Source organism: Lissotriton vulgaris, chromosome 10, assembly GCF_964263255.1.
Source record: "Lissotriton vulgaris chromosome 10, aLisVul1.2, whole genome shotgun sequence".
Taxonomy (NCBI): domain Eukaryota; kingdom Metazoa; phylum Chordata; class Amphibia; order Caudata; family Salamandridae; genus Lissotriton; species Lissotriton vulgaris.
The window spans coordinates 11,327,866-11,398,478 of NC_141698.1; the positions used below are offsets into that span (position 1 = coordinate 11,327,866).

At 48.0% G+C, this 70,613-nt stretch overlaps 1 protein-coding gene across 1 annotated transcript; it reads right to left on the reverse strand.

The window, feature by feature from the left end:
• Window positions 1-14,505: 14,505 nt before the first annotated feature.
• LOC147684315 (three prime repair exonuclease 2-like) lies at window positions 14,506-23,414 on the reverse strand. The gene is made up of 2 exons (XM_086940197.1): window positions 23,397-23,414; window positions 14,506-16,379 (listed from the first exon to the last, which is right to left on the reverse strand). Exon 2 carries the CDS (start codon window positions 16,353-16,355, stop codon window positions 15,666-15,668), a length of 690 nt encoding a protein of 229 aa, XP_086796323.1. The 5' UTR covers window positions 16,356-16,379; window positions 23,397-23,414; the 3' UTR covers window positions 14,506-15,665.
• Window positions 23,415-70,613: the final 47,199 nt, after the last annotated feature.

Consider the following 70,613-nt stretch of genomic DNA (forward strand, 5'->3'; position numbering starts at 1 on the left):
CAAGGTGGTACCCTGCCCCCAAACGGAGGGGTCACCGGCTCTATTCTGAGTCCACGGTCTACCGTGTGTCGGGGGGGAGGGGGGGGGGCCTTGGGCACACACCGTGCCCCCGGCCCCCGAGGACTCCGTGCCTCGAAGCGCCTCGGAACACCCGTCCTCTTCAGGGCGCGCGGGATCCGATCCAGCAAAGCCAGGAAAGTCTAGAGGCCCAAGAGAGCAAAAGAAGTACCACCCGCCCTCAGAGAATACTCACAGGGTCAAACTATATAGATATGAAATATTGTGAGTTTGCTTTTGAAAAACAAAAGAGGCTGCTGAGCGGTCATCAGGACACTCAAGCGCCTTCAGAGGAGTCTCGAGGCGCTGGCTGCTCTTAAGCACGGGGGGGGGGGGGGGGCTCTGAACCAGGGCAGGCTGTGGTGGCAGCTCTTCCTTCCACTGCCCCAGCCGGACGGAGCAGGCCTGCTGTCCCACCGCAGCGCCCCATGTCACCCGCGGGTGTGGTCCGCGCTGCTCACACCTGAGGACAGGTGTGTGTGTGTGTGAGAGAGGAGGATGTGTGTGGATGGAATAACCTCAGATGAAAGACGAATGAGAGAATATTCGTAATGCTCGGTGATTTGCTGCCCTCCAGTGGCCATTCTTGTGCATCGTGGTCAGTGCACTGTTTTCATTTCTACCAAGGGGTGTGATGTCACTGAGAGAACAAGAGCGGTTTATCATCGAAGTGTGAGTGGGAAGTCACAGGAGCGCCCCCTACAGGTGAAGGGAGCTGCATCAAAGCCCACCGCTGCCCCGTGGATGAAGGGGCCCTGCCACTCCAGCCCCACGGACCTAGCAAACTCGGGCTCTAGGACCTGAGTCAGGGGTGACGTAAGACATCCTCAGACCAGGCACCAGGGAGCTGACAGGCACTGCACCTGCAGCCACCAGGGTACTCTCAGCAGGGAGCCAGGGCTATCACCTAACAGGCTCTGCACCTGCAGCCGCCAGGGCACTCTCAGCAAGGAGCCAGGGCTGACACCTGACAGGCACTGCACCTGCAGCCACCAGGGTACTCTCAGCAGGGAGCCAGGGCTGACACCTGACAGGCACTGCACCTGCAGCCACCAGGGTACTCTAAGTAGGGAGCCAGGGCTGACACCTGACATGCACTGCACCTGCAGCCACCAGGGTACTCTCAGCAGGGAGCCAGGGCTGACACCTGACAGGCACTGCACCTGCAGCCACTAGGGTACTCTCAGTAGGGAGCCAGGGCAGACATCTGACAGGCACTGCACCTGCAGCCACCAGGGTACTCTCAGTAGGGAGCCAGGGCAGACATCTGACAGGCACTGCACCTGCAGCCACCAGGGTCCTCTCAGTAGGGAGCCAGTGCTGACACCTGACATGGACTGCACCTGCAGCCACCAGGGTACTCTCAGCAGGGAGCCAGGGCTGACACCTGACAGGCACTGAACCTGCAGCCACCAGGGTACTCTAAGTAGGGAGCCAGGGCTGACACCTGACATGCACTGCACCTGCAGCCACCAGGGTACTCTCAGCAGGGAGCCAGGGCTGACACCTGACAGGCACTGCACCTGCAGCCACCAGGGTACTCTCAGTAGGGAGCCAGGGCAGACATCTGACAGGCACTGCCCCTGCAGCCACCAGGGTACTCTCAGTAGGGAGCCAGGGCAGACATCTGACAGGCACTGCCCCTGCAGCCACCAGGTTACTCTCAGTAGGGAGCCAGGGCCGACACCTGACAGGCACTGCACCTGCAGCCACCAGGGTACTCTCAGTAGGGAGCCAGGGCAGACATCTGACAGGCACTGCACCTGCAGCCACCAGGGCACTCTCAGCAGGGAGCCAGGGCTGACACCTGACAGGCACTGCACCTGCAGCCACCAGGGTACTCTCAGTAGGGAGCCAGGGCAGACATCTGACAGGCACTGCCCCTGCAGCCACCAGGGTACTCTCAGTAGGGAGCCAGGGCAGACATCTGACAGGCACTGCCCCTGCAGCCACCAGGTTACTCTCAGTAGGGAGCCAGGGCAGACATCTGACAGGCACTGCACCTGCAGCCACCAGGGTACTCTCAGTAGGGAGCCAGGGCAGACATCTGACAGGCACTGCACCTGCAGCCACCAGGGCACTCTCAGTAGGGAGCCAGGGCAGACATCTGACAGGCACTGCACCTGCAGCCGCCAGGGTACTCTCAGCAGGGAGCCAGGGCAGACATCTGATAGGCACTGCACCTGCAGCCACCAGGGTACTCTCAGCAGGGAGCCCGGGCAGACATCTGACAGGCACTGCACCTGCAGCCACCAGGGTACTCTCAGTAGGGAGCCCGGGCAGACATCTGACAGGCACTGCACCTGCAGCCGCCAGGGTACTCTCAGCAGGGAGCCAGGGCAGACATCTGACAGGCACTGCACCTGCAGCCACCAGGGTACTCTCAGTAGGGAGCCCGGGCAGACATCTGACAGGCACTGCACCTGCAGCCACCAGGGCACTCTCAGCAGAGAGCCAGGGCAGACATCTGACAGGCACTGCACCTGCAGCCACCAGGGTACTCTCAGTAGGGAGCCCGGGCAGACATCTGACAGGCACTGCACCTGCAGTCACCAGGGTACTCTCAGCAGAGAGCCAGGGCTGACACCTGACAGGCACTGCACCTGCAGCCACCAGGGCACTCTCAGCAGAGAGCCAGGGCTGACACCTGACAGGCACTGCACCTGCAGCCACCAGGGCACTCCCAGCAGGGAGCTATGACTGACACCTGACAGGCACTGCACCTGCAGCCACCAGGGTACTCTCAGTAGGGAGCTAGGACTGACACCTGACAGGCACTGCACCTGTAGCCACCAGGGTCCTCTGAGTAGGGAGCCAGTGCTGACACCTGACATGCACTGCACCTGCAGCCACCAGGGTACTCTCAGCAGGGAGCCAGGGCTGACACCTGACAGGCACTGCACCTGCAGCCACCAGGGTACTCTCAGTAGGGAGCCAGGGCAGACATCTGACAGGCACTGCACCTGCAGCCACCAGGGTACTCTCAGCAGGGAGCCAGGGCTGACACCTGACAGGCACTGCACCTGCAGCCACCAGGGTACTCTCAGTAGGGAGCCCGGGCAGACATCTGACAGGCACTGCACCTGCAGCCGCCAGGGCACTCTCAGCAGGGAGCCAGGGCTGACACCTGACAGGCACTGCACCTGCAGCCACCAGGGCACTCCCGCAGGGAGCCAGGACTGACACCTGACAGGCACTGCACCTGCAGCCACCAGGGTACTCTCAGTAGGGAGCCCGGGCAGACATCTGACAGGCACTGCACCTGCAGCCGCCAGGGCACTCTCAGCAGGGAGCCAGGGCTGACACCTGACAGGCACTGCACCGGCAGCCGCCAGGGTACTCTCAGCAGGGAGCCAGGGCTGACACCTGACAGGCACTGCACCTGCAGCCACCAGGGTACTCTCAGCAGGGAGCCATGGCTGACACCTGACAGGCACTGCACCTGCAGCCGCCAGGGTACTCTCAGCAGGGAGCCAGGGCTGACACCTGACAGGCACTGCACCTGCAGCCACCAGGGCTCTCTCAGCAGGGAGCCAGGGCTGACACCTGACAGGCACTGCACCTGCAGCCACCAGGGTACTCTCAGCAGGGAGCCAGGGCTGACACCTGACAGGCACTGCACCTGCAGCCACCAGGGCTCTCTCAGCAGGGAGCCAGGGCAGCCATCTGACAGGCACTGCACCTGCAGCCGCCAGGGGGCGTCTGTAATGAGACGCAAGGTCAATGCAGTCTCAAGGGCCCCCTCTGTTATGAGCAGCCAGTGGCCCGCTGTCCCCAGAGTTTGAGGAGTCCTGAGAAGAGGAGGATGGAAGTGAGAAGAGAGAATAGACAGAAAGAGGGGCGGGGTCGGAGCCAGAGGGAGGTGGAGAGAAGTAGAGAGCGGGGAAATGGGAGAACACGGAGTGAGGGAGGGACGAAGCAACAGGAGGGAGGGCGAGCTCAGAGGATAACATTTTAAAGATTACTTCAAGATGTGTGTTGCCTCGCCGGGTCTCAATCCCACTGCCCCCTGGTAGAAGCTTAACTCTGCCCCATGAAGATACCGACACCGGGTCCAGTGGGAGCTTCAGGGGCGGCGTGTGGGACCAGGGATGGTCCCCATTCCTCTTGGAGCCAGAAAACCTGAGTTATTCCTCATTTTAACCAAGGTACCTCCTCATGAGATGTGACCTGCATCAAGCAGGTGGACACTCAGATGAAGCCCACCGGTTCCGCATGTTCCATAAGTCCAGGCCCGGGATAGAACCGGTCCAGACTGGCCGCTCTGTCCTATGCCCTGGATCAAACCGGTCCAGACTGGCTGCTCTGCCCTTTGCCCTGGATAGAACCGGTCCAGACTGGCCGCTCTGTCCTATGCCCTGGATAGAACTGGTCCAGACTGGCCGCTCTGTCCTATGCCCTGGATAGAACCGGTCCAGACTGGCCGCTCTGTCCTATGCCCTGGATAGAACCGGTCCTGACTGGCCGTTCTGTCCTATGCCCTGGATCAAACCGGTCCAGACTGGCCGCTCTGTCCTATGCCCTGGATCAAACCGGTCCAGACTGGCTGCTCTGCCCTTTGCCCTGGATAGAACCGGTCCAGACTGGCCGCTCTGTCCTATGCCCTGGATAGAACTGGTCCAGACTGGCCACTCTGTCCTATGCCCTGGATAGAACCGGTCCAGACTGGCCGCTCTGTCCTATGCCCTGGATAGAACCGGTCCTGACTGGCCGTTCTGTCCTATGCCCTGGATCAAACCGGTCCAGACTGGCCGCTCTGTCCTATGCCCTGGATCAAACCGGTCCAGACTGGCTGCTCTGCCCTTTGCCCTGGATAGAACCGGTCCAGACTGGCCGCTCTGTCCTATGCCCTGGATAGAACTGGTCCAGACTGGCCGCTCTGTCCTATGCCCTGGATAGAACCGGTCCAGACTGGCCGCTCTGTCCTATGCCCTGGATAGAACCGGTCCTGACTGGCCGTTCTGTCCTATGCCCTGGATAGAACCGGTCCTGACTGGCCGTTCTGTCCTATGCCCTGGATCAAACCGGTCCAGACTGGCCGCTCTGTCCTATGCCCTGGATCAAACTGGTCCAGACTGGCCGCTCTGTCCTATGCCCTGGATAGAACCAGTCCTGACTGGCCGTTCTGTCCTATACCCTGGATCAAACCGGTCCAGACTGGCCGCTCTGTCCTATGCCCTGGATCAAACTGGTCCAGACTGGCTGCTCTGTCCTGTGCCCTGGATAGAACTGGTCCTGACTGGCCGCTCTGTCCTATGCCCTGGATAGAACTGGTCCAGACTGGCCGCTCTGTCCTATGCCCTGGATAGAACTAGTCCAGACTGGCCGCTCTGTCCTATGCCCTGAATAGAACTGGTCCAGACTGGCCGTTCTGTCCTATGCCCTGGATAGAACTGGTCCAGACTGGCCGTTCTGTCCTATGAACACACAAAGAACCCACGGGTCCGAAGCCTCAGTCGAGGGAGGCTGTGGACCGTAGGAACCATACAATCTAAAGAGATGCGGGGGAGATCCCTTTTAAAGGGCGGTTCCCCTCACGCACCACAGGTGTCATGCTTCATCACAGGGGGGCCTCCTCGCATCAAGACCTTTTCTTGGCGCGGGCCACACCCCCTCTCTACGAGGGGGGAGTTCAGGGATGTTTTCAGTGTTAGCACATGGGTTGTCCTAAAAACCCTACGTGAGCGTGGTGTGTGAAAAAGTAAGGTGCAGTGTGAGTGTGTGAGTGAGTTAAAACTGCCTACAGAGTTAGCAGCAGGCTTTGAGCAGAGGAGCGTCGCGCCACAGGCCAGAGCAGAAAAATAAAATGGTAATAACGTTTATTTATTACCATTACATTTTTCGGTAACCCGTCCGAACTAAGGGCCAGATGTAGATAAGTAACATTTACCGAATCTTAATTACCGAAAATTACCGAATTTTACCGATTCGGTAATTAAGATTCGGTAAATGTGAGGGGTTGGTATGTAGGGAATCCAGATGTTCCCTTTTACCGAATCGGTAAAATTCGGTATTTACCGATTCGGTAAATACCGAATTGGTAAAGCCTATTGATTCCTATGGGCTTCAAAGCACATAGGAATCAATAGGCTTTACCGATTCGGTATTTACCGAATCGGTAAATACCGAATTTCACAAGGGTGCAGGGGGTGTCACTTTGACACCCCCTGGCACCCCCTAAACAGGCGTGGGTGCCATGTGGCAGGCATACATGCCCTAAGGGCAGGTCTGCCTGTCACATGGCATAGGTGTGCATGCACACATGTGCATGCACACCGGAATCGGTATTTTACCATGAGGTTTTATTTCATGGTAAAATACCGATTCTGTAAGGCCTCTGGGACTCAGAAGAGTCCCACCTACATATGTAAAATACCGAATCGGTATGAATACCGATTCGGTATTTTACAGATTCGGTAACTTTACCGATTCGGTAAATATACCGAATCGGTAAACAAGGTCCCCCTACATCTCATTGACCCATTTACCGGTCGGTAACGGCCGAAATCGGCCGTTACCGACCGGTAAAGGCCACCTACATCGGGCCCTAAGTGTCAGGGCAGGGTGGGGCCAGTACTGCTGAGTGGCAGCAGCAGGGATCTGTGCGCTTTAAAATGCACATGTTTCTTTGGCCGGCCATCTTGCGACGGCCAGCCGTACATGCACATTTTAAACTTCTTGGGTTAGAGAAAGCGCAGGGCTCCATTGCTCCTGAGAGCGCTGTAAGAGGCCGCTCCAACTAATCCTGGCGCTCTCAGGCCGGTGAGAACAGATCCAGGATTGGTTAGGGGAGTTGGCTGGGTCCCGCGGAAGAGAGACGCAGTGGAGGAGGGAGTTGCGTCACACCTCAAGGTGAGTGTTTTACTTTTGGCGTCCCTCGTGCCCCGGCTCACCGTCTCTGTACATGGCAGCCGCCACTGGCATTACTTTCTTTTGTAACCGGACGACCATGGCGCATGTTTCTTGCAAGCAGCCGAAGGAGAGAGGCGCGGTGTATTTGCTCGGCTTGGCCCTGCATGTGTGTGATGATGTCGACTCTTGCACCGATGCGGGTATATCACTAACATGCGTTAGATTAACCCGCGATGCGTGGCCCTCAGCATGGCTGTCGTGCTTCTACTGAAAAGACTGTTCGTATCGCACTATCTGGCTGCTAGTAATGCTGACGCTCGAGAAGGGTCAGTTATGGTTTCAAGTTAATATTCATGTCTCCAGGCCTGATCTGTTTATTGTTAAATGTAATAATGAAAGCCGCAGGCCTGACATTGTTAGAGTAAAAAGCGTATGTTAAAGTCAATAGGCATTTAAGCCTTATTATAGATTGTTATTACTCTGTATTAAAGGCTACAGAGGGGCCTTTTATTACACAGAACATCACAGATTACCACGGTAGGCCATCGTTTGGGCGTTGGTTAGCCAGTGACAAACCAGGGACGCAGAAAGAATGCTCTGAGAGAACCTTTGTTTAACCCTGTGAGGATGGATAGTATTTTGCTGACCTGCTGTAATTGTGTATACGTTTCTAATGTCTGCGTTGTGTATCTTATGGGTCCATTGAGGAAAAACGTACGCTCGACCGAGTGTGCCTGAAATAGTTACGGTGACAAGCTGTAGGCCTGATTGGGCCCCTGGAGAACGTTATGTCCGGTGTCTTAGGTCCTAGCGGTGTATTTTGAAAAGTTATGACAAAATGTAGGTAGCCCTTTACCGGTCGGAAACGGCCGAAAATACCGATTTTCGGCCGTTTCCGACCGGTAAAGGGCTATGGAGATGTAGGGTCAAAAAAACGTACATTTTCGGTAACTTTACCGAATCGGTAATTTTACCGAATCGGTAAAATTACAGAATCGGTAAATTTACCGATTCTGTACATTTTACCGATTCAGTAAATTTACCATTCGGTAAAAATACCGAAAATTTATTTTGTGATGTAGGTAGCACTTCTAACAGTGCTACAGGGCCTTTAGAATTCGGTATTTACCATGCAATACAATTGCATGGTAAATTACGAATTCTTGTGTACATGCACATCTGTGCATGTACACCTGTGCCATGTGGCACACAGACATGCCCTAAGGGCATGTATGTGTGCCACATGGCGCAAAAGCCAGTTACAGGGGTGCAACAGGGTGTCAAAGTGACACCCTGTCACCCTTAGCAATTCGGTATTTTTACCGATTCGGTAAATACCGAATCGGTATTTGCTATTGAATCCTATGGGCTTCAAGGCCCATAGGATTCAATAGCAAATACCGATTTGGTATTTACCCAATCGGTAAATACCGAATCTTACCGATTTGGCCAAAAATACCGAATTTTTACCTACATCTCATTTACAGATTCATAAATACCGAATCGGTAAAATTCGGTATTTATGAATCGGTAAATGAGATTTACCTACATCTGGCTTGTGTATCGTGGAAAGCATTTCTGAAAGTCCCCAAGCCTCTGTGGGGACTCCGTGTGTCCACTTGAAAGGGCTTGTATGTTCCTTTTCAAACTGTATTTTTCTATGTATTTGTAATTTTAACACTAAATGCATGATGGTTGCCACTTCATATGCGCTTGAATAGCCCTGCATTGGGTGTGATGTACAGCCAATGGTAAAGGCTATTGACCTTATCCAGCCAATGGTAAAGACTGTTGACCTTATCCAGCCAATGGTAAAGGCTATTGACCTTATCCAGCCAATGGTAAAGACTGTTGACCTTATCCAGCCAATGGCAAAGACTGTTGACCTTATCCAGCCAATGGTAAAGACTATTGACCTTATCCAGCCAATGGTAAAGACTGTTGACCTTATCCAGCCAATGGTAAAGGCTATTGACCTTATCAAGCCAATGGTACAGACTATTGACCTTATCCAGCCAATGGTAAAGACTGTTGACCTTATCCATGAATTGGGAAAGGTCACGCCAGATCCTATAGGTTTATTATACAAAGTCATGAAAATACCAGCAGGTCTGACCTACTTTATTGTGAAAAGCAAGTATTAAAGGCAGGAGGTTCTTAAGGGTGAATTGTTATTATAGTGTGTGAAGGCCTGAGCGCAGGGATTCTGCTTCAGGGCATCTCACAGATCCCATCGTAGGCAGGAGTTTTGGCGTTGATGGCCTACCTGAACCAACCATGGAAATAAAAGATACGCGCCACTAAAATCCTTGGTAAGCTTGCTTGGGAGAGAGAGAATTTTGCTTAGTAACTGTAATTTTGTTTACATTTGTAATTTTTACCACTACGCACCTGGTGGTGGCCTTTTAGGAAAGCGCGTGCTCAGAGCAGTAGGCCTGAGTTGGTTATGATGACACGCAAACGACAACCGTGACAGACCCGATTAAGGTGCAGAGAAAAGTGAGGCAAACGCCGTAGGTGTGGTCTGTTGAAGATGAAAAGCCATGACGACAGCAGTGAGCTTGTGTCTTTTGTGAAAAACATTTGCTAAAGCCAATAGGCTTCTACCAGTGAATTGTTACAATGCTCTGTACAGGCTGCAGGCAGTTATTGACCATAGTGGGTGAGGGTCTTGGCCTCAGACCCCGACAACCCCTGTGAGTAGAAGTTTTTCACGTGATGATTGTTGTTAGTCCTTATTGAAAGGTGTTGCCTATTTTTATGCCAACTTAAACTGTCTTCATACTTGCAATGCTATCACTGTGCACCTGATGGTTGCCTTGTGGGAAAGCGTTTGCTCAGTACAGTAGGCCCGAGTGGCTTCTGGTGACAAGCCAATGGTAACAGCTGCAGGCCTGATGGGTTCACTAGAAAAGATACTTCAAAAGCCACAGGTCTGAGCTCTTTATTATAACTGGCTATGCTAAAGGAGGACACTGGAAATATTTATTGGGAAAAAGAATATGTTCAGTTCTATATGCTTTTAGGGTGGATTACTCGGCATTAATACCTATAAATAGGTCTTTTGTTACATGAAATGTCACACATTACTTTTGTAGGGAAGACTTTTAATGTTGGTTACTGCCTCAGACAAACCGTAGAGGTACAAGATCCCACTGTAATCATTCGAGCTCGAATCTCTTCAGAAGGCCAGACAGGTTTAGCTCTGCTCCAGGATCCTGTAATAAAAAAAAATATATAAAAAAAATCTTTAAATCATCCATACATCCATATATGTAAATCTATCTATCCACGCAGATACATAGAGGGCCTCTGGGTCAGCGCTGTTCCGCCATTGGTCTGTCCGAGTGCCATTTAGACTCTGCTTCCATCGGTGACCGTGCCCTGTATGGGGTAATGGTTCAGTCCACACCAGGACTTGTTTATCTTGACCTTTGAATACGGCGGCGTTTACTGATCAGATGTTCACATCCACCTGGAAACGAGTGCGCTTCCGTGCATGGACTGGTGGGCCACTCCTTTAGTTTTAATTTTTTGTCCTTTTATAGTTCCCCTTTCATTGTTTTGCTTCTCTTCTTTTTTTGTTTTAATTTTTCATAGGAGGATATGACAACTCCCTCCGCGGTGCTAATAGGCTGCTTGTTTGTCACTCATGTCATCCTCAGTGCTCCGCACCCAGTGTGGCCGTTTCCTCTAAACCAGGGAACCCTTATGGAAAGCTTTTGTCCACACTGTATCATTGTTTTACCATTCCAAGATGGCCGACCCATTGGTTCTAAATGTGGCAGCCATGCTGGAACTTTAAAAGAACGACAGTCTACATGCAATATCACTACAAGACATTCAGCATGTGCCGGACCTCTGCCATGGCGCTGCCTATGGTTAGAGACAGTAACTTGGGCCCCTCCCCTCCTGAGCCAGGAGACCCTGTGGATAATTCAATCTGCAGCAAAGAGGTCCTGGCGTCCTCCACCCAGAGTCAGGTTTCCCTCCCTCTGAGCACACTCCTCACCCTCCCCCTTTCCAGGTAGGACCCTGAGGCATGCTGGGAGACAGACCAAGGAGGTTAGGCGGCCCTTCCAAGCGGAGTTTAATGTGTTTACCTCTTGCCCATTGGGTGACAGTCAGCCCCTTGTGAATGCCACCTAGGCTCTTCTGACCCCTCACACTCCTCCAGAGCCACTCCTGGTGACCCCTGAGAGGCAGGACAGGACAGCTGCCTTCGCTCCCATTGGCAACAGAAGTTCTGGAGAGAGACGTTTCGGGATACTTCCCGACCTTTTGTTTCCCTTTACTAAAAACTCAGGAAGAACATTTGCCATCTGGCAATCTTACGAATGCCCGCTCTCTCTACTCCTTGATCTTCTGTGGACCTTCTTTTCATGGCCGAATCATAATAAAAGAGTGGGGTCCTCCAGACGGTGTTCATGCCTTACCTTCGGGACACACCATTCTGACAGGATAGAATGAATCCACGCGGAGGGGGCTGGCAATTAACCATCATGACTCCCTCCAATGCTGGACTTTGATCCAGAGTACCGGAAAGGGCCAGAAGGTTTTGGATTTTGTTTTAAGCTTAGTCCCTCCTTGTCGATTGCAGGAGGGTTTATTTTTTCAGCCCCCGGGTCCAAGAGTTAGTTGTTGTACGTCTTCATGGGAAGCACTAGACCCCCATGTTCTTGGTTATGTGAATTTTACTATCCTAGGAGATTTTAACCTTCATTTGCAATGTAGCAATGATCTAAATGTAGTCAATTTTATGAACACGTTAAGTGCGTTTGGGCTCCATCAGTTGGTAACCGTACCCACGCGCACTCTAGATGGGATTTGTTCTCATTTGTTTTATCTGATAGTTGAACGCCCTTTCTGGCAGACCTGGTCTGATCACATGTTGATCCCTTTTAGCACACACTTGCAGTCATCTAAGCAGCTTCCTGTCCCCGTAGACTCAGCCCCACAAAACGTTTGCAAATGCTTTAACCTGTCGACCCACCCGAAGTTGCCTACCTGTGCATGAGCCTTTATACCCACCTTGTCAGGAAAGGTAACAGAGGATTTTCTAGCTTTCAAGACATGGAAAAATTCAGGTCACCGATAAATTAGCCCCGGAAAGACCAGTAAAGAGAAAACAGACTCCTCAGCCCGCAGCCCCTGGTACACCCAGGCTTTAGCGACCACCAGCTCCGCTGCAAGCAGTTAGAGCGGAAGTGGAGGAGAGCATACGAGGCAGACGACTTAGGCCAGTTGAGACTGGTCTTGAAGACCTATCACGGCCAGATTAAGATAGCAAAAAGGCTGACTTTTTAAAGTAGCTCGAATGGAGCCGAACATGATCACAAATCTATTTTCTCAATTGCTAAATCCATTTTACAACTGAAAGCTATGACTAAAGAGATCCCACCCTCACAAACTCTATATAACCTCATCTCCTCATTGTTTGATGAAGAAATCCGCAACACTCAATGTGAGTTTAGTTCAACTCTGCTTTTACATGTCGATTTAGAAAAAACCCTTTTTCCGGTGGGAGCTTCTCTTCAAGCTTTTCAGAGTTTTAGTTTAGCTCAGTCCCGTCAAGCTTTCTTATTTTTCAAATCTGGATCCCCTTTTGATGCCTGTCCGCCATACATCCTTCCCACAATGGTAGACATTGGGAATCCAGGGATTAATAAGATGGTAAACTCTCCATTGTCCACTACAAAGGTCCCTAAAGATTGGAAATTTGCTGCCATTAAACCCCTTCATAAAAAGAAAGTAGCAGCGCCTTCAACTCTCTCTAACCTTTGACCCATCTCATTACTTCCTGGCCTTAGTAAAATCACAGCAAAATTGGTGGATTGCCAATGAATGTCATTCTTGGAAGCGGCCACCCTCCTCCATCCTGCGCCGTCGGGCTCCGACCCACGCACTCTATGGAGTCTCCTCGGCTCGAGGTTGCAGATACTCTAACGTTAACTTTAGATGCGGAAGAATGCTGCGCTGATCCTATTAGATCTATCAGCTGCACTTCATACCATCTCCCGTGACATATTACCACAGCAGATCAAAAAGTGCGGCATCTCGCATCCGGTCTTAGCTGGTTGGAATCCATTGGATCTGAGATGAATTTTAAACAATGTTTAACGGAGGTTGTTCGGTGGACGCAAACTAACCACCTGAAGTGTAACACCAACAAGACGGAGATTCTGCTTTTAATCAAGGACCTCACTTTTGACCCTACGTTATGGAGGCCTAATTCTGCCCCCCCACCTAATATCGTGAGGTAGTAAAAACCCTGGGCATGAAATGTGATTCCTCCGTATCGTTCCACCCACAAGCTTTGGCAGGAATGTGTTTTAACCTAAAAAATCACTAAAAAAGTCTTTGACCACCTTTCTTTTTCTGCAAGAAAAGCAGTGGCATTCACATTGATGACGTCCAGATTGGGCTATTGCAGTAGTCTATATGCAGGTACCGCTGAACACATTCTTCACAAACTACAGGGAGTATAACACGCTGCTGCTCGGCTGGAGCTAAAACTACCACGTCGGTCATCGGAATCACAACTCCTAAACACTCCATTGGCTGCCAATACACAAGAGGGTTTGGTTTAGAATCCGCCTGCTCACCTTTGGAGCCCGGAGAGCATTAGGACCAAAGTACCTTACTGCCGGATTCACTCATTACGCTACCTCTCGGATTCTGAGGTCATCATCAGCCGACCTTCGTAAACCTCCGACTTTTAGGCTTAAGACTGAAGGAGGCAGATCCTTTGCTTTTTTGGGACCAAGGCCTGGAATTATCTTCCCATTCAGGTGAGACACATTGACTCTGAATCCCTTTTCAGGAAAGTTCTGAAGACCCGGCTCTTCGCAGCCTCTGACTATATGTGTATTCTCTAATTCAGCAACTCCACTGAAGGCATCATCCGGTTGATATGATTTTGGGCTTCTTTGGACTAACTGTTATGACCTCTGAATTTTCTCTACCGCCTAGCACCGGGATTCTACCCTGGGAGTGACAGTTGTGCTGTATAAATGCTGGTTTCATTTATTCATTCATTCAGGCCCAGGAATGCGTGCCACACTGGTCCCCATGCCCCTGGCATTGGGAGGGGGCTGGAAACGAGAGACGTAGGGGGTGTCCTGCAGCGGGAAACAGCCTTTACTACGCAACCATTACAACACATGCTAATACTTGGCCTGCTGTTGTAACAAAAAAGGTGTGCAGCAGTGGGTAGAAGGTGTTGAATTTAACTCCAACCCCTTCCCTACTGTTGCACACACTGGAGTTGGAATAGAAAATTAATCTATTCCAACCTCCAGTGCTCCCCCGACAGAAAATCAGGGTAAAAGGTTGGCGTTGCAACGGCATGTGATGGAATGGTATGCATTGTAACGTCACATATTCCCTGCAGCACCCAGTGTGCTGGCTGTTTCCTGATAGGTTGGTTCATCCACTGGACTTCTCCCAGCTGCCTCAGAGGAGAGCCAGGGGCCCCCTGCCGGTGAGTCCTGGTCCAAAGACACCATTCCTGTCCCACACAGGACTCTTTCACCCACAGGTGACTGTTACAATATATCAGACAACGAGGAAAGCAAGACACATTTCTCACCTGGGAATTGTTTTTTCTTTATTGTCATTATCTTGTAATCACAAACATGCATGATCTGACAGACAAACATTTACACAGGAACTGGATGCAAAACCATCCAATCACAGGCAGATATCCCCAGTTAAAGACAACAGTTCAAAGTGCTAAAAAAAGAACTTTGTGACAAAGTTCTGGTGTAAAAAGAAGGTACCCTAAGAACAGTAGTGGTTTAGCTTGTGGATTTGTGAAGCCGTCAAGAGGAACTCGCCCCAGGAGCGGAGACCAGCAGTTGGCACCCTTGCATTGCACCCTTGGCTGCAGTCTGTGTGCGTGCCCCGGAAGTAGTTGAATGTCTGCTGACTTTTGTAGGGCAGAGTTTGGTTGCGTTGCGTGTGGAGCCAAACCATGTTTCCTTAAGCATCATACTCACTGCCACAGGAATTATGCGAATTTTGCGGCTGCGTTTTCTGCACAGTTATGAATTTAACACATCCATCTTCTGCTGCATAATTCAGATTTCAGCAAATTGTTTCTACTTCAAATGGTTCAAAAGTTAACAAAAACACAGCAACGCATGTTGCAGTTCGGTGGAAGGCCCTTCATGAAGGTTGACTGGACACATTTCTTGTTGCTTATTTCTATAGTTAGGTGTGAAATCTGTACTAATAGGATGAAAGCATGCCCAGAAAATGTTAACATATGTAAACATTCCTAAAAAATAATACCAACATAAAATGGGCGGCAATACACTACATTATTTGCCTTTTCATGCTGCATAATTTAGTCAACTCTGCGGCATAATTTGGTCCTCCCTTGCTGCGTAATTCTAGTGGCCCTAGTCGTACTACAGCACAGCATGTGACCAATGACAAGGAATGAAACAGTTCAGCCCTGCACCCCACCCCCAATGGCTGCAAGCCCCATTGGTGTTGGTCGTCCACGCAGTGCCAAGGTAGATGTAGAGAAGTCAATTTTTAGAGTGTACTGAAGAGTCTTCACTCAAGATATGCGAGAATTAGTGTGAATTACAGGACACATTGATCATCGACACTTCAAACCCACCTTGCGTCCCTGGGATCCTCCCGTTGCTACGCCTGTCGTGCCACCATTTGCCCAAGAGGGTCCATGGGAATGTTTTTGGGTGGATGAAGTAGTCTCCTCCCACGGTGCCCTCAGGTTTCTTGGCTCACCCCTTGATGTTTCTGTACATGGGAGCTATGAGGTCCCACCTGCGGCTGTGTACACGCGACCACTTCAGGAGCTCCTTGGCTTCGTAGAGGAAGACCATGAGCAGGGTGAGCACGTCCCCCTCGGCAGAGTGACTGGCCTTGGGCTCCTGGTGGTAGAAGCGGCGGTAGATGCCCTCCAGCGTGTAGTAGCCCTTGATGACACGTGGCACGGCCCGCCGCCTCTCGTCCAGGCCTTTCACCGCCCTCCACTGGTCCATGCAGTAGATCGAGGTAGTTGGGAGGTCAGCTGCCTGGAACAGCAGCTCGGCCTTCAGCAGCGGGAAGTCATAGCGGTCGCCACCATGGGCCACCAGGCAGATGGGCTGGGCCTGGCGGAGCAGGAAGTTGCGTACAATGGCGGCCGTGGAGGCGTCGAAGGCCCGCTTCTCATTGCTCTGCAGCGTGCGGTTGCTGAGGCCCGTGATCTCTGCAGCATGCGCACCCAGACTCTTGCCGGGGTCCACGCACAGGCACAGCTTGTCCTGGATGCGGGGTGGCAGCAGGACCCCAGCCTGGTCCCGCAGCGGGTTCTCCAGGGCGGAGCGGTGCACGGCCACCAGGCACAGCTCGGTGACCTTGGGCAGGGTGTCCATCAGGCCTGTGCCCTCCAGGTCCATGAAGACGAACGTCTTGAAGGCCGTGGTCATTGTGGCGTCACTGGAGCGCGTGCTCTGAAACAAAACCAAACACTGAATTATACATATGCATTACAGACACTTGTTTTCTGAAAGATTAGTGATCATTTATGTGGCCGAATGAGACACCAAATGTTTCTGAAACGAATCAAATCATCTAAAAATAGAGAAATCTGCAATGAACTAGGGAGGTGTACTACAAGCAGTGATCGAAGTGAGGGGAATCGGAAAGGCACAACGTGCCCATACTTGTTTAACGCCTTAACTGCTGCGGCAATTCCGCCGCGGTGCGGGCGTTCCGTTATGTGGGCGGGGCCGCGTCAGCCAACGACGTGCGCAGCACTACCGAGGTAGTTCTCGTGATGGCCGTTGGCTGATGGGCGCACTTAAAGAGTTAATTTAAGGACAACAGTTCTCCTACTGTCTGTGAAAAACAACTGTCCCGGGACGGTTCATTCCGAGAGCTAAAATGTTTCAGCTGCAGTGTAGGGCAGGGAGTCTTGTGTGCTGTGAAACCGAAGGCTGGCAGACAGCTAAACAAGCCTTCCTGCCAGGGTGCCTGCAGCCTGAAAGAAATGTAAATGTGCACAACGTGTCAATTTGAAAATGTTAAGGGAGCTCCAAAGCCGGTATTGGCTTCGATTAATGGAATCACTTGACCCTTCCTGATGACACGTGTATGTTTTTGAGTGGTGTTTGAAAGGAGTCACCAGCTGAGGGGGAAGTGTGTGCTTTTTAAAGAGGCGTAACACAAGCCCCTGCACCTCAGGGGCTAGGGGCCTGTGTTAGCCCCTACCTATTCTCCACCGCTCCAACCAGGATCAGTTTCATGTCTCTCTGGTTACAGACACAGACCTCTGCCGTGCACAGGCTAATAGAGGTTTCATAAAGTACGATGGTGCATTTCCCACTGATTAACTTAACTTGCATTTATTTTACATTTAAGTTGTGTTATTTTATCTGTGCATCTGAAGATAAGACCAAAAAAGTTACAGAATATTTAGCTTTTTTAGCCACACCTCTGCCCATGCCCGACCTTATTTGCTGCTATTGTGCACAGCATCACCGCTTCCTTACGTTTTTTAATGCCCTTCAAATGCTGACTACAAGTTCCTAGCTTCCATTCTATGCTGACGTCCTTTAAACCCCCACATCAGGTCTCCACAGCTCTCCCTACCATAGTCTCCACTCTGGGAAGGTGAACTCTCTCCCCCGGGGTCACACTTGCCCTGGAGGGTGCAGCTTGTTCACCGAGTCGGGCCTCCTTATCCAAAGAAACACTCACTTTCTTGTCCTCTCGATTCTCAAAGATCTAAATGAAAGTTGTGGAATATAGGAAGCCTGGCGCTGAGGGATGGACCCAACACACATCCGGTGACATCACTGTACAGAGCCTTGAGACCCTCACGGGTGAGTAGTCGCGCTATATAAACCATGATTGATTGATGTTACTGCTCTGCAAATTACATCATAAATGACATCAGTGCTCAGCAGGTCACATCAGATGATAGGTGACATCAGGGCTCAGCCGATGACATCATCAGATGACATCAGTGCTCAGCAGATGACATCATCAGATAATAGCTGACAACAGTGATCACCAAATGACATCATCAGACGACATCAGTGCTCAGCAGATGACATCATCAGACGACATCAGTGCTCAGCAGATGACATCATCAGATGACCCAAGTGCACAGCCGATTACATTATCAGATGATAGGTGACATTAGTGCTCACCAAATGACATCAGTGCTCAGAAGATGACATCATCAGATGACATAAGTGCTCAGCCGATAACATCATCAGATGATAGGTGACATCAGAGCTCAGCCGATGACATCATCAGATGATAGGTGACATCCGGGCTCAGCCAATGACATCATCAGATGATAGGTGACATCAGAGCTCAGCCGATGACATTATCAGATGGTAGATGGTATCAGTGCTCGGCAGATGACATCATCGGATAATAAATGACATCAGCACTCGACACGTGACATTGTCGCGTAATACCCAACCAGTGCTTGACATATAACACAACCCAGCTAATGACATCAGCACCTGGTAAATGCAATCTCTGCTGGACAAACAATATCACTGGATGACAGATGACATCACAGCTGTCCCCGGGCTCTGAACCTTAGTCACTGTTACACCCCACGCCAGTGGCACCATTTTTATTGATTCTGGATAGTTAAAGATTGTCGCCTGATTCAGAGGCCGATCCACCCTGGCCCCTGCCCAACCACTGCATTTATAGGGCGCTGGGCACGTCAGTGGGGCACATGTCTATTGGCCCATCTGGCCACCTGGCTTCCAAGAGTGGTGTCCATTAGAGCCAGTCCTGTAAGCCATCGCAGCCTTGAGTAGGCAGCCGAGAAGAGCGTCTAGAACACGCAACCTCTCTTTTGGGGTGCATATCCAGTAAGGGGGGGCACGCAGGGGCGCGGTCAGGGACAGATAGTGAGTGAGACTGTGTAAGACTAAGGCCCAGATTTAGAATGTTTTAACACAAGGCACCAAAGTCGCTGTTCAGTGCAGCACAGATGCAAAGTTGGAAAAACAAGAAGAAATGTGAACGTTTCTCCTCGGTACGTCCGCCTCGAGGAGGCGTAAGATCTTGGTTCAAATTCCTGTTTATGAATGTTTGTAGATAGGGATTCGCGTCAAAACCCACGGTGGTTGTGTGGAATGCCCATGCACCATCCATGGAATGCCCCCTTGATGCAAAATAATGCAAATCAACACGTAGCGCAACTTTGTGTTACTTTGTGTTAATATCCGACCCAAATCCTCAATTATTGTGATATTAGGGACATGTGACATGCAGGGTCTGGGTTCATATGATATCATTTCCTGTGATGCCATTAAGGTCAACGGGTATGTGATGTCACTTCCGCTACCTCCGGCATTTTGGTGAATCGACACCCGTTCAGAGGAAGCAGAAGAGGGCTGGTCCTGGCATCTATGCTCCAAAAGAGGGGGGTAGAGGGCTTGGCAAGAGGGCCAGTCCAATCAGGTATGCTCTATAAGGGGGTGGGGGGAGAGGGCCAGTCCAATCAGGTATGTCTATAAGGGGGTGGGGGAGAGGGCCAGTCCAATCAGGGATGCTCTATAAGGGGGTAGGGGGGAGAGGGCCGTCCAATCAGGTATGCTCTATAAGGGGGTGGGGGGGGGGAGGGCCAGTCCTGGCAGCTCTGCTTCATATGAGAGCGGTAGAAGGCCTGTCCATGCAACTAGGCAGTGTGATCCCAAAGAGGGGTGCCTGGCCTCCATCCCCAAACCCTTGTGTGTGTTTATCTGGCAGTGGTGGTAAAGGGGTTGTGTGTGGTCTGTGGTGTGGTAATGGATGCCAGGAGTGAGGCCTAGTGATCATAGGCGGTTTTGTTGCGGCCGCTCATCATTCAAACCACTGGTGTATGCACGTCGTGTGTGCGGTCTTGCACCACCCTTCGCACGCTCACTCACTTGAAGGGGGTGTGAATGAGGGTGCAGACGAGTAGTGGGTTATTTTTTCGTTGTGTGACATCAGGCACTATGACGTACGTACATTAGACACATCGTCCCATTCTGTAATGGCGGCGTTTACCTGAGCATTGCGGCAATGCCTGTTGGTTCTGCTCCTTTGGGAGGGCCTGTGTTATGTGTCCCTTGGCACTGAGTGTGTCACAGTGACGTCACGTGTGCGATGAATGTGGCTTACTGCTGGTGAGAGAGCCCCCTGAGGCAGGTAGGAAAGCTCATTCTGCGGGGGGGGCAGTTTTTCCTGGGATCTGCCCCCTACGTTGAATGTTGGATTTATAGAGCGCATGGTTACCCTGGAGCGTCCCAGCGCTGTACCACTGGGGAACCCGTCCTGGCTTTCCCTGTGAGATGGTCCCTTTACTGGGCACCCCCAAGGTGCAGGCAGGCATCCCCGGCGGTGATGGGGCCGTTGTGGAGATTAAGCAAGCTATTGCCCAGAGTTGCAGCGTGGGACCCCATGGTTAGAGTGGCACCGAGGCGAGATTTATCGGGCCCGCTGACATTGGTCCTGCACCCGGCCGCGTCGGGAATTGAACCCTGGTCCCGGGCCGACCTCTGCCTCAGGGTCTGCTGCCTCTAACCGTTGAACCACACTTCTCCACTTGGGCTATGTCTCAGTGCCCCTACGTGGTAACGAGTCGAACACGTCATCTTCCTACATGAACTGCCAGAGCCAGCTGCTAGCATGACCACGACAAAAATACTCTGTACAATTACACAGAGGGATGTAGTGTAGCCCAGATGGGGCACAACTAGACCCGTACTTTGGAGGGGGGGGGGGCGCTAAGACTCCGAGCAGGGTGTAACAGTCTTTTTTGGCACCCCTACCCCATTTCCTTCTTCTCCATAATATCCCTCACTACCAATCACGAACAGTGCACCTCATCTTTCTATACCCCCTTTCTGACAGACATTTCATTTTTTAGGTCGAGCCTGAGCCAGCGCGCATGCGCTGCCTTGGAGATCTGATGTAGCGGAATGGGGAAAAGAAGCCTCCGCCCACTTTCAGGCCATTTTTGCCATTGGCTTGTGTCATTGTCCATCCTAAATCCTGATTCGTAAATAGGCTTGTTAGTCCCTCCTTAGTACCGCCTCCTCTTAATTTGTCACCTCCCATGGCGACTGGCCCCCTTACGACTGGCCCCTTTGCTTCGGTTGTTACACAGTATCGTTCCATGTGGTGCTGGTTAGAGATCCTTCTGCCTGCAAGATCCGTTAAACACCTTGCCTGCGGCGCCTATTCTCCCCAGGTGCTGAACATTCCATTCGCGGGTGTGGTCATGACGGAACGGTTCCGTCATGAGCACAGCGTGACCGATGCTCATGATGGAACCGTTCCGCCATGAGCATCGAAGGGCTTAAGTGATAGGTCTCACGTCGTACGTCGTAACCTGTAGGACCTGTGTAACCGGACTGACAACACTGTCTAAACACGTGAGTGCATGATCTGATACCTAGAGCAGTGACTGTACCGTATTCACAGAGTCAGCGGCATGATCCCGGTAACCTGAGCAACAGTTCTGCTGTCTGAACAACTGAGCCTGTAAGACCTGTGTAATTCAACTATTGCATCAGATCGATCATTCAGGCAACATTGATTTAAAAAAGTCAGGGGAAAACACCAAAAATATACCCCACCATGTATACATCATGCAGCCTCAGTTGTTAAGACAGCAGAGATATCTCACAGGTTAAACCGACCATGTATGCCAGGGAGTAGAGACAGCAAACCTAGCATGCAGGCCTGGCAGGCTTGGTTGTTAAGGCAGTGTCTCAGGTCACAGAGACCACAGAAGCTGTGGAGGCGGTGTGCTCATGTGACTGCAGGGTGAGGTACAGGGTGAACAGCGCAAGAGCAGAGTGAGCGGTGTCTCTTGTGACCACAGGGTAAGTGTGGGGGAACGGTGAGTTCATGGCGAGTGGCTTAAGTGCTGTGTGGTCATTGTGAGTGCTGGGTGATGGCGTGAGTGCATGGAGATCGCTGTGAGAGCAGGGTGAGTTTGAAAGTGAAGGGCGAGAATGAGGAGGGAGTTGTCTGAATGCAGGGTGCACTACCAGACACTTGAAGTAACTCTATTGACGGTGGCGTAGGGTTTCAGATGTAAGTTAGACTATTGCTATTGTGGCATTATTCAGGGACAGGGCTGGACTGTCCGTAGCGGGCACCAGGCGTTTTCTTGGTGGGCCCGAAGGGTGTGGCCGGTTATTCGACTGGTGGGAGCTGTTTTTGGTACAGGGGGTTGGTTTTGTATCAGTGCTGCAATAGCGGCTCCCTGTAGCAAAAGCAGCTACAGTGTTTTCCACGCGTACCCCAACCTCCCCCCTCCCTGCCCCATACCCACCAGCCCCAACCCCCCAAAGCCGGTTTACGTTCCCAGTCGGCCCTGTTCGGGATCGAGGGTGGAGGAAATAAATAATGCGCTGATCCTGCAACAAACTTCCAGTTTTGTGATTAGGGTTACCAGCTCATTATGGTGAGGTCCCAGACATTACAAAAATAAGCAGTCACCTAAAGCCTATTTTCAGCACTTATCTGTGCATACTTCGGATAGCAAATATAAATAGACTCCTTTGCTGAGAAACTGTCGAACGAACATGCTGCCGGTCACCAAGCCGTAATTATGGACACAAGCACTGCGTAAAAATTCATCTGATCCTGGGAACCATGAGATATTATTGAAATTATTGAAACCGTCTTTTCTGCTTGAATGAGCCCTGAAGAAGTCTCAGTGTGAGACGAAACGTGTTGGCTATGATGTTTTGAGATTTTAATGAAAATGTAATAAAGAACGGCCTTTGAACAAAAAAAAAAAAAAAACAATTGGACTTTGGATGTCTCTTCATGTGATCACTGCTTTGAACATTGTTGTGCGATTACATTGTAAAGTGCTGAACCTTAATGATTTAATATAAATAGAAAGCACTTTTAATTGATGCCTGAATGACCCATGACTGATCATTAAAGGGAACAAAGACTGAAAAGTCACATTATAAATGAATATTTAGGATTATATTTAATCCCCGATTTAGTGTCAATACGAGGTCCTTGCGGGCTCTTTAAACAACACACGGCTGGCATTTCTCTGTTTGCAACCCTACTTTATATTCCTTTTCATGAAATGCATTCTCACACTAAGGGCAGTAAAAGTAAAATCCAAATGTAAGGAATAGGCAGAGTGGGGGCCCAGGGGGTGCTGGAACCAGAAGAAAAGACTAAGCCTTGTTTACCATTTTACAAAGGCATGTAAATATGCAAATGGTCTTTAAAGAGCTGTGAAAAACTCGGGCGTTTGGGAGCTAAGACCCCAGACACTGCCCCGCCGAGCCCCCGGCAGCTGGAGCTGCAGCAGCCGGGGCTGGGACACGCGACAGGGGCTGGGCTGAGAGCCCAGACCGCTTCTAGGCGCTGTGGAGATGCCATCGCGGAGGGTGACAACAACCAGGCAGAACCCCCGATGTTCAGAGAGTCCGGGTCCGACTCCTCTACCAGGAATATGAGAGACGGTAAACTTAATAAACACTTACCTGGGGTTGTCGGTGGGTGACCGAGGCCAAGGTCTGGCAGATAAGATCAGGAGCAGTGCCTCAGCACCAGAGCTGTGCCCAAGGTCCAGACGCTGCAGGTGAGGTTAAGAGGCGGAGCAGTGGCCGAGCTCCAGGAGCTGCAGGTGAGGGTAAGAGGCGGAGCTGTGGCCGAGGTCCAGGCGCTGCATGTGAGGTTAAGAGGCAGAGCAGTGGCCGAGCTCCAGGAGCTGCAGGTGAGGTTAAGAGGCAGAGCAGTGGCCGAGCTCCAGGGCCTGCAGGTGAGGGTAAGAGGCGGAGCAGTGGCCGAGCTCCAGGAGCTGCAGGCGAGGTTAAGAGGCGGAGCCGATCTGTCCAGGTGAGGTCAACTGCTATGTCCGAGGCCCAGGCTTTGGAAAGTTGAGATGAGGAGCTGAGGTGAAGCGTCAAGGGACGTGGAGCATAAATAGTCGTGTGGGGGGCCGCCCCTCCCTTGCACACACGCCTCTTGTGACACGTCACTAGTGATAACATGAAAGCGATTCTGAGGCAGGAAGAGGGGGGAACCCCGCACGAGTCACCGTGTGTCACACGGGAGACCCCGTCGTCATGGGGAGGAGGGAAACAATGCCCCCAGCAGCAGACATGGCTGGGGGGCGGCGCCCCACCCCGCCCCTCAACACCCACCCGTCTTCACTTCTTACCACTGCAAAGGGCGACCCTTGGAAGCTGTGAGGGGCCACGGGGGGCTCACTGCGGGGGCTCCCCAGAGCCCCGGGGAGCGGGGGCACGGCGGGGGTCAAGGACAGAGCAGACTCGAGGCGCTACAGGGTCCCCTGCCCCGTGACATGGGCAGAGTCGTGACATGGGAGAGACTTTCGGTTTCCTATTCCCAGGTGACTGGAACTAGTCTTGCGGCATTTGTTCCGTAAACAGCCCCTCCCCAGCTGACAATGAGAAGGCCTGGCACTCCCTGGTGGCAGAGAAAACACTGCGATGTGTGATCTGGCCTCTGCCCCTGACAACAGTCCTTCCTGCCCACTGCCAGGCCAGGGGGGCCGGGGCCACACCGCCCTTCAGACACAGAGGCCAATATTCATGTCTCAGGGGGTCTGAGTGAGTGACTGCGTCTGTGAGGGAGGGTGTGTGTGAGAGACTAGGTTAATGCATGGTGTGAGGGTGTGTCAGTGAGTGAATGTGTGAGTAACTACCTAAATGATTGTGTGTCTGAGCGACTGAGTGCCTAAGTGTGTGAGTGAGGGTGTGTATGAGTGAGTGGCTGAAAGCATGATGTGAGGTTATGTCAGAGAGTATATGTGTGAATAACTCCCTAAGTGATTGTGAATGTCCGAGTGAGTGTCTAAGTGTGTGAGCGAGGGTGTGCATGAGTGAGTTGGTGAATGCGGGGTGTGAGGTATGTCATTGAGTGTATGTGGGAGTACCTTCGTCAGTGATTGAGAGTGAGCGCCAAAGCAAGTTTGTGTCTAAGAGTGTGAGTGAGGGTGTGTACGAGTGAGTGGCTGAAAGCATGATGTGAGGTTATGTCAGAGAGTGTATGTGTGAAAAACTCCCTAAAGTGATTGTGAATGTCCGAGTGAGTGTCTAAGTGTGTGAGCGAGGGTGTGCATGAGTGAGTAGGTGAATGCAGGGTGTGAGGTATGTCAGTGAGTGTATGTGTGAATAACTCCCTAGGTGATTGTGAATGTCCGAGTGAGTGTCTAAGTGTGTGAGCGAGGGTGTGCATGAGTGAGTAGTTAAAGTCATGGTGTGGTGGTATGTCAGTGATCGTAGCTGAGTAATTACCGCAGTGATTGTGAGTGAGCATCTGAGCAAGTGAGTGACTAAGTATGTGAACATTGGTGTGTGTGAGTGAGGAGCTGAATGCAGAGTGAGAGGTTAGGTCATTGAGTGTATGTGTGAGTAACAACCTCAGTGATATTGAGTGAGTGTGTGAGCGAGGGTGTTTATTATGAGTGAGTAGGTGAATGTAGGGTGTGAAGATATGTCAATGAGTGCATGTGAGTAACCACCTTAGTGCTTGTGAGCGTCTGACCTAGTGAGTGCCTAAGTGAGGTTGAGTGTCAGTGTGTGAATGCACGGTCTGAGAGTATATGTGTGAGTAACTACTTCAGTTGGTGAGTGAGCGTCTGAGCGAGTGAGTGTCTAAATGTGTGAGCAAGGGTGTGTATGAGTGAGTGGGTGAATGTAAGGTCTTAGGGTATGTCAATAAGTGTATGTAACTACCGCACAGCGAGTAAGGATCTAGGTGTGTGGAGTGAGCGTGTGTATGAATGAGTGAATGAATAAACAGTGTGACAGTTTGTCAGTGAGTATATGTGTGAATAATTACCTCAATGATTGTGAGTAAGTGTCTGAGCGAGTGAGCACCTAAGTGTGTGAGGGAGGGTGTGTATGAGTGAGTAGGTGAATGTAGGGTCTGAGGGTAAGTCAGTGAGTGTGTGTGTAACTACCTTAGTGATTGTGAGTGTGTGTCTGAGTGCCTAAGTGTGCGAGCAAGGGTGTGTATGAATGAGTGGGTGAATGTATGTTGTGAGGGAATGGCAGTAAGTATATGTGTGAGTAACTACTTCAGTGATTGTGAGTGTGTGAGTGAGTGCCTAAGTGTGTGTACGAGGGTGTGTATGACTGCGTGTGTGAATGCATGGTATGAGGGTATGTCAGTGAGTGTATGTGAGTATCTGTCTCAGTGATGGTGAGTGAGTGTGTGAGTGAGCGCCTAAGTGTGTGTACGAGGGTGTGTATGACTGCGTGTGTGAATGCATGGTATGAGGGTATGTCAGTGAGTGTATGCTAGTATCTATCTCAGTGATGGTGAGTGAGTGTGTGAGTGAGTGCCTAAGTGTGTGTACAAGGGTGTGTATGACTGCGTGTGTGAATGCATGGTATGAGGGTATGTCAGTGAGTGTATGAGAGTATCTATCTCAGTGATGGTGAGTGAGTGTGTGAGTGAGTGCCTAAGTGTGTGTACGAGGCTGTGTATGACTGCGTGTGTGAATGCATGGTATGAGGGTATGTCAGTGAGTGTATGCGAGTATCTATCTCAGTGATGGTGAGTGAGTGTGTGAGTGAGTGCCTAAGTGTGTGTACGAGGGTGTGTATGACTGCGTGTGTGAATGCATGGTATGAGGGTATGTCAGTGAGTGTATGCGAGTATCTATCTCAGTGATGGTGAGTGAGTGTGTGAGTGAGTGCCTAAGTGTGTGTACAAGGGTGTGTATGACTGCGTGTGTGAATGCATGGTATGAGGGTATGTCAGTGAGTGTATGTGAGTATCTATCTCAGTGATGGTGAGTGAGTGTGTGAGTGAGTGCCTAAGTTTGTGTACAAGGGTGTGTATGACTGCCTGTGTGAATGCATGGTATGAGGGTATGTCAGTGAGTGTATGCGAGTATCTATCTCAGTGATGGTGAGTGAGTGTGTGAGTGAGTGCCTAAGTGTGTGTACAAGGGTGTGTATGACTGCGTGTGTGAATGCATGGTATGAGGGTATGTCAGTGAGTGTATGCGAGTATCTATCTCAGTGATGGTGAGTGAGTGTGTGAGTGAGTGCCTAAGTGTGTGTACGAGGGTGTGTATGACTGCGTGTGTGAATGCATGGTATGAGGGTATGTCAGTGAGTGTATGCGAGTATCTATCTCAGTGATGGTGAGTGAGTGTGTGAGTGAGTGCCTAAGTGTGTGTACGAGGGTGTGTATGACTGCGTGTGTGAATGCATGGTATGAGGGTATGTCAGTGAGTGTATGCGAGTATCTATCTCAGTGATGGTGAGTGAGTGTGTGAGTGAGTGCCTAAGTGTGTGTACAAGGGTGTGTATGACTGCGTGTGTGAATGCATGGTATGAGGGTATGTCAGTGAGTGTATGTGAGTATCTATCTCAGTGATGGTGAGTGAGTGTGTGAGTGAGTGCCTAAGTTTGTGTACAAGGGTGTGTATGACTGCCTGTGTGAATGCATGGTATGAGGGTATGTCAGTGAGTGTATGCGAGTATCTATCTCAGTGATGGTGAGTGAGTGTGTGAGTGAGTGCCTAAGTGTGTGTACAAGGGTGTGTATGACTGCGTGTGTGAATGCCTGGTATGAGGGTATGTCAGTGAGTGTATGTGAGTAAGGAGTGTTATGTTTCCTGCCCATAGGTACACACTCTGCAGAAGTTCCACTGTTGATGGTAAGAGGCGTCATCTACCAGTGCTTAATTTGTACCAGTGGTTCCCACAACACTCTCTTTTGGCCCCCTAGACTTATTTTTCCTCAAGAGACTTTGATCCAGGTCAGGACAGAAAAGGAGGAAAAAGGAGAAAGAAGGCACAAGGAAAGAGATAAAAGAAGGGTGAAAATAAATCTGTAACATTGAGATAAAAGGTAACATTTCTGATGTTGTAAAACAGAGAGGTGATTGGAGAAATGTATTAAGAGAAAGAATATAGATGGGGGGCGTGGCTTGGACGCCGATCGGGATGGCGGCGTGAGCTCGCAGCTCCGCGCTGAATCCCGTTAATTCTCCTGTTTTCGGGACCCTAGGCGACCCGAAGACGACGTTCCTGCCCTCTGAAGTGTGAGGGGACAGCTGGGCACAATTGGAGGGTCGCTGGGGGACTGCTGGCCCCGAGAAGATCGAGAGAAGAGGCGGCCGAGGTGTTGCCGAGGGTGCGAAGAAAATGGCGGCGAGGAGGTCGGACGGCCCCGAACTTCAGCCCTGAGCCAAGTTGTTGCCGAGTGGCAAGAGCTCCTGCACTCGGCTGCCCGAGGCACTAGGATCGGCGGTGCTGTGTCCTGAGACCAGGGGACGCTGACCTGATTCGCCCAGGAGCTTGGGGACCTTCGTTGGCCGCCGCCCTAAGACTCATCCTTCCCCCCTCAGGCTTCGGAGGGGGGTGACGGAACGGAGCTCGTCTACCTGGCCATTGCTCCTGAGAAAGTCGGTGGGGACATTGCACTGCCCGGTGCCCGGAGACTGGCACGGAACCACGGGCGTCCACGCAAGACTGGACCTGTGACGCAGCACCTTGGCATGGCGGCGATCGGAGGGCCGATGCCCGGGAGTCGCGAGGGGGACTCGGCGACATCTACTCGGCTGAGCGAGAGTCCCTCCCCGGAGCTTGACCAAGAACAGCGGCTGAACCGGCGTTTGGATGCCATACTTGATGCGATCACCTCCACTAAGGAAGCATTGCACCATGACATTGCCCAAGTGGCCACGGGCCTGGGGCTGCTACGCGCGGATCACGCGAAGCTGGCGGACAGGGTCAAGGACCATGACCAACTGTTGCTGGACCTGAAGCCATCGGTGGTGACCGCGGAGCACAGGATCACGGACATTTTGGCCCGACTGGACTCACTGGAGCGGAGGGCGGAGGATGCCGAAGGCCGCAATAGACGGAACAACGTGCGGGTCGTAGGCCTGCCGGAACGAATTGAGGGGGAGGATGCGGTGGCCTATATGGAGAACTGGTTCCGCACTGTGGTGGCGCCGGAGGGGCTTACTCCTTTTTTCACCCTGGAGCGAGCTCACCGGGTGCCTGCTCGCCCGCCGGGCTTGGCCGCCCCCCCCGACCGATGGTGGTGCGGCTCCTCCACTACAAGGACCGGGATCTCCTCATCCAGCGGGCCAGGATGTTGGGCCCGTATGAGGTGGAGAACAGTAAGGTCACGATCTTCCCGGACTACACTCAAGCGGTCCAGAAGAACAGGGCATCGTTCCTTGCGGTGAAGAAGGAGCTCAGGGAAGAAGGCATCCAGTACTCCTTGCTCTACCCGGCTAAGCTGCGGATCATAATGGATGGCTCTACACACTTTTTTCAGACTCCGGATGAAGTTTGGCAATGGCTGGAGTCATATAGAGCGGGGACGGACAGATCGCATAAAAGTAGGCGAGACCAACCCAAGGAGCCCCGGGTGAGGCAGTCACAACGCATCAGATCCCGCAACAGGCGCCAGCGGGAGAAACGGGAGGCTCAAATGGCGGCGGAGAAGAGGGATGCGCTCGCAGCGACGGCGGCCATTACAGGGTCGCAACAGAACAGTGAACGGGCAGAAACGGACTCGGGACGGGAAGGCAGCAGGACGGGAGAGGAACTTTCAGAGGCGGAAAGCTCGAAGGGGCCGATAGTGACCCCACAGACATCGGATGGTATTTTCTGCGGCTGAGATAGAATTGGGACTAGATCGAGACTTCATGGTAGGGTGGTATCCTGTTGCTGGAGGGCGGGTTGCCGGGAGGGGGAGCTGTGTGCTTCGGAGGGGATGAAGGCGCGGGGCGCGGGCTCCGCTTGCTGGGGTCGGCGGTGACTCACCCCCCTTGGGCCCTTAAGGCCGACTGTGGTGGAGACCACAGGGTAAGAGTGCGAGAAGTTGGTTCAAGGTTTGGATGGGGGCGGCCATTGGGTTCGTGTGCTCTGTCCTGGGGAGTGGGGTTTGGGGAGTTTTTCAGTTTTGGGAATGTTTGGGGGGGGGCAACTGCATTGGGGGGGCTATGAACCTTCGTTATTTGAATCGGACTGTGCGAAGTTGGAATGGGGACATTACCTAATTTGAAGTGCCTGACGTGGAATGTCCGGGGGCTGCGGACTATGGTGAAACGGCACAAAGTACATGCATATCTAGTACGCAGGGGGGTTCAGATTGCTATGCTCCAAGAGACTCATCTCACCAAAAAAGAGTGCGCTGCCTTGCAGAAAAGATGGCGGGGCCAGGTGTTTGGCACCACTTACTCAGCGTATGCCAGGGGGGTGTTGATCTGGGTGAGGGCGGGGATACCCTTTCAAGTGCTGAATCAAGTAGTGGATCCGGATGGCCGGTTTGTGGCGGTGGAGGGGAGGTTATATGGACGGGATGTGGTTTTCTGCTGTGTCTATGCACCGAACACTGACCAAGCTCGATACTTTGATAGCCTCTCGGGGTCCTTGGCCTCTTTCCTGGCGGGTCCGATAGTGTTGGGGGGGGACTTCAACTCGATCACGGATGTAGCTCTGGATAGGTCCCATCCCCCCCTGGTGGACTCCCCAGTGCGCAGGCTGGCCGCGCACAGGAAGGACTGGCAGGAACGATGGGGGTTGCTGGATGTCTGGAGGGAGCGGCACAGGGGAGCCAGGGATTATTCCTTTTATTCTGCTCTCCATGATCTGCATGTCAGGATTGATTCGGTGCTCTGCGGTGGATCCCTAGCCCCATTGATTTCCCATGCGGAGTACCTGGCTAGGACTATCTCCGATCATAACCCCCTATTAGTACACATTCAGTGGCAGAGAGAGCGCTCAGTGATACCAACATGGCGGCTTCGGCCGGAGACGCTTGAGGATTCTGTGTTCAGCGACGCGGTTCGGCAGGGCATTGATAGCTATTTCGGAGCGAATGAGGGCACGGCTACGAGTAGGTCCACTGAATGGGATGCAATGAAAGTGGTGGTGAGAGGGGTGTGCTTGGGTAGGTTCTCGAATGCTCGCACGACTGTATTGAACGACCTAATGAAAGCGGAAGAAACTTTGAGGGACTTGGAGCGCCGCAGGCCGGCTAGACCAGATTTACAGGCCCAGTTATTGGAAGCGAAGGAAGTGGTTGCCACCGAGACGGAACGTTTAAGGTGTTATGACTACAGGCAGTATATCCTCAGGGCACACGCAGAAAGGGACAAGGTGGGTACCCTCTTGGCCAGACTAGCTAACCCGGAACTTAGGGGCTGCCCGATCCTCAGCATTAATAATGCGCAGGGAGAAATGGTGTACTCCCAGGCTGCGGTATTGGAACGTTTTAGGGGGTATTATGAGGAGTTATACCAGAGTCAGCTGAGAGTGGGGGTTCAGGACATCGCGGAATACCTGGGGGAGAGGCAGCTTCCGGTCCTGGACGAGGAGGACGCGAAGGAGCTGGGTAGCCCGATCACGCTCATGGAAATACGGGTGGCCATCAAACATATGGCCCGCAACAAGACGCCCGGGGTGGACGGACTGCCGATTGAATTTTATCAACAGTATGTGGACAGCTTGGCTCCCAGGCTGCTGGTGGTATATACGGAAGCTTTCGAGGCGGGGGCATTGCCTGGGTCCATGCGGGAGGCCTTGATTGTACCGCTCCTAAAGCCTGGCCGGGATGCCGCGGATGTGAGGTCTTATCGCCCGCTATCCATGCTGACGGTAGATTATAAGATCTTGAGCCGAATCCTAGCCACCAGGCTGGCCCCACATATGACGGGCCTGGTACACAAAGACCAGGCCGGGTTTATACCCACGAGGAGCACGGCGCTGAATATCCGCCGCCTGGTGGGAATAATGGACGTCATCTTGGACGGGGAGGGAGCTCCGGCGGTCCTGTCTGTGGACATCGAGAAGGCCTTTGATAGTTTGGAATGGTCTTTCCTGGATGGAGTGTTAGAGAGGTTTGGCATGGGCGAGGGGTTCCGAAGGTGGACGAGGGTCTTATATACCTCGGCAACGGCGAGAGTGCGTTTGGGCGGCCTGGTGTCTGCGGCATACCCGGTGGGCAGGGGCACACGACAGGGATGTTCTCTCTCCCCCCTATTGTTTGCTCTGGCGATGGAACCCTTGGCGGTCCATGCGAGGTCAGGTGACAGGTACGAGGGGATAGTCAGCGGCGGGCAGTGGCATTATATATCGCTATATGCGGATGACTTGCTCCTGTACCTGGCTGACACCTCGGGGGCGTTGGTCGGAGCGATGGATCTGTTGTCTGAGTTTGGCCGGCTGTCGGGCCTTAAGGTCAATTGGGCGAAGACTTGTGTGTTCCCGCTGCGAGCGGGCTCGCCAGTCCCTGGCAGCGATTTGGGGGTGGTATGGGAGCCCTCTTGCATCACCTATTTGGGTGTTCGCATCTACCACGCGACTGCGGACCTATTGGAGGGCAACATTGGTCGCTGTGTCCGGGCACTGCGGGGCAGCTTGTCTTTCTGGTCGACCCTCCCGCTGACGGTTCTGGGTAGGATTGCACTGTTGAAAATGGTGGCGCTCCCCCGCTTCCTCTATTATTTCCGAACGCTGCCTGTCTGGATTCCCCAGGGGGTATTTAGAGACCTGCGGTCAATGATAATTGGCTTCCTATGGGGCCATGGCCGCCGTAGAGTGGCCCTGAGCACGCTACTTCGCCCCAAGCTAGAAGGGGGCATGGCTGTGCCCGACTTCGAGCTGTATTATCTGGCGGCGCAGTTGCAGGTCCTTACACAGAACGTAGCTAGGGTGTTTCGGGGTCCAGAGGAGGACCGGGATCGGGGGATACAACGCCACGTGCTGTCCTACATCATCATGCAACAGAGGCTCGAGTTACGGGCCCTCACCATGGAAGAGCGGACGCTCCGGCTGTGCTGGCAGAGGAGCCTTCGGAGAGCGAGGGCATCGCGGCCTTATGCACCGGAGATTCCGATCGGAATGCTGATGGCTTTGCCGCACGGGGGAGATTGGTCCCCGTTGCTGGATTGGGAAGAGGCGGGACTGCAGGTAGTGGGCGACTTGTACATGGACGGGGCTTTGGCGCCGTTCGAAGTGCTCCGGGACCAGTTCGGGCTGCCTGATGGGGGTTTCCTATTACACGCGGCAGTGGTGGCTGCCATGCAGAAGCACTGGAAAGGGGGGCTCATGGAACCCACAACGACTATGGGGTGTCAATATGTGGTGATGGCGGCTGGTACGTTCAAAGCTGTGACGTGCCTCCATAATAGGATGCTGAATGAGGGACTGGAACCACTCCAAGGGCTCAAGGCTAAATGGGAGGTGAGCGTAGGCCGACCCATACCGGATACGGCGTGGGGCCACATCCTGCGGCGCACGTGGAAGGGCACGAGAAATGCGCGCTTTCAGCAGGTACTTTTCTATGTGCTTCATAGGGCTTACTTAACTCCTGAGAAATTACAGCGGTACTTTCAGGTGCCGGATGCCCGATGCCCACGGTGTTCGTCTCTGGGAGCGGACATGGACCATTTGTTTTGGGGGTGCTCACACCTGGGGACCTATTGGGCGGAGGTAGGGGAACTCCTGAATGAAGTGACTGACAGGGAGGTGGAATTCGATATGGCGGCGCGCCTGCTGCTCTGGTTCCCGCATACTAAACACACCAAGGTGACAAGCAAATTCATAGACCTGGGTCTGATATTGGCGCAGAGGGAAATATCGTGGCATTGGAAGTCCAGGGGGGGACCCTCACTGCGTAGATGGAAGAATGAACTGCTGCGTTGGTCTGACTGCGAGAGTGTGCTCCGGATGAAGCAGGCTGTCAAGATGGGGAATGAGAAGGCATTGGATGCGGCGCGTGCATGGGAGTTAGTGGTACAAGCTTTGCGTGATTCTTTGGTAGAGGATGAGGATGGTGAGAACTAAGCCGATGGACACCGCGGGGCGAACACAGAAGTATTATACCACGCGCTGTAGTGGATCCATCCAATTCGACAGGACGAGGCACACACCTTAGCAGTTGCCAGGGGAGGGGGGGCTTTGGGGGGGCTGGTTAACGGGAGTTTGGGGGGGGCCGGAAGCCATTAGATGGTTGCTCGTTAGGGCACCTTGGATCTACTAGGACGGTGGGTACTGTGTGGAGTGTGGAATGGCTGGGGAGAGCGGCCAGGTGTGACAACCCATAGCACCTAGGGCAGGTCCCGACAAGGGCGGTACCACTGATTATCACTGGGATGGCTGACGGGAGTGTTGTTGTGGGTGGGGGGGTAAAAGCAGATACGCAAAACGATATTTCAACCATGGTCCCTATGGGACGTGCACCGTGATGTTTTCCTATTGAACGAAGTAATATGCCGCCCGGCCTCCGGGATGCGGGCTGAATGGCTGTGTACGACTGGGATTTCTTATTGGACGGGGGGATATCACGAGTGAACTGGCTGATTAATTGTATCCTGTGGTTTATAACTCTGCAATAAAAATATATTAAAAAAAAAAAAAAAAGAGAAAGAATATAGATGTATAGGATAACTCCACAGATTCTTACAGAAGTTAGTCCTTTCCGTCTTTCGAAGGGCAGGGATCCTGCTTCAAATATTTGCCCATGGTGGTTTAACGAATAAATATAAGAATAATATCTGGAATGAGCATAGTCTGCACAATACGTGTGAACGAGTAAAAGAAAAACAAAGTAAGAAGAAAGTGTGGCATGATCAAAAGTGGAATACCAAGGAGCATGACTCCAAAGGAGGAGACTGGGTGAGAATGAAGAAACCCGCTTTTATTGGTAAGTGTGTGAGCAAATTTAGTAAACCCATTAAAATTAGTAGGATTTTTAGAAACAGTGTTATCCCGCAAGAAGGTAAGTTCACCGGAAATACATACATCACATTCTCTCACTGTGCGATCCACCATACGATCCACCCCTGGCCACCAGAAGTAAGATCCTACTAAACGTTTCATAGCAGACATTGCAGGGTGAGAATTAGGAGCTAATTTGAGAATTAAATTACGCACACCAATGGGTGGGACACACTTTCCATTTTTGTACACAATATCTCCTTCTAACTCTTCTGCAACATTAAACATGGGCCTGAGTTCTTCACTCGTATTCTTTTTTGTGGGCCAACCCTCCAAATGTGTCTCTTAACGGCTTGCCAAAATGGACCTTCCTCTTCACTGGACCTCCATTTGTCCTCTGAAATTTCTTCGAAACCTCCTACAACAACATTCTGAATAGTGGTGACAATTTCAGACTCATCTCCCTTTTTAGACAAATGTACATTACATGGATGACGTGACATGAAATCTGCGGTAATTCTTTTTTACCTGGAACATACTCCGTTTTAAAACAGTAATCTTGAGGTTGATCTGGCAATGCGCGCAGTAGAGTTCCATCCACCCCCTTGTGAATGTATATTAACCAATGGTTTGAGATCCATCCTTTAAGTAAATTTACTTCCCCATACATCATTTCTGTAGTGTTCTATTGCCCACACACATGCAAGTAACTCTTTTTCAATGACCGCATACCTTCGCTCTGCTTCATTCAAGGTCTCGAGGCATTCTTCATTTCAACATTTCTGTGACAAAACACCCCCTATGCCATGCAAACTGGCATCCACAGTTATACCACCGTGTTTGTTCATACAGAACGGTCTCAATGTGGGGGCATTCACAATGTCTTCTCTGATGGTGATAAATGCTTCTTGCTGCTCTTTCCCGCTCAAATATAGGCTTATGCCTTAAGAGTCTCCTTAAGGGTTCCATCTTAGTGGCAACGTCAGTTACAAAGTTGCTGTAATATTCACACATGCCTGCAAAAGACAACAAATGCTCCTTGTTAATTGGAGCCGGAGCATTTATGATGCCATCTACATTAGATGTTTTGGGTACTAATCCATCACCTGTAAGAGTGTGACCTAAATATTCAACACTTTTAAAAAACATTTTGCATTTATGCGCTTTAAGGGTCAGGCTATTTTTGTTAACCTAACACAAACCTCTGACAAATGTTTCAGATGTTCCGCCTCTTTTCCTGAAAATGTTAATATATTGTCTTGAAAACACTTGACAAAATTGTCTACATCCCTAAAAATGTTGAACATGACTCTGTAACACTGAGGCCGCCGAGGCTAGCCGAAAGGCATTCTCGTATACTGGTATAAACCCTGTGGAGTGATACAAGCTGTTAACATTTTGGATTCTTCGGTAAGGGGAACTTGATAGTATGCTGACCTCAAATCGAAAGTCGAAAATACTTTTGCACCCTCTAACATAGAAACCACCTCATTAATATTTGGAAGAGGGTGACAGTCAACAACAATTCCTAAATTAAGCGCTCTCAAGTCAACACATAATCTTAATCTTTTTGTCCGGTTTACGAATCTTTAGGAAAATCACCATGGCAATGCGGCTGGGCATACGCAGATCCAATTTCTTCTGTGTAGTTTCCAACTATTTTTCTTCTTTTCCTTTGCTGAAACAGTTGAACAATAGATGAAATGTGAAGTTTGGGGTTCAGGAACACAGCGCTTCTGTGCTGCAGCTGCTTGTTGAATGTAGTGTTCCTCAGCTCGTCGCCAATTTGTAGAAAGTATTCAGTCCAGAATTATTTTAAAAGTTTTAATATCAATTGCAGCACAGCAACACAGAGCAGTCTGGTCATCATTAAGGCTCGGTGCAACTGACCTTTAAGCTACCAGGGGTTCTGCACAAGCATTCTAAGTGGAATTAGAATGTGGAATATAAAATAACATGGAATGCATAACAAGAGGAAATAGATAGAATGTAAGAGAGGTTTATGCAGGGGTTGAAAGAAAGAGACAAGAGGTGGAATCAAGAGTAGGCTGCCTTGCAATTCATGAAAAAAGAGACAGGAAGAGGAGGGCCATGGAAAAAAAGAGGCGCGAGGCGGAACCAATGCTAGGCAACCCTTGCATTTATAAGAAAAAGAGACAGGAAGTGTAGGGGGATGGAAGAAAGAAGCGTGAGGTGGAATCAAGACTAGACAGCCCTGGAGTTCATGAGATAGAGGGAAAAGAAGTGTAGGGGGTGGAAGGAAGAAATGTGAGGTGGAATGAAGACTAGATAGCCCTGACGTTAATGAGATAGAGGGACAAGAAGTGTAGGGGGTGGAAGGAAGAAGCATGAGGTGGAATCAAGACTACACAGCCCTGGCGTTCATGAGATAGAGGGAAAAGAAGTGTAGGGGGTGGAAGGAAGAAGCGTGAGGTGGAATCAAGACTACACAGCCTGTGTAGTCCTGAGATAATGAGGTGTGAAATGTAGGGTAGTGGAAGAAAGAGGCATGAGGTGGAATCAAAGTCAATCAGACTAGACAGTGTTCATGAGATAAAGAGACAGAAAGTGACAATTGTGTACAAGACACTGGGGTGCCCCCCTGTCCTGTGGAAGGAAACACGGCTTCAAGTTTCTGTTGAGTCTGAAAATATATTTATGACCAGCTGTGAATCACAGTAAGATGGAGCGAGGCCTTTCGCAGCATCTATTAACTCCTGCCTGGAGTGGGTCACTTCTGCAGGTCTCCCTTCTGCAAGGAGCAGGTGTGATCCTCGACAGTTTCACTCCACAGTCAGAGTTTCTGCAGAAGCAAGAGTTTCCGGGGTGCCAGGGGCGCTCTCAGATCAGAGACAACAGCCTCTGGTTAACAAGTTTAAACATGGACAAGAAAACCTGTCTCTTATAGGAGACGTTAGTCGAGAGTTGTTTCAAGGAATTCAGTTTTAATTCACAGCCTCTCCCTCTGGGCTCTTTTACAGCACAATCTAAAATCTGCAGACGGGTTCATGTGCCTGGAATCCATCCTTCCCCCTGTTCACCCCCTCCTGACCTACAAGGGATCTTGACACTGCTCCCAATGTTGTCTTGTTGTAAGTGTAACCATGGAGCTATCCTGTGGTCAGACACAATGCTCGGTCTCTGCACACACAAACACACACCCTTTGCACCACAGAGGACCGCCCACCTCTGAGGAATGACATTCATGTCAGTGATCAGTTGAGTGTCACTCTCAGGAGCATGTGCACTGGACTGTCCCACCTTCCCCAGCGCCCTGTTGACTCAGCCACACTCCTTGGCACTCCAAAGTGTCGTCGTAAACACAGCGCAGACCCTGAGATGCCTTTCTTTTCCAGTACTGACGAGAAGGCGGGATAACTGAGTGTCTGGTCGCTGCTAGTACATAGCCAGGAACCCAGGAGCCAGGCGCGGCCTCAGGTAGCCGCACGTCGGCTCCGCTGGAGCAGATATAGTCAGTCACACTTTGCATAGTCAGTCTACTCCGAGTGAATAGTACTCCAGAGGGAAAGACAGTTCTAGACAAGTCCGCTTGAGGAAGAGAGACTGGATGTGTGAGCTGACTGTCACTTCTGAGAAGTCACACTTCGGCTTGTTTTTGTTGGATTGCATTAGGAGCTCTTGTATCACTTGGTTCGGCTTGTTCTTCGATTGCATTAGGAGCTCTTGTATCACTTGGTTCGGCTTGTTCTTGGATTGCATTAGGAGCTCTGGTATCAGTTGGCTCGGCTTGTTCTTGGATTGCATTAGTAGCTCTTGTATCAGTTGGTTCGGCTTGTTCTTGGATTGCATTAGGAGCTCTTGTATCAGTTGGATCGGCTTGTTCTTGGATTGCATTAGGAGCTCTTGTATCAGTTTGTTCGGCTTGTTCTTGGATTGCATTAGGAGCTCTTGTATCACTTGGTTCGGCTTGTTCTTGGATTGCATTAGGAGCTCTTGTATCACTTGGTTCGGCTTGTTCTTGGATTGCATTAGGAGCTCTTGTATCACTTGGTTCGGCTTGTTCTTTGATTGCATTAGGAGCTCTTGTATCACTTGGTTCGGCTTGTTCTTGGATTGCATTAGGAGCTCTTGTATCACTTGGTTCGGCTTGTTCTTTGATTGCATTAGGAGCTCTTGTATCACTTGGTTCGGCTTGTTCTTCGATTCCATTAGGAGCTCTTGTATCAGTTGGTTCGGCTTGTTCTTGGATTGCTTTAGGACCTCTTGTATCAGTTGGTTTTGCTTTTCTTGGATCGCTTTAGGAGCTCTTGTATCGGTTGGTTCGGCTTGTCCTTGGATCGCATTAGGAGCTCTTGTATCAGTTGGTTCGGCTTGTTTTTGGGTTGCATTAGGAGCTCTTGTATCAGTTGGTTTTGCTTTTCTTGGATCGCTTTAGGAGCTCTTGTATCAGTTGGTTTGGCTTGTTCTTGGATTGCATTAGGAGCTCTTGTATCAGTTGGTTCGGCTTGTTCTTGGATTGCATTAGGAGCTCTTGTATCACTTGGTTCGGCTTGTTCTTCAATTGCATTAGGAGCTCTTGTATCACTTGGTTCGGCTTGTTCTTCAACTGCATTAGGAGCTCTTGTATCAGTTGGTTTTGCTTTTCTTGGATCGCTTTAGGAGCTCTTGTATCGGTTGGTTCGGCTTGTCCTTGGATCGCATTAGGAGCTCTTGTATTTATTTATTTATTTATTTATTTATGGGCTTGTTACGCGCCGGCATCACACCCGAAGGTGTATCTCCGCGCGGTACTGTGAGGTAACAGGTCGGAAGGCTCCTCCTAGAATAGTACAGTCTTTAGTCGTTTCCTGAAAGCTGTGTGGCTCTGGCATTCTCTGAGGGAGAGGGGGAGACTGTTCCATAGACGAGGACCCATGATAGATAGGGCACGGCCTCCCTGTCTGGTCTTATAATGTCTAGGAACCTGAAGCAGCTGTTGATTAGAGGACCTGAGGCTACGGGATGGACGGTGAAAAACAAATTTGTCTGTCAAGTAATGTGGTCCCAGATTGTGTAAACATTTATGTATCACACAGCTGATCTTAAATTCTATCCGTTTCCGGATAGGAAGCCAATGAAGGGCCTTAAGGAGGGGAAGGGACGGAGTTCTGGGGGGGGTGTTGGTCACCAGCCGTGCTGCGGTGTTCTGCACCACCTGCAGTTTATTGAGCACTCCCTCATTGGCAGCTAGAAGTAAGCCATTACAATAGTCCAGGCGACTTAAAACGAGGGCCTGGACCAGGGTCTTCCGGGTATCGTCAGGTAGAAGGTGGAACACCTTCCGAAGGAGGCCAATAGTGTGGAAGCAAGACCCTGCAGTGGTGCTGGCATGGTGAGAAAGGGTAAGGTCCTGGTCTAGACGCACTCCCAGGTTCTTGACTACCTGTTTGGGGAGCGGAGCCTGTCCCAAGCTTGGAGGCCACCAGTCTGGGGTCCAGAGGATTCTCGCCTCTCCGAATAACATGACCTCAGACTTTCCTACATTACACTGTAGGAAGTTTTTGGCCATCCAGCTGGCGATTGCAGTCATGCCGTTAGAGAAAGCTTGTCTAATCTCAGGAGTAAAGGTCTTAAAAGTAAACAGCAGCTGCGTGTCGTCAGCGTAGGAAATAGGCATGAACCCAAAGGACCTTGTCATGTTGGCCAGAGAGGAGACATATACGTTAAACAACGTAGGGCTAAGACATGAGCCCTGCGGGACTCCTCTGATGATGTTGGCCGAGGTGGAGCTAAAGGAGCCCATGTTCACCGTCTGTGTCCGCTCTGAAAGAAAGCTGGTAAACCATGCCAGGGCAGCTTTGTCAATGCCTGTCTCCTTTAATCTGGTAAGGAGAATGGCATGGGATATGGTGTCGAATGCTGCGGACAAGTCCAGCAGCACCAACACCACAGACAGCCCTCTATCCAGAGACATGCGTATGGCATCCGTAACGGAGAGGAGGGCGGTCTCAGTACCGTGCCTGGGCCTAAACCCGGACTGTGAATGGTCTAAGCTGCCAGTCTGTTCAATGAAGGAGGAGAGATGGTGATTGACATGCTTCTCCGTCAATTTGCCGATGAATGGCAGAAGGGAGATAGGCCTCAGGTTGGTCATATCTGACCAAGGGATGGCGGTGTTCTTCCTGATGGGCTTAACTATGGCCTCCTTCCACACCCGGGGGACCAGCCCTTCAGATAGGGAGCGGTTGATCACCGTCCGAATACTGGGGCTGAGGACACTCCCAATGTGGTGCATAACCCGGGCAGGTACGAGGTCTACTGGGCTACCTGACTTAATGGTCCCGATCAGAGAGTTGACCTGGTCTAAGGTGATCTCAGGGATAAATGATAGTGAGGTTGGGGCAGCCCCGACTGTTCCAGGCTGAGAGCTTGAAGGGGGGACATTATCATCCACGGCTGTGCTAGATTGAGAAATTTTTTGATAAATGGCATCAATTTTATCCGAGAAAAAACCGGCCGTGTCATCGCACAGTTTTTGTGTTAGCACTTCTGCACTGTCGCAAGCGGCAGGCTTAGTAAATGTGCATAGCACCTGATACAGCATTTTGGGGTCGTGACCGGCCCCAGAGAGTTGGGAGATAATATGGGACTTGCGGGCAGCTCTGATGTTTTTATGATAGAGTCTCATTGCTGAGCTATACCTATCTCTATCGACAGTGCTTCGCGAGAGTCTCCAAGATTTCTCCAGCTTTCTGCAAGCTCTTTTCTCCGCGCGCAATAGGTCTGAGTACCATAGTTCTTGTTTACGGTCCGACCGCTGATTACAGCGTCTTAGGGGGGCGATCTCGTTGACCGCTGTGCTCAGAGCATTGTTAAATTTGAACAAGGCCAAGTTGGGGGAGTCTGAGGGAAGAAAATCAGGAGGGATGAAGGCATTACTAAAGGAGTCAACGGACACCTTGTGCCACTGTCTGCGCCATTGCGGCAGGGGAGTAGGGTTGGGGCGTTTCTCCGAGAGCGTGGGGAGGAGGAAGTGGATTATAAAATGGTCGGTCCATTCCACCTGTAAAGGGGGGTGACAGGTCAAGGCATGAGAGTTCGATAGGATTAAGTCGAGGGTATGACCGGCCTGATGAGTCGGGCCCTGGTTGCACTGTTTGAAGCCTAGGGCAGATAGATCAGTCAGCAAGTTGCGAGTATCAGCGTTGTCAGATGTATCAGTTGGTTCCGCTTGTTCTTGGGTTGCATTAGGAGCTCTGGTATCAGTTGGTTCTGCTTGTTCTTGGATTGCATTAGGTGCTCTGGTATCAGTTGGTTCGGCTTGTTCTTGGATTGCATTAGGAGCTCTTGTATCACTTGGTTCGGCTTGTTCTTCAATTGCATTAGGAGCTCTTGTATCAGTTGGTTCGGCTTGTTCTTGGATTGCATTAGCAGCTCTTGTATCACTTGGTTCGGCTTGTTCTTCAATTGCATTAGGAGCTCTTGTATCACTTGGTTCGGCTTGTTCTTCAATTGCATTAGGAGCTCTTGTATCAGTTGGTTTTGCTTTTCTTGGATCGCTTTAGGAGCTCTTGTATCGGTTGGTTCGGCTTGTCCTTGGATCGCATTAGGAGCTCTTGTATCAGTTGGTTCCGCTTGTTCTTGGGTTGCATTAGGAGCTCTGGTATCAGTTGGTTCTGCTTGTTCTTGGATTGCATTAGGTGCTCTGGTATCAGTTGGTTCGGCTTGTTCTTGGATTGCATTAGGAGCTCTTGTATCACTTGGTTCGGCTTGTTCTTCGATTGCATTAGGAGCTCTTGTATCGGTTGGTTCGGCTTGTCCTTGGATCGCATTAGGAGCTCTTGTATCAGTTGGCTCCGCTTGTTCTTGGGTTGCATTAGGAGCTCTGGTATCAGTTGGTTTGGCTTGTTCTTGGATTGCATTAGGAGCTCTTGTATCAGTTGGTTCGGCTTGTTCTTGGATTGCATTAGGAGCTCTTGTATCACTTGGTTCGGCTTGTTCTTCGATTGCATTAGGAGCTCTTGTATCAGTTGGTTCGGCTTGTTCTTGGATTGCTTTAGGACCTCTTGTATCAGTTGGTTTTGCTTTTCTTGGATCGCTTTAGGAGCTCTTGTATCGGATGGTTCGGCTTGTCCTTGGATCGCATTAGGAGCTCTTGTATCAGTTGGTTCGGCTTGTTTTTGGGTTGCATTAGGAGCTCTTGTATCAGTTGGTTTTGCTTTTCTTGGATCGCTTTAGGAGCTCTTGTATTAGTTGGTTTGGCTTGTTCTTGGATTGCATTAGGAGCTCTTGTATCAGTTGGTTCGGCTTGTTCTTGGATTGCATTAGGAGCTCTTGTATCACTTGGTTCGGCTTGTTCTTCAATTGCATTAGGAGCTCTTGTATCACTTGGTTCGGCTTGTTCTTCAATTGCATTAGGAACTCTTGTATCAGTTGGTTCGGCTTGTACTTGGATTGCTTTAGGACCTCTTGTATCAGTTGGTTCGGCTTGTTCTTGGATTGCATTCGGAGCTCTTGTATCAGTTGGGTCGGCTTGTTCTTGGATCGCTTTAGGAGCTCTTGTATCAGTTGGTTCGGCTTGTTCTTGGATTGCATTAGGAGTTCTGGTATCAGTTGGTTCGGCTTGTTCTTGGATTGCATTAGGAGCTCTGGTATCAGTTGGTTCGGCTTGTTCTTGGATTGCATTAGGAGCTCTTGTATCAGTTGGTTCGGCTTGTTCTTGGATTGCATTAGGAGCTCTGGTATCAGTTGGTTCGGCTTGTTCTTGGATTTCATTAGGAGCTCTTGTATCAGTTGGTTTTGCTTTTCTTGGATCGCTTTAGGAGCTCTTGTATCACTTGGTTTGGCTTGTTCTTCAATTGCATTAGGAGCTCTTGTATCAGTTGGTTCGGCTTGTTCTTGGATTGCATTAGGAGCTCTTGTATCAGTTGGTTCGGCTTGTTCTTGGATTGCATTTGGAGCTCTTGTATCAGTTGGTTGGTCTTGTTCTTGGATTGCATTAGGAGCTCTTGTATCAGTTGGTTGGTCTTGTTCTTGGATTGCTTTAGGACCTCTTGTATCAGTTGGTTCGGCTTGTTCTTGGATTGCATTAGGAGTTCTGGTATCAGTTGGTTCGGCTTGTTCTTGGATTGCATTAGGAGCTCTGGTATCAGTTGGTTCGGCTTGTTCTTGGATTGCATTAGGAGCTCTTGTATCAGTTGGTTGGTCTTGTTCTTGGATTGCATTTGGAGCTCTTGTATCAGTTGGGTCGGCTTGTTCTTGGATCGCTTTAGGAGCTCTTGTATCAGTTGGTTCGGCTTGTTCTTGGATTGCATTAGGAGCTCTGGTATCAGTTGGTTCGGCTTGTTCTTGGATTGCATTAGGAGCTCTGGTATCAGTTGGTTCGGCTTGTTCTTGGTTTGCATTAGGAGCTCTTGTATCAGTTGGTTCGGCTTGTTCTTGGATTGCATTAGGAGCTCTGGTATCAGTTGATTCGGCTTGTTCTTGGATTGCATTAGGAGCTCTGGTATCAGTTGGTGTTGCTTTTCTTGGATTGCTTTAGGAGCTCTTGTATCACTTGGTTCGGCTTGTTCTTCGATTGCATTAGGAGCTCTTGTATCAGTTGGTTCGGCTTGTTCTTGGATTGCATTAGGAGCTCTTGTATCAGTTGGTTGGTCTTGTTCTTGGATTGCATTAGGAGCTCTTGTATCAGTTGGTTCGGCTTGTTCTTGGATCGCTTTAGGACCTCTTGTATCTGTTGATTTGGCTTGTTCTTGGATTGCATTAGGAGCTCTGGTATCAGTTGGTTCGGCTTGTTCTTCGATTGCATTAGGAGCTCTTGTATCAGTTGGTTCGGCTTGTTCTTGGATTGCTTTAGGAGCTCTTGTATCAGTTGGTTCGGCTTGTTCTTGGATTGCATTAGGAGCTCTTGTATCAGTTGGTTTTGCTTGTTCTTGGATTGCATTAGGAGCTCTTGTATCAGTTGGTTTGGCTTGTTCTTGGATTGCATTAGGAGCTCTTGTATCAGTTGGTTCGGCTTGTTCTTGGATTGCATTAGGAGCTCTTGTATCAGTTGGTTCGGCTTGTTCTTGGATTGCATTAGGAGCTCTCGTATCAGTTGGTTCGGCTTGTTCTTGGATTGCATTAGGACCTCTTGTATCAGTTGGTTCGGCTTGTTCTTGGATTGCATTAGGAGCTCTTGTATCAGTTGGTTGGTCTTGTTGGATTGCATTAGGAGCTCTTGTATCAGTTGGTTCGGCTTGTTCTTCGATTGCATTAGGAGCTCTTGTATCAGTTGGTTCGGCTTGTTCTTGGATTGCATTAGGAGCTCTTGTATCAGTTGGTTGGTCTTGTTCTTGTTTTGCATTAGGAGCTATTGTATCAGTTGGTTCGGCTTGTTCTTGGATCGCTTTAGGACCTCTTGTATCAGTTGGTTTGGCTTGTTCTTGGATTGCATTAGGAGCTCTGGTATCAGTTGGTTCGGCTTGTTCTTCGATTTTATTAGGAGCTCTTGTCTTGTATCAGTTGGTTCGGCTTGTTCTTGGATTGCTTTAGGAGCTCTTGTATCAGTTGGTTCGGCATGTTCTTGGATTGCATTAGGAGCTCTTGTATCAGTTGGTTTTGCTTGTTCTTGGATTGCATTAGGAGCTCTTGTATCAGTTGGTTTGGCTTGTTCTTGGATTGCATTAGGAGCTCTTGTATCAGTTGGTTCGGTTTGTTCTTGGATTGCATTAGGAGCTCTTGTATCAGTTGGTTCGGCTTGTTCTTGGATTGCATTAGGAGCTCTCGTATCAGTTGGTTCGGCTTGTTCTTGGATTGCATTAGGACCTCTTGTATCAGTTGGTTCGGCTTGTTCTTGGATTGCATTAGGAGCTCTTGTATCAGTTGGTTCGGCTTGTTCTTGGATTGCATTAGTAGCTCTCGTATCAGTTGGTTCGGCTTGTTCTTGGATTGCATTAGGACCTCTTGTATCAGTTGGTTCGGCTTGTTCTTGGATTGCATTAGGAGCTCTTGTATCAGTTGGTTGGTCTTGTTGGATTGCATTAAGAGCTCTGGTATCAGTTGGTTTTGCTTGTTCTTGGATTGCATTAGGAACTCCTGTATCAGTTGGTTTTGCTTTTCTTGGATTGCATTAGGAACTCTGGTATCAGTTGGTTCGGCTTGTTCTTGGATTGCATTAGGAGCTCTTGTATCAGTTGGTTTGGCTTGTTCTTGGATTGCATCAGGAGCTCTTGTATCAGTTGGTTCGGCTTGTTCTTGGATCGCCTTAGGAGCTCTGGTATCTGTTAGTTCGGCTTGTTCTTGGATTGAATTAGGAGCTCTTGTATCAGTTGGTTCGGCTTGTTCTTGGATTACATTAGGAGCTCTTGTATCAGTTGGTTCGGCTTGTTCTTGAATTGCATTAGGAGCTCTTGTATCAGTTGGTTCGGCTTGTTCTTGGATTGAATTAGGAGCTCTTGTATCAATTGGTTTGGCTTGTTCTTGGATTGCATTAGAAGCTCTTGTATCCGTTTGTTTGGCTTGTTCTTGGATTGCATTAGGAACTCCTGTATCAGTTGGTTTTGCTTTTCTTGGATCGCTTTAGGAGCTCTTGTATCAGTTGGTTCCGCTTGTTCTTGGATTGCATTAGGACCTCTGGTATCAGTTGGTTCGGCTCTTTCTTGGATTGCATTAGGAGCTCTTGTATCAGTTGGTTTGGCTTGTTCTTGGATTGCATTAGGAGCTCTTGTATCAGTTGGTTTTGCTTTTCTTGGATCGCTTTAGGAGCTCTTGTATCGGTTGGTTCGGCTTGTTCTTGGATTGCATTTAGAGCTCTTGTATCAGTTGGTTCGGCTTGTTCTTGGATTTCAATAGGAGCTCTTGTATCAGTTGGTTCGGCTTGTTCTTGGATTGCATTAGGAGCACTTGTATCAGTTGGTTTTGCTTTTCTTGGATCGCTTTAGGAGCTCTTGTATCGGTTGGTTCGGCTTGTCCTTGGATCGCATTAGGAGCTCTTATATCAGTTGGTTCCACTTGTTCTTGGGTTGCATTAGGAGCTCTGGTATCAGTTGGTTCGGCTTGTTCTTGGATTGCATTAGGTGCTCTGGTATCAGTTGGTTCGGCTTGTTCTTGGATTGCATTAGGAGCTCTTGTATCAGTTGGTTCGGCTTGTTCTTGGATTACATTAGGAGCTCTTGTATCAGTTGGTTTTGCTTTTCTTGGATCGCTTTAGGAGCTCTTGTATCACTTGGTTCAGCTTGTTCTTCCATTGCATTAGGAGCTCTTGTATCAGTTGGTTCGGCTTGTACTTGGATTGCTTTAGGACCTCTTGTATCAGTTGGTTCGGCTTGTTCTTGGATTGCATTCGGAGCTCTTGTATCAGTTGGGTCGGCTTGTTCTTGGATCGCTTTAGGAGCTCTTGTATCAGTTGGTTCGGCTTGTTCTTGGATTGCATTAGGAGCTCTTGTATCAGTTGGTTCCACTTGTTCTTGAATTGCATTAGGAGCTCTGGTATCACTTGGTTCGGCTTGTTCTTCAATTGCATTAGGAGCTCTTGTATCAGTTGGTTTTGGTTTTGGTTTTCTTGGATCGCTTTAGGAGCTCTTGTATCGGTTGGTTCGGCTTGTCCTTGGATCGCATTAGGAGCTCTTGTATCAGTTGGTTTCGCTTGTTCTTGGGTTGCATTAGGAGCTCTGGTATCAGTTGGTTCGACTTGTTCTTGGATTGCATTAGGTGCTCTTATATCACTTGGTTCGACTTGTTCTTGGATTGCATTAGGAGCTCCTGTATCAGTTGGTTGGTATTGTTCTTGGAATGCATCAGGAGCTCTTTTATTAGTTGGTTCGGCTTGTTCTTGGATTGCATTAGGACCTCTTGTATCAGTTGGTTCGACTTGTTCTTGGATTGCATTAGGAGCTCTTCTATCAGTTGATTTTGCTTGTTCTTGGATTGCATTAGGAGCACTTGTATCAGTTGGTTCGGCTTGTTCTTGGATTGCATTAGGACCTCTTGTATCAGTTGGTTCGACTTGTTCTTGGATTGCATTAGGAGCACTTGTATCAGTTGGTTGGTCTTGTTCTTGGATTGCATTAGGAGCTCTTGTATCAGTTGGTTTTGCTTGTTCTTGGATTGCATTAGGAGCTCTTGTATCAGTTGGTTCGGCTTGTTCTTGGATTGCATTAGGAGCTCTTGTATCAGTTGGTTTTGCTTGTTATTGGATTGCATTAGGAGCTCTTGTGTCAGTTGGTTGGTCTTGTTCTTGGATTGCATTAGGAGCTCTTGTATCAGTTGGTTGGTATTGTTCTTGGATTGCATCAGGAGCTCTTTTATTAGTTGGTTTTGCTTGTTTTTGGATTGCATTAGGAGCTCTTGTATCAGTTGGTTTTGCTTGTTCTTGGGTTGCATCAGGAGCTCTTTTATTAGTTGGTTTTGCTTGTTTTTGGATTGCATTAGGAGCTCTTGTATCAGTTGGTTTTGCTTGTTCTTGGATTGCATTAGGAGCTCTTGTATCAGTTGGTTCGGCTTGTTCTTGGATTGCATTAGGAGCTCTTGTATCAGTTGGTTCGGCTTGTTCTTGGATTGCATTAGGAGCTCTTGTATCAGTCGGTTTGGCTTGTTCTTGGATTGCATTAGGAGCTCTTCTATCAGTTGGTTTTGCTTGTTCTTGGATTGCATTAGGAGCACTTGTATCAGTTGGTTGGTCTTGTTCTTGGATTGCATTAGGAGCTCTTGTATCAGTTGGTTTTGCTTGTTCTTGGATTGCATTAGGAGCTCTTGTATCAGTTGGGTCGGCTTGTTCTTGGATTGCATCAGGAGCTCTTGTATCAGTTGGTTCGGCTTGTTCTTGGATTGAATTAGTAGCTCTTGTATCAGTTGGTTCGGCTTGTTCTTGGATTGCATTAGGAGCTCTTGTATCAGTTGGTTTTGCTTGTTCTTGGATTGCATTAGGAGCTCTTGTATCAGTTGGGTCGGCTTGTTCTTGGATTGCATCAGGAGCTCTTGTATCAGTTGGTTCGGCTTGTTCTTGGATTGAATTAGTAGCTCTTGTATCAGTTGGTTCGGCTTGTTCTTGGATTGAATTAGGAGCTCTTGCATCAGTTGGTTTGGCTTGTTCTTGGATTGCATTAGGAGCTCTTGTATCAATTGGTTTGGCTTGTTCTTGGATTGCATTAGAAGCTCTTGTATCAGTTTGTTTGGCTTGTTCTTGGATTGCATTAGGAACTCCTGTATCAGTTGGTTTTGCTTTTCTTGGATCGCTTTAGGAGCTCTTGTATCAGTTGGTTCGGCTTGTTCTTGGATTGCATTAGGAGCACTTGTATCAGTTGGTTGGTCTTGTTCTTGGATTGCTTTAGGAGCTCTTGTATCAGTTGGTTCGGCTTGTTCTTGGATTGCTTTAGGAGCTCTTGTATCAGTTGGTTCGGCTTGTTCTTGGATTGCATTAGGAGCTCTTGTATCAGTTGGTTCGGCTTGTTCTTGGATTGCATTAGGAGCTCTTGTATCAGTTGGTTCGGCTTGTTCTTGAATTGCATCAGGAGCTCTTTTATTAGTTGTTACGGCTTGTTCTTGGATTGCATTAGGAGCTCTTGTATCAGTTGGTTCGGCTTGTTCTTGGATTGCATTAGGAGGTCTTGTTTCAGTTGGTTCGACTTGTTCTTGGATTGCATTAGGTGCTCTTATATCACTTGGTTCGACTTGTTCTTGGATTGCATTTGGAGCTCTTGTATCAGTTGGTTGGTATTGTTCTTGGATTGCATCAGGAGCTCTTTTATTAGTTGTTACGGCTTGTTCTTGGATTGCATTAGGAGCTCTAGTATCAGTTGGTTCGACTTGTTCTTGGATTGCATTAGGAGGTCTTGTTTCAGTTGGTTCGGCTTGTTCTTGGATTGCATTAGGAGCTCTTGTATCAGTTGGTTCGACTTGTTCTTGGATTGCATTAGGAGGTCTTGTTTCAGTTGGTTCGGCTTGTTCTTGGATTGCATTAGGAGCACTTGTATCAGTTGGTTCGACTTGTTCTTGGATTGCATTAGGAGGTCTTGTTTCAGTTGGTTCGGCTTGTTCTTTGATTGCATTAGGAGCACTTGTATCAGTTGGTTCGGCTTGTTCTTGGATTGCATTAGGAGGTCTTGTTTCAGTTTGGTTCGGCTTGTTCTTGGATTGCATTAGGAGCTCTTGTATCAGTTGGTTTTGTTTGTTCTTGGATTGCATTAGGAGCACTTGTATCAGTTGGTTCGGCTTGTTCTTGGATTGCATTAGGAGCTCTTGTATCAGATGGTTTTGCTTGTTTTTGGATTGCCTTAGGAGCTCTTGTATCAGTTGGTTCGGCTTGTTCTTGAATTGCATTAGGAGCTCTTGTATCAGTTGGTTCGGCTTGTTCTTGAATTGCATTAGGAGCTCTTGCATCAGTTGGTTTGGCTTGTTCTTGGATTGCATTAGGAGCTCTTGTATCAGTTGGGTCGGCTTGTTCTTGGATTGCATCAGGAGCTCTTTTATTAGTTGGTTCGGCTTGTTCTTGGATTGCATTAGGAGCTCTTGTATCAGTTGGTTCGGCTTGTTCTTGGATTGCATTAGGAGCTCTTCTATCAGTTGGTTTTGCTTGTTCTTGGATTGCATCAGGAGCTCTTGTATCAGTTGGTTCGGCTTCTTCTTGGATTGCATTAGGAGCTCTGGTATCAGTTGGTTCGGCTTGTTCTTGGATTGAATTAGGAGCTCTTGTATCAGTTGGTTCGGCTTGTTCTTGGATTACATTAGGAGCTCTTGTATCAGTTGGTTCGGCTTGTTCTTGAATTGCATTAGGAGTTCTTGTATCAGTTGGTTCGGCTTGTTCTTGGATTGAATTAGGAGCTCTTGTATCAGTTGGTTGGTCTTGTTCTTGGATTGCATTAGAAGCTCTTGTATCAGTTGGTTCGGCTTGTTCTTGAATTGCATTAGGAGCTCTTGTATCAGTTGGTTCGGCTTGTTCTTGGATTGAATTAGGAGCTCTTGTATCAGTTGGTTGGTCTTGTTCTTGGATTGCATTAGGAGCTCTTGTATCAGTTGGTTCGACTTGTTATTGGATCGCATTAGGAGCTCTGGTGTCAGTTGGTTCGGCTTGTTCTTGGGTTGCATTAGGAGCTCTTGTATCAGTTGGTTTTGCTTGTTCTTGGAATGCATTAGGAGCTCTTGTATCAGTTGGTTCGGCTTGTTCTTGGATCGCTTTAGGAGCTCTTGTATCAGTTGGTTCGGCTTGTTCTTGGGTTGCATTGGGAGCTCTTGTATCAGTTGGTTCGGCTTGTTCTTAGATTGCATTAGGGGCTCTTGGATCAGTTGGTTCGGCTTGTTCTTGGGTTGCATTGGGAGCTCTTGTATCAGTTTGTTTGGCTTGTTCTTGGATTGCAATAGGAGCTCTGGTATCAGTTGGATCCGCTTGTTCTCGGATTGCATTAGGAGCTCTTGTGTCAGTTGGTTCAGCTTGTTCTTGGATTGCATTAGGAGCTCTGGTATCAGTTGGTTCCGCTTGTTCTTGGATTGCATTAGGAGCTGTTGTATCAGTTGGTTCGGCTTGTTCTTGGATTGCATTAGGAGCTCTTGTGTCAGTTGGTTCGGCTTGTTCTTGGATTGCAATAGGAGCTCTGGTATCAGTTGGCTCGGCATGTTCTTGGATTGCATTAGGAGCACTTGTATCAGTTGGTTGGTCTTGTTCTTGGATTGCTTTAGGAGCTCTTGTATCAGTTGGGTCGGCTTGTTCTTGGATTGCATTAGGAGCTCTTGTATCAGTTGGTTGGTATTGTTCTTGGATTGCATCAGGAGCTCTTGTATCAGTTGGTTCAGCTTGTTCTTGGATTGCATTATGAGCTCTTGTTTCAGTTGGTTGGACTTGTTCTTGGATTGCATTAGGTGCTCTTATATCACTTGGTTCGACTTGTTCTTGGATTGCATTAGGAGCTCTTCTATCAGTCGGTTGGTCTTGTTCTTGGATTGCATTAGGAGCTCTTGTATCAGTTGGTTCGACTTGTTCTTGGATTGCATTAGGAGCTCTTGTATCAGTTGGTTCGACTTGTTCTTGGATTGCATTAGGAGCTCTTGTATCAGTTGGTTCCGCTTGTTCTTGGGTTGCATTGGGAGCTCTTGTATCAGTTGGTTCGGCTTGTTCTTGGATTGCATTAGGAGCTCTTGTATCAGTTGGTTGGTCTTGTTCTTGGATTGCATTAAGAGCTCTTCTATCAGTTGGTTTTGCTTGTTCTTGGATTGCATTAGGAGGTCTTGTATCAGTTGGTTGGTCTTGTTCTTGGATTGCATTAAGAGCTCTTCTATCAGTTGGTTTTGCTTGTTCTTGGATTGCATTAGGAGCACTTGTATCAGTTGGTTCGGCTTGTTCTTGGATTGCATTAGGAGCTCTTGTATCAGTTGGTTGGCCTTGTTCTTGGATTGCATTAAGAGCTCTTCTATCAGTTGGTTTTGCTTGTTCTTGGATTGCATTAGGAGCACTTGTATCAGTTGGTTCGGCTTGTTCTTGGATTGCATTAGGAGCTCTTGTATCAGTTGGTTTTGCTTGTTCTTGGATTGCATTAGGAGCTCTTGTATCAGTTGGTTCGACTTGTTCTTGGATTGCATTAGGAGCTCTTCTATCAGTTGGTTTTGCTTGTTCTTGGATTGCATTAGGAGCACTTGTATCAGTTGGTTCGGCTTGTTCTTGGATTGCATTAGGAGCTCTTGTATCATTTGGTTCGACTTGTTCTTGGATTGCATTAGGAGGTCTTGTTTCAGTTGGTTCGGCTTGTTCTTGGATTGCATTAGGAGCACTTGTATCAGTTGGTTCGACTTGTTCTTGGATTGCATTAGGAGGTCTTGTTTCAGTTGGTTCGGCTTGTTCTTTGATTGCATTAGGAGCACTTGTATCAGTTGGTTCGGCTTGTTCTTGGATTGCATTAGGAGGTCTTGTTTCAGTTTGGTTCGGCTTGTTCTTGGATTGCATTAGGAGCTCTTGTATCAGTTGGTTTTGTTTGTTCTTGGATTGCATTAGGAGCACTTGTATCAGTTGGTTCGGCTTGTTCTTGGATTGCATTAGGAGCTCTTGTATCAGATGGTTTTGCTTGTTTTTGGATTGCATTAGGAGCTCTTGTATCAGTTGGTTCGGCTTGTTCTTGAATTGCATTAGGAGCTCTTGTATCAGTTGGTTCGGCTTGTTCTTGAATTGCATTAGGAGCTCTTGCATCAGTTGGTTTGGCTTGTTCTTGGATTGCATTAGGAGCTCTTGTATCAGTTGGGTCGGCTTGTTCTTGGATTGCATCAGGAGCTCTTTTATTAGTTGGTTCGGCTTGTTCTTGGATTGCATTAGGAGCTCTTGTATCAGTTGGTTCGGCTTGTTCTTGGATTGCATTAGGAGCTCTTCTATCAGTTGGTTTTGCTTGTTCTTGGATTGCATCAGGAGCTCTTGTATCAGTTGGTTCGGCTTGTTCTTGGATTGCATTAGGAGCTCTGGTATCAGTTGGTTCGGCTTGTTCTTGGATTGAATTAGGAACTCTTGTATCAGTTGGTTCGGCTTGTTCTTGGATTACATTAGGAGCTCTTGTATCAGTTGGTTCGGCTTGTTCTTGAATTGCATTAGGAGTTCTTGTATCAGTTGGTTCGGCTTGTTCTTGGATTGAATTAGGAGCTCTTGTATCAGTTGGTTGGTCTTGTTCTTGGATTGCATTAGAAGCTCTTGTATCAGTTGGTTCGGCTTGTTCTTGAATTGCATTAGGAGCTCTTGTATCAGTTGGTTCGGCTTGTTCTTGGATTGAATTAGGAGCTCTTGTATCAGTTGGTTGGTCTTGTTCTTGGATTGCATTAGGAGCTCTTGTATCAGTTGGTTCGGCTTGTTATTGGATCGCATTAGGAGCTCTGGTGTCAGTTGGTTCGGCTTGTTCTTGGGTTGCATTAGGAGCTCTTGTATCAGTTGGTTTTGCTTGTTCTTGGAATGCATTAGGAGCTCTTGTATCAGTTGGTTCGGCTTGTTCTTGGATCGCTTTAGGAGCTCTTGTATCAGTTGGTTCGGCTTGTTCTTGGGTTGCATTGGGAGCTCTTGTATCAGTTGGTTCGGCTTGTTCTTAGATTGCATTAGGGGCTCTTGGATCAGTTGGTTCGGCTTGTTCTTGGGTTGCATTGGGAGCTCTTGTATCTGTTTGTTTGGCTTGTTCTTGGATTGCAATAGGAGCTCTGGTATCAGTTGGATCCGCTTGTTCTCGGATTGCATTAGGAGCTCTTGTGTCAGTTGGTTCAGCTTGTTCTTGGATTGCATTAGGAGCTCTGGTATCAGTTGGTTCCGCTTGTTCTTGGATTGCATTAGGAGCTGTTGTATCAGTTGGTTCGGCTTGTTCTTGGATTGCATTAGGAGCTCTTGTGTCAGTTGGTTCGGCTTGTTCTTGGATTGCAATAGGAGCTCTGGTATCAGTTGGCTCGGCATGTTCTTGGATTGCATTAGGAGCACTTGTATCAGTTGGTTGGTCTTGTTCTTGGATTGCTTTAGGAGCTCTTGTATCAGTTGGGTCGGCTTGTTCTTGGATTGCATTAGGAGCTCTTGTATCAGTTGGTTGGTATTGTTCTTGGATTGCATCAGGAGCTCTTTTATTAGTTGTTACGGCTTGTTCTTGGATTGCATTAGGAGCTCTTGTATCAGTTGGTTCGGCTTGTTCTTGGATTGCATTAGGAGCTCTTGTTTCAGTTGGTTGGACTTGTTCTTGGATTGCATTAGGTGCTCTTATATCACTTGGTTCGACTTGTTCTTGGATTGCATTAGGAGCTCTTCTATCAGTCGGTTGGTCTTGTTCTTGGATTGCATTAGGAGCTCTTGTATCAGTTGGTTCGACTTGTTCTTGGATTGCATTAGGAGCTCTTGTATCAGTTGGTTCGACTTGTTCTTGGATTGCATTAGGAGCTCTTGTATCAGTTGGTTCCGCTTGTTCTTGGGTTGCATTGGGAGCTCTTGTATCAGTTGGTTCGGCTTGTTCTTGGATTGCATTAGGAGCTCTTGTATCAGTTGGTTGGTCTTGTTCTTGGATTGCATTAGGAGCTCTTGTATCAGTTGGTTTTGCTTGTTCTTGGATTGCATTAGGAGCTCTTGTATCAGTTGGGTCGGCTTGTTCTTGGATTGCATCAGGAGCTCTTGTATCAGTTGGTTCGGCTTGTTCTTGGATTGAATTAGTAGCTCTTGTATCAGTTGGTTCGGCTTGTTCTTGGATTGAATTAGGAGCTCTTGCATCAGTTGGTTTGGCTTGTTCTTGGATTGCATTAGGAGCTCTTGTATCAATTGGTTTGGCTTGTTCTTGGATTGCATTAGAAGCTCTTGTATCAGTTTGTTTGGCTTGTTCTTGGATTGCATTAGGAACTCCTGTATCAGTTGGTTTTGCTTTTCTTGGATCGCTTTAGGAGCTCTTGTATCAGTTGGTTCGGCTTGTTCTTGGATTGCATTAGGAGCACTTGTATCAGTTGGTTGGTCTTGTTCTTGGATTGCTTTAGGAGCTCTTGTATCAGTTGGTTCGGCTTGTTCTTGGATTGCTTTAGGAGCTCTTGTATCAGTTGGTTTGGCTTGTTCTTGGATTGCATTAGGAGCTCTTGTATCAGTTGGTTCGGCTTGTTCTTGGATTGCATTAGGAGCTCTTGTATCAGTTGGTTCGGCTTGTTCTTGAATTGCATCAGGAGCTCTTTTATTAGTTGTTACGGCTTGTTCTTGGATTGCATTAGGAGCTCTTGTATCAGTTGGTTCGGCTTGTTCTTGGATTGCATTAGGAGGTCTTGTTTCAGTTGGTTCGACTTGTTCTTGGATTGCATTAGGTGCTCTTATATCACTTGGTTCGACTTGTTCTTGGATTGCATTAGGAGCTCTTGTATCAGTTGGTTGGTATTGTTCTTGGATTGCATCAGGAGCTCTTTTATTAGTTGTTACGGCTTGTTCTTGGATTGCATTAGGAGCTCTTGTATCAGTTGGTTCGACTTGTTCTTGGATTGCATTAGGAGGTCTTGTTTCAGTTGGTTCGGCTTGTTCTTGGATTGCATTAGGAGCTCTTGTATCAGTTGGTTCGACTTGTTCTTGGATTGCATTAGGAGGTCTTGTTTCAGTTGGTTCGGCTTGTTCTTGGATTGCATTAGGAGCACTTGTATCAGTTGGTTCGACTTGTTCTTGGATTGCATTAGGAGGTCTTGTTTCAGTTGGTTCGGCTTGTTCTTTGATTGCATTAGGAGCACTTGTATCAGTTGGTTCGGCTTGTTCTTGGATTGCATTAGGAGGTCTTGTTTCAGTTTGGTTCGGCTTGTTCTTGGATTGCATTAGGAGCTCTTGTATCAGTTGGTTTTGTTTGTTCTTGGATTGCATTAGGAGCACTTGTATCAGTTGGTTCGGCTTGTTCTTGGATTGCATTAGGAGCTCTTGTATCAGATGGTTTTGCTTGTTTTTGGATTGCCTTAGGAGCTCTTGTATCAGTTGGTTCGGCTTGTTCTTGAATTGCATTAGGAGCTCTTGTATCAGTTGGTTCGGCTTGTTCTTGAATTGCATTAGGAGCTCTTGCATCAGTTGGTTTGGCTTGTTCTTGGATTGCATTAGGAGCTCTTGTATCAGTTGGGTCGGCTTGTTCTTGGATTGCATCAGGAGCTCTTTTATTAGTTGGTTCGGCTTGTTCTTGGATTGCATTAGGAGCTCTTGTATCAGTTGGTTCGGCTTGTTCTTGGATTGCATTAGGAGCTCTTCTATCAGTTGGTTTTGCTTGTTCTTGGATTGCATCAGGAGCTCTTGTATCAGTTGGTTCGGCTTGTTCTTGGATTGCATTAGGAGCTCTGGTATCAGTTGGTTCGGCTTGTTCTTGGATTGAATTAGGAGCTCTTGTATCAGTTGGTTCGGCTTGTTCTTGGATTACATTAGGAGCTCTTGTATCAGTTGGTTCGGCTTGTTCTTGAATTGCATTAGGAGTTCTTGTATCAGTTGGTTCGGCTTGTTCTTGGATTGAATTAGGAGCTCTTGTATCAGTTGGTTGGTCTTGTTCTTGGATTGCATTAGAAGCTCTTGTATCAGTTGGTTCGGCTTGTTCTTGAATTGCATTAGGAGCTCTTGTATCAGTTGGTTCGGCTTGTTCTTGGATTGAATTAGGAGCTCTTGTATCAGTTGGTTGGTCTTGTTCTTGGATTGCATTAGGAGCTCTTGTATCAGTTGGTTCGACTTGTTATTGGATCGCATTAGGAGCTCTGGTGTCAGTTGGTTCGGCTTGTTCTTGGGTTGCATTAGGAGCTCTTGTATCAGTTGGTTTTGCTTGTTCTTGGAATGCATTAGGAGCTCTTGTATCAGTTGGTTCGGCTTGTTCTTGGATCGCTTTAGGAGCTCTTGTATCAGTTGGTTCGGCTTGTTCTTGGGTTGCATTGGGAGCTCTTGTATCAGTTGGTTCGGCTTGTTCTTAGATTGCATTAGGGGCTCTTGGATCAGTTGGTTCGGCTTGTTCTTGGGTTGCATTGGGAGCTCTTGTATCAGTTTGTTTGGCTTGTTCTTGGATTGCAATAGGAGCTCTGGTATCAGTTGGATCCGCTTGTTCTCGGATTGCATTAGGAGCTCTTGTGTCAGTTGGTTCAGCTTGTTCTTGGATTGCATTAGGAGCTCTGGTATCAGTTGGTTCAGCTTGTTCTTGGATTGCATTAGGAGCTGTTGTATCAGTTGGTTCGGCTTGTTCTTGGATTGCATTAGGAGCTCTTGTGTCAGTTGGTTCGGCTTGTTCTTGGATTGCAATAGGAGCTCTGGTATCAGTTGGCTCGGCATGTTCTTGGATTGCATTAGGAGCACTTGTATCAGTTGGTTGGTCTTGTTCTTGGATTGCTTTAGGAGCTCTTGTATCAGTTGGGTCGGCTTGTTCTTGGATTGCATTAGGAGCTCTTGTATCAGTTGGTTGGTATTGTTCTTGGATTGCATCAGGAGCTCTTGTATCAGTTGGTTCAGCTTGTTCTTGGATTGCATTATGAGCTCTTGTTTCAGTTGGTTGGACTTGTTCTTGGATTGCATTAGGTGCTCTTATATCACTTGGTTCGACTTGTTCTTGGATTGCATTAGGAGCTCTTCTATCAGTCGGTTGGTCTTGTTCTTGGATTGCATTAGGAGCTCTTGTATCAGTTGGTTCGACTTGTTCTTGGATTGCATTAGGAGCTCTTGTATCAGTTGGTTCGACTTGTTCTTGGATTGCATTAGGAGCTCTTGTATCAGTTGGTTCCGCTTGTTCTTGGGTTGCATTGGGAGCTCTTGTATCAGTTGGTTCGGCTTGTTCTTGGATTGCATTAGGAGCTCTTGTATCAGTTGGTTGGTCTTGTTCTTGGATTGCATTAAGAGCTCTTCTATCAGTTGGTTTTGCTTGTTCTTGGATTGCATTAGGAGCTCTTGTATCAGTTGGTTGGTCTTGTTCTTGGATTGCATTAAGAGCTCTTCTATCAGTTGGTTTTGCTTGTTCTTGGATTGCATTAGGAGCACTTGTATCAGTTGGTTGGTCTTGTTCTTGGATTGCATTAGGAGCTCTTGTATCAGTTGGTTTTGCTTGTTCTTGGATTGCATTAGGAGCTCTTGTATCAGTTGGGTCGGCTTGTTCTTGGATTGCATCAGGAGCTCTTGTATCAGTTGGTTCGGCTTGTTCTTGGATTGAATTAGTAGCTCTTGTATCAGTTGGTTCGGCTTGTTCTTGGATTGCATTAGGAGCTCTTGTATCAGTTGGTTTTGCTTGTTCTTGGATTGCATTAGGAGCTCTTGTATCAGTTGGGTCGGCTTGTTCTTGGATTGAATCAGGAGCTCTTGTATCAGTTGGTTCGGCTTGTTCTTGGATTGAATTAGTAGCTCTTGTATCAGTTGGTTCGGCTTGTTCTTGGATTGAATTAGGAGCTCTTGCATCAGTTGGTTTGGCTTGTTCTTGGATTGCATTAGGAGCTCTTGTATCAATTGGTTTGGCTTGTTCTTGGATTGCATTAGAAGCTCTTGTATCAGTTTGTTTGGCTTGTTCTTGGATTGCATTAGGAACTCCTGTATCAGTTGGTTTTGCTTTTCTTGGATCGCTTTAGGAGCTCTTGTATCAGTTGGTTCGGCTTGTTCTTGGATTGCATTAGGAGCACTTGTATCAGTTGGTTGGTCTTGTTCTTGGATTGCTTTAGGAGCTCTTGTATCAGTTGGTTCGGCTTGTTCTTGGATTGCTTTAGGAGCTCTTGTATCAGTTGGTTCGGCTTGTTCTTGGATTGCATTAGGAGCTCTTGTATCAGTTGGTTCGGCTTGTTCTTGGATTGCATTAGGAGCTCTTGTATCAGTTGGTTCGGCTTGTTCTTGAATTGCATCAGGAGCTCTTTTATTAGTTGTTACGGCTTGTTCTTGGATTGCATTAGGAGCTCTTGTATCAGTTGGTTCGGCTTGTTCTTGGATTGCATTAGGAGGTCTTGTTTCAGTTGGTTCGACTTGTTCTTGGATTGCATTAGGTGCTCTTATATCACTTGGTTCGACTTGTTCTTGGATTGCATTTGGAGCTCTTGTATCAGTTGGTTGGTATTGTTCTTGGATTGCATCAGGAGCTCTTTTATTAGTTGTTACGGCTTGTTCTTGGATTGCATTAGGAGCTCTAGTATCAGTTGGTTCGACTTGTTCTTGGATTGCATTAGGAGGTCTTGTTTCAGTTGGTTCGGCTTGTTCTTGGATTGCATTAGGAGCTCTTGTATCAGTTGGTTCGACTTGTTCTTGGATTGCATTAGGAGGTCTTGTTTCAGTTGGTTCGGCTTGTTCTTGGATTGCATTAGGAGCACTTGTATCAGTTGGTTCGACTTGTTCTTGGATTGCATTAGGAGGTCTTGTTTCAGTTGGTTCGGCTTGTTCTTTGATTGCATTAGGAGCACTTGTATCAGTTGGTTCGGCTTGTTCTTGGATTGCATTAGGAGGTCTTGTTTCAGTTTGGTTCGGCTTGTTCTTGGATTGCATTAGGAGCTCTTGTATCAGTTGGTTTTGTTTGTTCTTGGATTGCATTAGGAGCACTTGTATCAGTTGGTTCGGCTTGTTCTTGGATTGCATTAGGAGCTCTTGTATCAGATGGTTTTGCTTGTTTTTGGATTGCCTTAGGAGCTCTTGTATCAGTTGGTTCGGCTTGTTCTTGAATTGCATTAGGAGCTCTTGTATCAGTTGGTTCGGCTTGTTCTTGAATTGCATTAGGAGCTCTTGCATCAGTTGGTTTGGCTTGTTCTTGGATTGCATTAGGAGCTCTTGTATCAGTTGGGTCGGCTTGTTCTTGGATTGCATCAGGAGCTCTTTTATTAGTTGGTTCGGCTTGTTCTTGGATTGCATTAGGAGCTCTTGTATCAGTTGGTTCGGCTTGTTCTTGGATTGCATTAGGAGCTCTTCTATCAGTTGGTTTTGCTTGTTCTTGGATTGCATCAGGAGCTCTTGTATCAGTTGGTTCGGCTTGTTCTTGGATTGCATTAGGAGCTCTGGTATCAGTTGGTTCGGCTTGTTCTTGGATTGAATTAGGAGCTCTTGTATCAGTTGGTTCGGCTTGTTCTTGGATTACATTAGGAGCTCTTGTATCAGTTGGTTCGGCTTGTTCTTGAATTGCATTAGGAGTTCTTGTATCAGTTGGTTCGGCTTGTTCTTGGATTGAATTAGGAGCTCTTGTATCAGTTGGTTGGTCTTGTTCTTGGATTGCATTAGAAGCTCTTGTATCAGTTGGTTCGGCTTGTTCTTGAATTGCATTAGGAGCTCTTGTATCAGTTGGTTCGGCTTGTTCTTGGATTGAATTAGGAGCTCTTGTATCAGTTGGTTGGTCTTGTTCTTGGATTGCATTAGGAGCTCTTGTATCAGTTGGTTCGACTTGTTATTGGATCGCATTAGGAGCTCTGGTGTCAGTTGGTTCGGCTTGTTCTTGGGTTGCATTAGGAGCTCTTGTATCAGTTGGTTTTGCTTGTTCTTGGAATGCATTAGGAGCTCTTGTATCAGTTGGTTCGGCTTGTTCTTGGATCGCTTTAGGAGCTCTTGTATCAGTTGGTTCGGCTTGTTCTTGGGTTGCATTGGGAGCTCTTGTATCAGTTGGTTCGGCTTGTTCTTAGATTGCATTAGGGGCTCTTGGATCAGTTGGTTCGGCTTGTTCTTGGGTTGCATTGGGAGCTCTTGTATCAGTTTGTTTGGCTTGTTCTTGGATTGCAATAGGAGCTCTGGTATCAGTTGGATCCGCTTGTTCTCGGATTGCATTAGGAGCTCTTGTGTCAGTTGGTTCAGCTTGTTCTTGGATTGCATTAGGAGCTCTGGTATCAGTTGGTTCAGCTTGTTCTTGGATTGCATTAGGAGCTGTTGTATCAGTTGGTTCGGCTTGTTCTTGGATTGCATTAGGAGCTCTTGTGTCAGTTGGTTCGGCTTGTTCTTGGATTGCAATAGGAGCTCTGGTATCAGTTGGCTCGGCATGTTCTTGGATTGCATTAGGAGCACTTGTATCAGTTGGTTGGTCTTGTTCTTGGATTGCTTTAGGAGCTCTTGTATCAGTTGGGTCGGCTTGTTCTTGGATTGCATTAGGAGCTCTTGTATCAGTTGGTTGGTATTGTTCTTGGATTGCATCAGGAGCTCTTGTATCAGTTGGTTCAGCTTGTTCTTGGATTGCATTATGAGCTCTTGTTTCAGTTGGTTGGACTTGTTCTTGGATTGCATTAGGTGCTCTTATATCACTTGGTTCGACTTGTTCTTGGATTGCATTAGGAGCTCTTCTATCAGTCGGTTGGTCTTGTTCTTGGATTGCATTAGGAGCTCTTGTATCAGTTGGTTCGACTTGTTCTTGGATTGCATTAGGAGCTCTTGTATCAGTTGGTTCGACTTGTTCTTGGATTGCATTAGGAGCTCTTGTATCAGTTGGTTCCGCTTGTTCTTGGGTTGCATTGGGAGCTCTTGTATCAGTTGGTTCGGCTTGTTCTTGGATTGCATTAGGAGCTCTTGTATCAGTTGGTTGGTCTTGTTCTTGGATTGCATTAAGAGCTCTTCTATCAGTTGGTTTTGCTTGTTCTTGGATTGCATTAGGAGCTCTTGTATCAGTTGGTTGGTCTTGTTCTTGGATTGCATTAAGAGCTCTTCTATCAGTTGGTTTTGCTTGTTCTTGGATTGCATTAGGAGCACTTGTATCAGTTGGTTGGTCTTGTTCTTGGATTGCATTAGGAGCTCTTGTATCAGTTGGTTTTGCTTGTTCTTGGATTGCATTAGGAGCTCTTGTATCAGTTGGGTCGGCTTGTTCTTGGATTGCATCAGGAGCTCTTGTATCAGTTGGTTCGGCTTGTTCTTGGATTGAATTAGTAGCTCTTGTATCAGTTGGTTCGGCTTGTTCTTGGATTGCATTAGGAGCTCTTGTATCAGTTGGTTTTGCTTGTTCTTGGATTGCATTAGGAGCTCTTGTATCAGTTGGGTCGGCTTGTTCTTGGATTGCATCAGGAGCTCTTGTATCAGTTGGTTCGGCTTGTTCTTGGATTGAATTAGTAGCTCTTGTATCAGTTGGTTCGGCTTGTTCTTGGATTGAATTAGGAGCTCTTGCATCAGTTGGTTTGGCTTGTTCTTGGATTGCATTAGGAGCTCTTGTATCAATTGGTTTGGCTTGTTCTTGGATTGCATTAGAAGCTCTTGTATCAGTTTGTTTGGCTTGTTCTTGGATTGCATTAGGAACTCCTGTATCAGTTGGTTTTGCTTTTCTTGGATCGCTTTAGGAGCTCTTGTATCAGTTGGTTCGGCTTGTTCTTGGATTGCATTAGGAGCACTTGTATCAGTTGGTTGGTCTTGTTCTTGGATTGCTTTAGGAGCTCTTGTATCAGTTGGTTCGGCTTGTTCTTGGATTGCTTTAGGAGCTCTTGTATCAGTTGGTTCGGCTTGTTCTTGGATTGCATTAGGAGCTCTTGTATCAGTTGGTTCGGCTTGTTCTTGGATTGCATTAGGAGCTCTTGTATCAGTTGGTTCGGCTTGTTCTTGAATTGCATCAGGAGCTCTTTTATTAGTTGTTACGGCTTGTTCTTGGATTGCATTAGGAGCTCTTGTATCAGTTGGTTCGGCTTGTTCTTGGATTGCATTAGGAGGTCTTGTTTCAGTTGGTTCGACTTGTTCTTGGATTGCATTAGGTGCTCTTATATCACTTGGTTCGACTTGTTCTTGGATTGCATTTGGAGCTCTTGTATCAGTTGGTTGGTATTGTTCTTGGATTGCATCAGGAGCTCTTTTATTAGTTGTTACGGCTTGTTCTTGGATTGCATTAGGAGCTCTAGTATCAGTTGGTTCGACTTGTTCTTGGATTGCATTAGGAGGTCTTGTTTCAGTTGGTTCGGCTTGTTCTTGGATTGCATTAGGAGCTCTTGTATCAGTTGGTTCGACTTGTTCTTGGATTGCATTAGGAGGTCTTGTTTCAGTTGGTTCGGCTTGTTCTTGGATTGCATTAGGAGCACTTGTATCAGTTGGTTCGACTTGTTCTTGGATTGCATTAGGAGGTCTTGTTTCAGTTGGTTCGGCTTGTTCTTTGATTGCATTAGGAGCACTTGTATCAGTTGGTTCGGCTTGTTCTTGGATTGCATTAGGAGGTCTTGTTTCAGTTTGGTTCGGCTTGTTCTTGGATTGCATTAGGAGCTCTTGTATCAGTTGGTTTTGTTTGTTCTTGGATTGCATTAGGAGCACTTGTATCAGTTGGTTCGGCTTGTTCTTGGATTGCATTAGGAGCTCTTGTATCAGATGGTTTTGCTTGTTTTTGGATTGCCTTAGGAGCTCTTGTATCAGTTGGTTCGGCTTGTTCTTGAATTGCATTAGGAGCTCTTGTATCAGTTGGTTCGGCTTGTTCTTGAATTGCATTAGGAGCTCTTGCATCAGTTGGTTTGGCTTGTTCTTGGATTGCATTAGGAGCTCTTGTATCAGTTGGGTCGGCTTGTTCTTGGATTGCATCAGGAGCTCTTTTATTAGTTGGTTCGGCTTGTTCTTGGATTGCATTAGGAGCTCTTGTATCAGTTGGTTCGGCTTGTTCTTGGATTGCATTAGGAGCTCTTCTATCAGTTGGTTTTGCTTGTTCTTGGATTGCATCAGGAGCTCTTGTATCAGTTGGTTCGGCTTGTTCTTGGATTGCATTAGGAGCTCTGGTATCAGTTGGTTCGGCTTGTTCTTGGATTGAATTAGGAGCTCTTGTATCAGTTGGTTCGGCTTGTTCTTGGATTACATTAGGAGCTCTTGTATCAGTTGGTTCGGCTTGTTCTTGAATTGCATTAGGAGTTCTTGTATCAGTTGGTTCGGCTTGTTCTTGGATTGAATTAGGAGCTCTTGTATCAGTTGGTTGGTCTTGTTCTTGGATTGCATTAGAAGCTCTTGTATCAGTTGGTTCGGCTTGTTCTTGAATTGCATTAGGAGCTCTTGTATCAGTTGGTTCGGCTTGTTCTTGGATTGAATTAGGAGCTCTTGTATCAGTTGGTTGGTCTTGTTCTTGGATTGCATTAGGAGCTCTTGTATCAGTTGGTTCGACTTGTTATTGGATCGCATTAGGAGCTCTGGTGTCAGTTGGTTCGGCTTGTTCTTGGGTTGCATTAGGAGCTCTTGTATCAGTTGGTTTTGCTTGTTCTTGGAATGCATTAGGAGCTCTTGTATCAGTTGGTTCGGCTTGTTCTTGGATCGCTTTAGGAGCTCTTGTATCAGTTGGTTCGGCTTGTTCTTGGGTTGCATTGGGAGCTCTTGTATCAGTTGGTTCGGCTTGTTCTTAGATTGCATTAGGGGCTCTTGGATCAGTTGGTTCGGCTTGTTCTTGGGTTGCATTGGGAGCTCTTGTATCAGTTTGTTTGGCTTGTTCTTGGATTGCAATAGGAGCTCTGGTATCAGTTGGATCCGCTTGTTCTCGGATTGCATTAGGAGCTCTTGTGTCAGTTGGTTCAGCTTGTTCTTGGATTGCATTAGGAGCTCTGGTATCAGTTGGTTCCGCTTGTTCTTGGATTGCATTAGGAGCTGTTGTATCAGTTGGTTCGGCTTGTTCTTGGATTGCATTAGGAGCTCTTGTGTCAGTTGGTTCGGCTTGTTCTTGGATTGCAATAGGAGCTCTGGTATCAGTTGGCTCGGCATGTTCTTGGATTGCATTAGGAGCACTTGTATCAGTTGGTTGGTCTTGTTCTTGGATTGCTTTAGGAGCTCTTGTATCAGTTGGGTCGGCTTGTTCTTGGATTGCATTAGGAGCTCTTGTATCAGTTGGTTGGTATTGTTCTTGGATTGCATCAGGAGCTCTTGTATCAGTTGGTTCAGCTTGTTCTTGGATTGCATTATGAGCTCTTGTTTCAGTTGGTTGGACTTGTTCTTGGATTGCATTAGGTGCTCTTATATCACTTGGTTCGACTTGTTCTTGGATTGCATTAGGAGCTCTTCTATCAGTCGGTTGGTCTTGTTCTTGGATTGCATTAGGAGCTCTTGTATCAGTTGGTTCGACTTGTTCTTGGATTGCATTAGGAGCTCTTGTATCAGTTGGTTCGACTTGTTCTTGGATTGCATTAGGAGCTCTTGTATCAGTTGGTTCCGCTTGTTCTTGGGTTGCATTGGGAGCTCTTGTATCAGTTGGTTCGGCTTGTTCTTGGATTGCATTAGGAGCTCTTGTATCAGTTGGTTGGTCTTGTTCTTGGATTGCATTAAGAGCTCTTCTATCAGTTGGTTTTGCTTGTTCTTGGATTGCATTAGGAGGTCTTGTATCAGTTGGTTGGTCTTGTTCTTGGATTGCATTAAGAGCTCTTCTATCAGTTGGTTTTGCTTGTTCTTGGATTGCATTAGGAGCACTTGTATCAGTTGGTTCGGCTTGTTCTTGGATTGCATTAGGAGCTCTTGTATCAGTTGGTTGGCCTTGTTCTTGGATTGCATTAAGAGCTCTTCTATCAGTTGGTTTTGCTTGTTCTTGGATTGCATTAGGAGCACTTGTATCAGTTGGTTCGGCTTGTTCTTGGATTGCATTAGGAGCTCTTGTATCAGTTGGTTTTGCTTGTTCTTGGATTGCATTAGGAGCTCTTGTATCAGTTGGTTCGACTTGTTCTTGGATTGCATTAGGAGCTCTTCTATCAGTTGGTTTTGCTTGTTCTTGGATTGCATTAGGAGCACTTGTATCAGTTGGTTCGGCTTGTTCTTGGATTGCATTAGGAGCTCTTGTATCATTTGGTTCGACTTGTTCTTGGATTGCATTAGGAGGTCTTGTTTCAGTTGGTTCGGCTTGTTCTTGGATTGCATTAGGAGCACTTGTATCAGTTGGTTCGACTTGTTCTTGGATTGCATTAGGAGGTCTTGTTTCAGTTGGTTCGGCTTGTTCTTTGATTGCATTAGGAGCACTTGTATCAGTTGGTTCGGCTTGTTCTTGGATTGCATTAGGAGGTCTTGTTTCAGTTTGGTTCGGCTTGTTCTTGGATTGCATTAGGAGCTCTTGTATCAGTTGGTTTTGTTTGTTCTTGGATTGCATTAGGAGCACTTGTATCAGTTGGTTCGGCTTGTTCTTGGATTGCATTAGGAGCTCTTGTATCAGATGGTTTTGCTTGTTTTTGGATTGCATTAGGAGCTCTTGTATCAGTTGGTTCGGCTTGTTCTTGAATTGCATTAGGAGCTCTTGTATCAGTTGGTTCGGCTTGTTCTTGAATTGCATTAGGAGCTCTTGCATCAGTTGGTTTGGCTTGTTCTTGGATTGCATTAGGAGCTCTTGTATCAGTTGGGTCGGCTTGTTCTTGGATTGCATCAGGAGCTCTTTTATTAGTTGGTTCGGCTTGTTCTTGGATTGCATTAGGAGCTCTTGTATCAGTTGGTTCGGCTTGTTCTTGGATTGCATTAGGAGCTCTTCTATCAGTTGGTTTTGCTTGTTCTTGGATTGCATCAGGAGCTCTTGTATCAGTTGGTTCGGCTTGTTCTTGGATTGCATTAGGAGCTCTGGTATCAGTTGGTTCGGCTTGTTCTTGGATTGAATTAGGAACTCTTGTATCAGTTGGTTCGGCTTGTTCTTGGATTACATTAGGAGCTCTTGTATCAGTTGGTTCGGCTTGTTCTTCAATTGCATTAGGAGTTCTTGTATCAGTTGGTTCGGCTTGTTCTTGGATTGAATTAGGAGCTCTTGTATCAGTTGGTTGGTCTTGTTCTTGGATTGCATTAGAAGCTCTTGTATCAGTTGGTTCGGCTTGTTCTTGAATTGCATTAGGAGCTCTTGTATCAGTTGGTTCGGCTTGTTCTTGGATTGAATTAGGAGCTCTTGTATCAGTTGGTTGGTCTTGTTCTTGGATTGCATTAGGAGCTCTTGTATCAGTTGGTTCGGCTTGTTATTGGATCGCATTAGGAGCTCTGGTGTCAGTTGGTTCGGCTTGTTCTTGGGTTGCATTAGGAGCTCTTGTATCAGTTGGTTTTGCTTGTTCTTGGAATGCATTAGGAGCTCTTGTATCAGTTGGTTCGGCTTGTTCTTGGATCGCTTTAGGAGCTCTTGTATCAGTTGGTTCGGCTTGTTCTTGGGTTGCATTGGGAGCTCTTGTATCAGTTGGTTCGGCTTGTTCTTAGATTGCATTAGGGGCTCTTGGATCAGTTGGTTCGGCTTGTTCTTGGGTTGCATTGGGAGCTCTTGTATCTGTTTGTTTGGCTTGTTCTTGGATTGCAATAGGAGCTCTGGTATCAGTTGGATCCGCTTGTTCTCGGATTGCATTAGGAGCTCTTGTGTCAGTTGGTTCAGCTTGTTCTTGGATTGCATTAGGAGCTCTGGTATCAGTTGGTTCCGCTTGTTCTTGGATTGCATTAGGAGCTGTTGTATCAGTTGGTTCGGCTTGTTCTTGGATTGCATTAGGAGCTCTTGTGTCAGTTGGTTCGGCTTGTTCTTGGATTGCAATAGGAGCTCTGGTATCAGTTGGCTCGGCATGTTCTTGGATTGCATTAGGAGCACTTGTATCAGTTGGTTGGTCTTGTTCTTGGATTGCTTTAGGAGCTCTTGTATCAGTTGGGTCGGCTTGTTCTTGGATTGCATTAGGAGCTCTTGTATCAGTTGGTTGGTATTGTTCTTGGATTGCATCAGGAGCTCTTTTATTAGTTGTTACGGCTTGTTCTTGGATTGCATTAGGAGCTCTTGTATCAGTTGGTTCGGCTTGTTCTTGGATTGCATTAGGAGCTCTTGTTTCAGTTGGTTGGACTTGTTCTTGGATTGCATTAGGTGCTCTTATATCACTTGGTTCGACTTGTTCTTGGATTGCATTAGGAGCTCTTCTATCAGTCGGTTGGTCTTGTTCTTGGATTGCATTAGGAGCTCTTGTATCAGTTGGTTCGACTTGTTCTTGGATTGCATTAGGAGCTCTTGTATCAGTTGGTTCGACTTGTTCTTGGATTGCATTAGGAGCTCTTGTATCAGTTGGTTCCGCTTGTTCTTGGGTTGCATTGGGAGCTCTTGTATCAGTTGGTTCGGCTTGTTCTTGGATTGCATTAGGAGCTCTTGTATCAGTTGGTTGGTCTTGTTCTTGGATTGCATTAGGAGCTCTTGTATCAGTTGGTTTTGCTTGTTCTTGGATTGCATTAGGAGCTCTTGTATCAGTTGGGTCGGCTTGTTCTTGGATTGCATCAGGAGCTCTTGTATCAGTTGGTTCGGCTTGTTCTTGGATTGAATTAGTAGCTCTTGTATCAGTTGGTTCGGCTTGTTCTTGGATTGAATTAGGAGCTCTTGCATCAGTTGGTTTGGCTTGTTCTTGGATTGCATTAGGAGCTCTTGTATCAATTGGTTTGGCTTGTTCTTGGATTGCATTAGAAGCTCTTGTATCAGTTTGTTTGGCTTGTTCTTGGATTGCATTAGGAACTCCTGTATCAGTTGGTTTTGCTTTTCTTGGATCGCTTTAGGAGCTCTTGTATCAGTTGGTTCGGCTTGTTCTTGGATTGCATTAGGAGCACTTGTATCAGTTGGTTGGTCTTGTTCTTGGATTGCTTTAGGAGCTCTTGTATCAGTTGGTTCGGCTTGTTCTTGGATTGCTTTAGGAGCTCTTGTATCAGTTGGTTTGGCTTGTTCTTGGATTGCATTAGGAGCTCTTGTATCAGTTGGTTCGGCTTGTTCTTGGATTGCATTAGGAGCTCTTGTATCAGTTGGTTCGGCTTGTTCTTGAATTGCATCAGGAGCTCTTTTATTAGTTGTTACGGCTTGTTCTTGGATTGCATTAGGAGCTCTTGTATCAGTTGGTTCGGCTTGTTCTTGGATTGCATTAGGAGGTCTTGTTTCAGTTGGTTCGACTTGTTCTTGGATTGCATTAGGTGCTCTTATATCACTTGGTTCGACTTGTTCTTGGATTGCATTAGGAGCTCTTGTATCAGTTGGTTGGTATTGTTCTTGGATTGCATCAGGAGCTCTTTTATTAGTTGTTACGGCTTGTTCTTGGATTGCATTAGGAGCTCTTGTATCAGTTGGTTCGACTTGTTCTTGGATTGCATTAGGAGGTCTTGTTTCAGTTGGTTCGGCTTGTTCTTGGATTGCATTAGGAGCTCTTGTATCAGTTGGTTCGACTTGTTCTTGGATTGCATTAGGAGGTCTTGTTTCAGTTGGTTCGGCTTGTTCTTGGATTGCATTAGGAGCACTTGTATCAGTTGGTTCGACTTGTTCTTGGATTGCATTAGGAGGTCTTGTTTCAGTTGGTTCGGCTTGTTCTTTGATTGCATTAGGAGCACTTGTATCAGTTGGTTCGGCTTGTTCTTGGATTGCATTAGGAGGTCTTGTTTCAGTTTGGTTCGGCTTGTTCTTGGATTGCATTAGGAGCTCTTGTATCAGTTGGTTTTGTTTGTTCTTGGATTGCATTAGGAGCACTTGTATCAGTTGGTTCGGCTTGTTCTTGGATTGCATTAGGAGCTCTTGTATCAGATGGTTTTGCTTGTTTTTGGATTGCCTTATGAGCTCTTGTATCAGTTGGTTCGGCTTGTTCTTGAATTGCATTAGGAGCTCTTGTATCAGTTGGTTCGGCTTGTTCTTGAATTGCATTAGGAGCTCTTGCATCAGTTGGTTTGGCTTGTTCTTGGATTGCATTAGGAGCTCTTGTATCAGTTGGGTCGGCTTGTTCTTGGATTGCATCAGGAGCTCTTTTATTAGTTGGTTCGGCTTGTTCTTGGATTGCATTAGGAGCTCTTGTATCAGTTGGTTCGGCTTGTTCTTGGATTGCATTAGGAGCTCTTCTATCAGTTGGTTTTGCTTGTTCTTGGATTGCATCAGGAGCTCTTGTATCAGTTGGTTCGGCTTGTTCTTGGATTGCATTAGGAGCTCTGGTATCAGTTGGTTCGGCTTGTTCTTGGATTGAATTAGGAGCTCTTGTATCAGTTGGTTCGGCTTGTTCTTGGATTACATTAGGAGCTCTTGTATCAGTTGGTTCGGCTTGTTCTTGAATTGCATTAGGAGTTCTTGTATCAGTTGGTTCGGCTTGTTCTTGGATTGAATTAGGAGCTCTTGTATCAGTTGGTTGGTCTTGTTCTTGGATTGCATTAGAAGCTCTTGTATCAGTTGGTTCGGCTTGTTCTTGAATTGCATTAGGAGCTCTTGTATCAGTTGGTTCGGCTTGTTCTTGGATTGAATTAGGAGCTCTTGTATCAGTTGGTTGGTCTTGTTCTTGGATTGCATTAGGAGCTCTTGTATCAGTTGGTTCGACTTGTTATTGGATCGCATTAGGAGCTCTGGTGTCAGTTGGTTCGGCTTGTTCTTGGGTTGCATTAGGAGCTCTTGTATCAGTTGGTTTTGCTTGTTCTTGGAATGCATTAGGAGCTCTTGTATCAGTTGGTTCGGCTTGTTCTTGGATCGCTTTAGGAGCTCTTGTATCAGTTGGTTCGGCTTGTTCTTGGGTTGCATTGGGAGCTCTTGTATCAGTTGGTTCGGCTTGTTCTTAGATTGCATTAGGGGCTCTTGGATCAGTTGGTTCGGCTTGTTCTTGGGTTGCATTGGGAGCTCTTGTATCAGTTTGTTTGGCTTGTTCTTGGATTGCAATAGGAGCTCTGGTATCAGTTGGATCCGCTTGTTCTCGGATTGCATTAGGAGCTCTTGTGTCAGTTGGTTCAGCTTGTTCTTGGATTGCATTAGGAGCTCTGGTATCAGTTGGTTCAGCTTGTTCTTGGATTGCATTAGGAGCTGTTGTATCAGTTGGTTCGGCTTGTTCTTGGATTGCATTAGGAGCTCTTGTGTCAGTTGGTTCGGCTTGTTCTTGGATTGCAATAGG

Excerpts from the sequence above, each read along its gene's own strand:
- LOC147684315 (XM_086940197.1), bottom strand. The coding sequence starts at position 16,355 with ATGACCACGGCCTTCAAGACGTTCGTCTTCATGGACCTGGAGGGCACA.